The 72,089-nt window shown below is 43.5% G+C and overlaps 3 protein-coding genes across 3 annotated transcripts in view; all 3 read right to left on the bottom strand.

Annotated features, from left to right (window-relative positions):
• Positions 1–5,021: 5,021 nt before the first annotated feature.
• rffl (ring finger and FYVE-like domain containing E3 ubiquitin protein ligase) lies at positions 5,022–22,037 on the bottom strand. The gene is made up of 8 exons (XM_083636818.1): positions 21,909–22,037; positions 14,604–14,791; positions 13,256–13,453; positions 12,362–12,637; positions 8,958–9,165; positions 8,224–8,247; positions 5,723–5,908; positions 5,022–5,480 (listed from the first exon to the last, which is right to left on the bottom strand). The coding sequence occupies exons 2-7, from the start codon at positions 14,778–14,780 to the stop codon at positions 5,727–5,729; spliced, it is 1,065 nt and encodes a 354-aa protein (XP_083492944.1). The 5' UTR covers positions 14,781–14,791; positions 21,909–22,037; the 3' UTR covers positions 5,022–5,480; positions 5,723–5,726.
• A 6,601-nt stretch (positions 22,038–28,638) lies between these two features.
• Positions 28,639–54,073, bottom strand: LOC310777037 (eukaryotic translation initiation factor 4H-like). The gene is made up of 8 exons (XM_083637286.1): positions 53,952–54,073; positions 46,218–46,405; positions 41,483–41,547; positions 38,786–38,885; positions 36,532–36,630; positions 35,390–35,542; positions 31,310–31,530; positions 28,639–28,969 (listed from the first exon to the last, which is right to left on the bottom strand). The coding sequence occupies exons 1-7, from the start codon at positions 54,014–54,016 to the stop codon at positions 31,331–31,333; spliced, it is 870 nt and encodes a 289-aa protein (XP_083493412.1). The 5' UTR covers positions 54,017–54,073; the 3' UTR covers positions 28,639–28,969; positions 31,310–31,330.
• A 9,417-nt stretch (positions 54,074–63,490) lies between these two features.
• Positions 63,491–72,089, bottom strand: part of LOC310776931 (endothelin-converting enzyme 2-like) — a gene marked incomplete at its 3' end in the record, with an annotated part of 39,537 nt that continues 30,938 nt past the window's right edge. The window contains exons 14-19 of the mRNA XM_083637145.1: positions 71,239–71,342; positions 70,464–70,574; positions 67,731–67,798; positions 65,985–66,175; positions 64,839–64,934; positions 63,491–63,667 (exon numbers count right to left, since the gene is read on the bottom strand). Coding sequence (XP_083493271.1) covers positions 63,491–63,667; positions 64,839–64,934; positions 65,985–66,175; positions 67,731–67,798; positions 70,464–70,574; positions 71,239–71,342 — 747 coding nt within the window. The remainder of the gene's footprint in view (positions 63,668–64,838; positions 64,935–65,984; positions 66,176–67,730; positions 67,799–70,463; positions 70,575–71,238; positions 71,343–72,089) is intronic.

Below are 72,089 nucleotides of genomic sequence, written 5' to 3' on the forward strand. Positions count from 1 at the left end.
TTCTTGAGTCTTATAGCGGCGGTTGGCAAACAACGTTACATTACAGCCACCAACTGGAATATCGTGATTAATGTAACTTGCAAACTAGGAGCACCGATGATTCGCCAAACCTGCTTGCTTGCAGGCTACCCAATTTCTTCAGATTTTACTTTGTAACTAAGATGCTTGGGGGAAATGTAGTGGAGTAAAAGTATTGATTTTATTTGGGAAATGTAGTGGAGTAAAAGTGAAAGTTGATAGAAAGTAAAGTACAGATACTGCAAAACAATAGTACTGTACTTAAGTATTAATACTTTGTTATCGTTACATTACACCACTGAGCAATTGTGACGTCATCACGGATTACATTCTTCTTCTAATGGCTTTCCGGCAGACTGGATGCCTTGTACACAATTTCCAGACTCGGGGGTCCGCCCCCTCCTCAATGCTCCTCTCTCTCGCTGCTTCGCTCTCCTCTTCGACCACCATGTTCCCGCACCTCTCGGCCCTCGTGCCAGTGCGCTGGCCTCCCTCGCTGCTCGACAGCGGCCACTTTGAATCCTGGTCGACGGCGTTCCACTCTTTCCCCCGATTACACTGTTGTATGCATAAGTCATATATCAGTAAGTAATATACTCAGTAATGATGTCATCAGTGATGTCACTTGATTGTGACATCATCTGGGCCCTTCATATGGGATCGTGTTCACCGTGTATGGACAGAATATTCACCTTATGTAGAAGAGTCTGGCTTGAGAGACTAACAGGAAGTGTAAACACAATCGGAAGTTCTGATTCCGTTTACACTTCCTGTGACTCATAAACCTAGTCTGACTCATATGCGAGTCAAACTAGGTTTGACCAGGTGAGTCAGACTAGTTTGAGCAGGTAAAACAGCTTGTTTTGAACAGGAAGTCGTGACACAATGGGTCAAGTGGGCAGCGCTACGTAAGGCGAGTAGGGAAACAGTGGATGGATGAATCCAGGAGGCATTAATGCAACATAAAAGATACCAACTGCCATTAAACACCACAGAAGAAGTGTTTACGACATAAGTCCATATGAACGGCCCCCTCATGTGGTATTCACGACTTAAGTAGAATTTTTATGAAAGCTTGAGTTCACGACTTCTGACTTGTCTTGTGACGTTTTCAGAAAAAGGGCAGAGGCCATGGACCCAAAGTTAATATTGTAATTGTAGCTGTAGAGTTTTCGTCATTTTACGAAAACTAAGATATATCTTAATATCCAGGTTTTCTCAGCTCCTCTCATGTGTTTGACCCCGGCACAGAACACAAACGCTTTACAGAACCAACAATCATTTCACATTTATTGAGAAAAATCTAAAACAGCTCACAGAAAAGAAAAGAAAAATAAAGATCAAATATCAGAAGTCCAGCCCTCTGCTTCCCCTCGGCCCAAAACAACCAGCGGAAGCACAGTGTAAAAAAAAAAAAGCCTCATTACAGCAGAACAGGTTAACAGGTTAGTGCAATCAATGTATTGTTACAACAAGACAAATGATGGAGCTCAAACAGAAGAACAGATGTACGGCCGTGTCCATTTCCAGGCCAAGAGAGGCACGCGGTGCTTCTGTCATAAAGCTAAAGATACAGCAACAGATCGCTTCTGGTCTCCAAGCAAGGACCCCAAAAAAAGAAGGATGAGACATCACTCACACGTCACAGCGTTCACATTTTGAATTGGGGCCAGTTGAAGTGAATGGGGCAGGCAGGTTTAAGTCCCAATATAAACCATCATATCTATGTCTTTTCACCTTTAATTGGCTTCCGCCAGATTAAAGAAAATTATGCGATGTTGACTGTTTTTTTTAGCTATGTAAATGTGCACGTTAGTTTTCCTTATTATTGGTCTCCAAACAGATCATGGCTCTGTCCAGCAGCTCAAATCAAGCCCGTTTGGTCCAAAACTACATCATGATACACGACCGAATGGGGCATCAGTCAACAAACATCACACAATGTGTTTTCTTTAATTTGGTGGAAGTATTTTTCAATCAAAGGTGAAACGATTCACTTCAATAGAACTGGCCCCAATGCAAAATTCGAATGTGTGAAGAGAGTGATGCCCTATCCTTCTTTTTAGGGTCCTTGTCTCCAAGCTAAAGATACAGCAACAGATCACTTTTAGGACAGAGATACGTGCTTTTAACAGGCGTTTGCATGTGTATGCTGCATCCGTTTGGAGCGTTGGGTCGTAATTAACGCTACGCTACTCAAACGGACACAGGATACACGAGGCGGCCATCATGCTATGCTAACGTGTAATTAAAAGCAAGTTCATCTCCGCCCTACAGCAAAAACAAAATAATAAAAGTTAACGTGGGGAGAGGAAAGTCTGTTTTACAAGACACAAGAGGCACTTAAGAGCTGTCTCACGCCACGCCATAACCACCATGACGTATTAATGGAACTAGTGAGGTAATTAATTTAACTAATTAGAAAAATATTTCTGTCAACATTACCTTCACATGTCCTAAATGTCAGCCTGCTTTTATTCCTTTTGTGTATTTTGTGTGTTTAATGTGTGGCTAGGTTAGCAGTGCTCAGACAATCAGAGAGAGAGAGAGCCAGGCTAGGTTAGCACTGCTCAAACTAACAGAGAGCGAGCGAGAGCCAGGCTAGGTTAGCAGAGCTCAGACTAGCAGAGAGAGAGCGAGAGAGAGCGCCATGCTAGGTTAGCAGAGCTCAGACTAGCAGAGAGAGAGCGCCAGGCTAGGTTAGCAGAGCTCAGACTAGCAGAGAGAGAGAGCGCCAGGCTAGGTTAGCAGAGCTCAGACTAGCAGAGAGAGAGAGAGCACCAGGCTAGGTTAGCAGAGCTCAGACTAGCAGAGAGAGAGAGAGCGCCAGGCTAGGTTAGCAGAGCTCAGACTAGCAGAAAGAGAGCGAGAGAGAGCACCAGGCTAGGTTAGCAGAGCTCAGACTAGCAGAAAGAGAGCGAGAGAGCGCGCCAGGCTAGGTTAGCAGAGCTCAGACTAGCAGAGAGAGAGAGCCAGGCTAGGTTAGCAGAGCTCAGACTAGCAGAGAGAGTTTCTGCAAACCATGGATACGTTCAATCTCAACATTTGTGAACCAACATTACAACATTTCTAGATACTTGCAACGTTATAGCCTAGGCCTACAGTGGTTGTGTGAAATAACAACGGTCTGCTATTGAAATAGCACGGTGGCAAGTGATGGAGTTGCAGTCGGGGCGTAAGCCTTTGCCTCCGACACCAGAGAACACAGTTCAACCCCCAGCATTCCCAAAGTCTACATTTCAACCATCATTAAGTCACATTTAACATTTTTGTTATTTAACCCATTGATACCTGATGCAGCATTTGCGTGTATATCCCTCATTTGTGTGTGTTTCCCTTTAAGACCGCTACACACAAATGCTGCATCAGGTATCAATGGGTTAAGTCTAACCTAAAACATAACACTAACCGCAACCGTTTTTGTCTAACCATAACCCAAGCGGTTTTATTTGCGCAACGGTTCCAAATGAACGTTGAAAATGCATCAACGTTTTCAACTGAACGTTGGAAATGCTCCTGTGGCTGGAGGACTTATTAAATATATATCAATGTATCCGTGGTTTACAGGTATGTTGTTATGGCAACGGAGTTGAAATAAGCACAAACAGGCAAAAGAGAGGACATGACAGTCTGAGCTGTGGACATCATGGAAATGGAATGGAGATAAGTGGCGGTGACTATGGGTCCCCAGAACAGCCAAAGGTGGTGGTTGGTTATTGATGAGTTCCTATAAAGATGTTTGGATGTATTTATTGCTATGTTACATCTTATATTGGGAACTATTGCTGGTTTCCATGGCAGTGAACATATGACCATGTGGCTCAGGAGTATGTTCTTCTTCTGGTGGTTTTCGACCGCATGGTACCAGCTCGACTCCACTCCTTTTTTGGGTTTTCCACTGGGCAGGTTCCGAGCTGAGGCCAGACTTTGACTTTTTTTTTATAGCACCTCTGACGAGGTTCCGAGTGAGCTGAGGTGATGCCAAAAGGTGACATGAAAACACTGCAGACTGCTAATTGGTCATCGAGAATCGTCATCACATGTGCTAATGGTAGCTACCAGGTTAGCTTACCCTCTTGTGTGTACAACTTCCGCCAAAAAAAGTCCAGTCTTTTGTCTTTCTGCCTTCAGCCTCTTTGGAAATAAAACCGGTCTCCTTGCTTCACCTCAACAGGCACCCATTTTCAGTTGTTTTGTAGAGAAATGAAAGGCTCGGACACAACTAAAACCCCTCTGTACTGAAAACGACAGAATACTTCAGAAAACAGCGGACAACCACCATGGCTTTAAGGGAAGTAATGTTACTGTATGCATTTAACTGTTACATGTCTGGAGGAGTAGGGTTGCTATAAAGGGAGCTCCCAGTGGGTTTAGCCGCTGTGCGAGTGAGCCAGGAGCCTCTGAGGCTACATTAGCTCCTTGCTATGAGACCAGAGCCTCTGAGGCTACGTTAGCTCCTTGCTATGAGACCAGAGCCTCTGAGGCTACATTAGCTCCTTGCTATGAGACCAGACCCTCTGAGGCTACGTTAGCTCCTTGCTATGAGACCAGAGCCTCTGAGGCTACATTAGCTCCTTGCTATGAGACTAGAGCCTCTGAGGCTACGTTAGCTCCTTGCTATGAGACCAGAGCCTCTGAGGCTACATTAGCTCCTTGCTATGAGACCAGAGCCTCTGAGGCTACGTTAGCTCCTTGCTATGAGACCAGAGCCTCTGAGGCTACATTAGCTCCTTGCTATGAGACCAGGGCCTCTGAGGCTACGTTAGCTCCTTGCTATGAGACCAGGGCCTCTGAGGCTACGTTAGCTCCTTGCTATGAGACCAGAGCCTCTGAGGCTACATTAGCTCCTTGCTATGAGACCAGGGCCTCTGAGGCTACGTTAGCTCCTTGCTGTGACACAGCCAGTTTCACATCATGGAAGTTCAGTTGTGTGGGGTGAGTACATTGAGGGGATTCTATCTGCAGTGGAAAACCAACAGGTTCCAAAATACAGTAGAGGTCAGTCGAGTCGAGGTGGTACCATGCAGAGGAAATGCAGCATGTGACAGTGAGGAGCAAGGTAAGGCACAGAGTGAGTTCAAACCCAAGTTCAGGGGTTCAGGTCAACTGGCTGCTTAAGTGTAGTGTGGTTTTCCAGGCTCGGTACAAGCTAACAAGCAACACGCTAACAGCCTCTGCCTTCAGGATTTCAAACACAAACAATAAGGCCAGTTTCTTCTGTCTGAATGGAGGCGTACGAGATGTGAGGCTGAAGACCTGAGGGTAGAAGAGCACAGAGTAGTCCCATCATCAGCCAATAGAAAACCAGCTGTAAGGCCACTTTTTAAGGCAAACACATGAGTCCCTTCAACTTTTTACATTAGAAAAATAGAGTTAAAAAAAATAAAAGCCTTCTGTTGTTCTCCAGTGGTTCCCTTTTCCTTTTGGAGGACTTGTTCATTTTGCTTTGGAGATGGTCTGTCCTGTGGAGAGAGAAGAAGACACAGCCGGTCAGTACGGCATGTCCTTTTAACATTTATAGGGGGTGTCACGATTTCGATTCTAAAATCTAAAATCTAAATGTTCAATTTCGATCATTGAAATCACAAGCAGAATCGCAATTGTCCCAGTGTTTTTTCCTCTCTCTCCCCACCCCGCCTACTTTGTGTGTGTGTGTGTGTGTGCATGTGCTCATGCGTGGGTGTGTGTGTTACTTTGTGTGTACCTGTTCAGGAGCGGAACACGTGCACGGCTCGGACCACGTACTGCCTGCAGATGGGACACTCGCTCATCCTCTTGCCACACTTAGTGCAGGTGATCATGTGACCACACTCCAGCAGCACACAGTCGATGGGAGAGTCCATACAGATCTTACATAGATTATCCTCTGCGGCAGTGCTGCCTCCAGCCTCTAGAGGGAGACACACACACACATAGAGTAGAGTCCATACGGATCTTACATAGATTATCCTCTGCTGCAGTGCTGCCTCCAGCCTCTAGAGGGAGACACACACACACACACACACACACAGAGTCCATACGGATCTTACATAGATTATCCTCTGCTGCAGTGCTGCCTCCAGCCTCTAGAATAAGTTTAGCCTTATCCCTCACCTGTAAGTATATTAAAACATCGCACAAGGGTTAAACTAGCATTATAGGAATTAAAAGCTTGCATAGGCAGTCTCGAACCCTGAATGGAGCGCGCAACTCTCTTGTATTTCACGTCTTAGAAAAAAAATGAATCGGTTAACCGAAAACTGACATCCCTATCTGTGCTTAACAAAAAGTTTATCAAACTGAGACCTTCGTGTTCAGCAAGATAATCTTCACAAATGGGGACCACTTCGTGACTTCCAGACGGACAAGTGTGATGGAGAGGTTCTCCCCCCAAACCCCAAACCGGGCCGGAATTTCCACTCCATTCCTCGGCCTCGGACATTGTCATTTTTATTTACTAACTAGCAATGTGCCCGGGTTAAATAGTCACAAAGCAATGCAACTGCGCCTTTTGCTTGGCCGGAAATGATGGTGGTGTCCAGATGGTTTCCAGGAGTACACAACCTGCCTATGACCACCCCCGAATGCAAATGTTCAGCACAATCCGACCTGGGGTGTGGGCATAGGGTGTTTTCCATCTGTTTTCCAGGACTTTCCAGGTGGTCCCAGGAGTTGATGACGAGCCCATGACCATCGCCAGATCATAACCCCCCGCCTTGCAAAATTTCAGCCCAATCCGCTCTGAGGTGTGGGTGGGTGTGAGGTGTTTTCCAGGTCGTTTCCAGGATTTTCCAGGACTTTCCAGGTGGTTCCAGGACTTTGATGACGTGCCCATGACCTTCCCGAGATCTTTACCCCCACTATGCAAAATTTCAGCCCAGTCCGAACTGGGGTGTGGGCATGAGGTGTTTTCCAGGTCGTTTCCAGGACTTTCCAGGTGGTTTGAGGACTTTCCAACCTGCCCATAACCTTCCGTGGATTATAACCCACCTTCCATTCACATTTTCAGCCCAATCGGACCTGTGGTGTGGGCGTGCATAGAAGACAGACAGACAGACAGACAGACAGACAGACAGACACAGACACAGACACACACACACACACACACACACACACACCTTCAAACTTCATTATGTAGATTAATTAAAGTGCGCGCTAATATGAGAGAGCGCGGGAGGGAAAGAGACAGAGAAAGAGACACATACATAGCGTTGAGCTCCATTTGTCAGCAGTGGGAGAGAGAGTGAGGCAGTGGGAGAGAGAGTGAGGCAGGGCGCCGATAAGAAAACTACAGCTCGGGGGACATGACACATGACTAAACTACAAATGCAAGAAGCAGGTCAGCAGGAGCAGAAACAAGTATGTGACACCGTTGGGTCCTCGCATTTAAAATAACTGCCAAAGTCCGACTGAAACAACCACAAAGTAGCCTGGAGAAAAAATAAGTCCGTTTACAAGATGCTATGCGTCCTCTGATTTAAAATAACTGTGTCAAAGTCCGACTGAAGCTGGAGCAACTGAAGCGAAAGCAACACAAGCAGCCTGTAGATCCTGAAGATTCGGACACTTTTTGCGCCGTGAGCTCCACTCTATGTGCCTCTCTGTCTGTTTGTTTAAGGGGAGTATCGTATTGTAGGTGTAATGTTCCAGTAAAACCTGGTTTTCACATTAAAGACCACGGATGTCAAGAGGCGTCTGGCGAGTGGGGTATTCCCCGCGGCCCCGCCCCCTGCAGGTGTTGCACAGACACAGGACTTTACATTATATGCGCAAATATATCTATATCTATATATGTGTGTATATATGCACACACACACACACACACACACACACACACACACACACACACACACACACACACGTATATTTGGGTGTGATAAACAGAATGTTACATTGTAACCTTCAAACCTTATGTATTCATAAGCCTGAACAGACAACAGGAATATAGTTAGAAAATCGCGGGTTCAGGCCGGGCTCGGGCCCATAAATGCAGCCAATCGGATGGGCCGGGTTCACACAGAACGGGCTCGGGTCGGGTCAGGCTTGTTTCTTTTTGGGCCCGATCTAAGCTCTACCGAGCGTGATGCTAACTTCTGGGTAAGCCTACAAAAAGAATGTACGTCATCCCTGCGGTATTCCGTTAGCCCTATGCTGCAGCAGGACTCATGTGGGAAGTGAAGCGTGGGCCCTGTGCTTACAGGCGGAGACTAAAAGAAGACAACTCACCTGAACTGTCCACAGGGCTGGAGACTGAAAGAGAAAAACAAGTTATCATTATTAAAGTACCGTACCTGGAAACCAAATAAATGTGTGTTTTGAGTTTGTCACACCACAGAAAAATGTGTTCTTAATGTTGTAGATTGCTGTATGTTGGGGTTTCAGAGCTGGTTTGGTTATTAATATGACTATTAATAATAATTTGTGAATGAGTGAATATTCACAAGCTTATGAAATTAGTTCGAAAATATGGTAATCATCTAGAAATTGGGGGCACCGGCGTGGGATAAGGCCCACACACCTCACCTGTCTAATAGCCTTGTTATAGCTATAGACATGCAAACCGCTTTATTCAGTCTCATAAGTAATGTTGGGTTGATGGTTAGAGTTCATACACTGGCTTCTGCACAGATACTGTATAGATATATACATGAAGAATCACTAGAGGCTAGTAAATGCCTTTGTTAAAAGTTTATTTAGCTCCAACAATATCAATCAATTCAACTGATTTTGGGTTTCAAACAGTCTCCAAGACCAATGGGTGACATCACGCTAGGTATATCCATCTAATTGACTATGAATGGTGGTGACACAGATGATGTAACACTGTTTGGATCTCGCCTGCGATTCCCGTTCATCGCCATAGGTGTCAACCAATGAGAATTAAGCTTGAAATCTTTGACATTAGAACTTTAACTAACAAGCAAACTGCCATTGAAACCATGAGAGTGCTGTTAACTGACCCAGGTTGTTCTGCTGGTCGTGGTAGAGCCGCGTGACTCGCTCCATCAGCTCCCACTTCTCACAGCAGCCTTTGTAGTTGACAAAGTTCCTGGCGAGGATCTCCTTCAGCTGGCGCACGCTGAGCGCCTCGATGTCGTCCGGACACCTCAGGTCCGACAGGGAGGCACGGCGGCAGGACAGAGGCACCTCCTCCACCTCATCAGACGACTGCCAAGAGAGACACAACCAACTGAAACAACCAACCAAATCAATCAATCAACCAACCAACCAACCAACTCATTCGGTCCACATCGGGTGGAAACATCTCAACCCAAGACATCTAAATGCAAAGTATGAAGTCAAGTTTATTTGTATAGCCCTAATTCACAAGCATGTCTCAGAGGGCTTTACGCGGAGAATATGTCTAGCTAAGTCTAGTTAAGCAGAGTCAATAAGCAAATCAATCAACTAGAAATACCGCAACACGGTTGTATTCCGCCAGAGATGGGGACTTGGACTTGAGACTTGAGTGGCACTTAAGTCACACCAAGTGACTTGAGACTTGTCCTCAACGACTTGAGACTTGACTTGGACTTGAGATTTGGGACTCGTGAACAATCTTTATTTCTGTGTGTATTAACACATTCACTGCCAGTCGTTTTTTTTTTACTGTAGGTAGGTTCTGCCAGAGGTTTTTTTTGAGGATTCTGGCTCATCTTTCAAGACCCGAGGATTCTTTTCTGCTAAGATTTTGTGAACACACAATATCTCAAAAGAACTAATAGAATGTGTGCTTTCTCTGTCTAAAAGAGTTAGTTTGTAGAGTTAGTAGTTATGTAAGCATTAGCAGTTGAATGCAGCATGGTTTCAGCGTCTGAAAAATTATTTTGAGATAAACGGCTTTTTGTGAAATTCGATAGAACAGTCACTTTAACCATTCATTTTTGGCATCAGTAAGACGTCAGACATCTAAACAATAGTTTTGAACAGTAATTTCCTCCATAACAGCAGGAAACACCCCTTTCCTTCAAACTCCTCCCTCCGTGTGTGAACTTCTTGGCTGCAGCGAGCGTGTCTGTAACCTCGCGTCACCAGCTCACTGCTTTGCTGCTGCTGTGCCTGTCTGCCTGTCTGCCTGGCGGCCGCTGTGCAAGTCTGGATCGGCTCGCTCGTTTCTTGTGGTTTGTGTTGAGAGCTTTGATGAAGCTTTTGCGATTCTGGTCTTATTTATGCTGCGTGTTTCAAAGTGTGTTCCACCCGTAATCTATTATGCAAATTTGCGATCCCGCACCGCCAGCAATCAGCGCGAAAACGAAAGCGTTTTCCCCCATCCATTTTCATGAGAATGGCTTCCTCACACATGCTTTTTGCTTGCCTTCCTCTAGTCTGGGAGAGCACTGTCGCCACTTAGTGGGTCCGTGGAATGGGTTGTACACGTTCGCTGGCTTCAATATTTTTATAGGAGACGTGGGGAGCGTTGATCCACGTCACACCGTCAAAAAAAAAAAAAAAATTTTTTAAGCCGAGATAACTCGTCATTGGCAGTGAACCGTTGGATTCTGTAAGCCGAGATATCTCGTCAATGGCAGTGAACGTGTTAACATTAAGGAAAGGTCTACTAATAATAATGTCAACTAATCAATGCTGATGCTGTCTGCTAATAGATAAGGAGTGAGGAGAATACAGTACATGTTTTGAATTCCTTCGTTTTAGCTATGCAGTGTTCTAAGCAGACCAGATGGCAGCAGATGATAGAACGCTCCTCCATAAAAGACTTGAGACTTGACTTGTGCCCAAAGACTTGAGACTTGACTTGGACTAGCAACAAATTACTTGTGAGCATCTCTGGCCCTCCGCCAACAAGTGAGCAGTCTACATCCATGCATGTCCAGACTCATACAAGCACAAATACCTTGAAGCCCACAGCACAGTGGTGTGGCCATTCAGCCTTATGGCACTTTAGGCAATGTTTGGGAGTACCTCAACAACACGGCAAATCGTTTTCAACATGGAAAATAACCCCAACCCTCGAAGCCCGACTCTCTATGACCTGCCTATCCCTAGCTACGGCACCTTTCCCCTAGCCCAATTCCTCACCACGGTCCTTCACAAACCCAGAGCCCCCTATCCACTCCCTCTACCCAGCCCTCAAACCCCGACTCTCTACGGCCTAGTTCCTCATTGCGCGGCTCGCGAGACGCTGGCGGCTCTCAAAGCTTTAGTTGGTGGCTCTAAGAAATTGCAAAAAAAAAAAAAAAAAAAAAAATTGAATTATAAAAAATTATAAACCTTTATGGCATATTATTACAATACAACAATACTGGTGTTGACAGTAATAGAAGGTGCCAAATCATTCAAAACAATAAGCATTTTGTTTTTAGGAGTATTGTGCCAGCGTGCAGCGCTGTTCCAAAACGTGTCAACGTGTGTCGTTGCCTGGGAAACGCACATCCCATAATACAACATAATACAAAAGTGGCTCTCCTATTGACTTTGTCCTGCCAGTGCGGCTCTCATCGAAGAAATAGTGAGGATCACTGCTTCTACAGCCTTCCTATCCCTAGCCCCGCCCCTTACTGTCTTTACAACCGTGCAAGACCGACCAGACGAACGGCAGCATATTCCCTATGCTTCATCATTTCTTAATATTTCTCCTGTTTCACAGGTTAGTGGCATGTACAAACAAACGTACAGAAGGTATAAATAATGGTAAGCGAAGCATTACCTCTTTATGTTGTGTTTCATGATGCACTGTGTAACTTGCTATGGTTACTCCAGCTTCTCCATAGTGGGGAACGGCAACGCTAGGCTACTGTTGTTGTTAAGCTAGACTCCTGCTCCCTGACCAATGTAGATGTCCAGTTTACATGTTTGCAGCTCCCATGCACTTTACATACGTTTGTTTTTACACTTATACTGTTTGATGTTTATTTTTGTTCATAAAATGTGCCATGTTGTCTGAGGTCATTCACAAATCATCATCATCTGATTGAATCTTGAATCAAATGCTATTGTCAAAATGCTATGTTACCTTGTCTGAGAATATGCACAACAATGTGTAGAAAGTGAATACAGTTAAACTGTTAATACAGGATGTATATATGAAAGGTTTATATTCCTTAATGAGTCATCAGGAGGTGGCCATGGACCGTCCCCGGTGGAGGAAAGCCATAGCAAAGATTCAGTCCCACCCAGGAGCCTGGAAAGAGGACTCTAAACAGACGATGAGTACTAACCATGATCTCATTTCTTGTTTTTCTCTTCCTCATAAATCTCTGGAAATGTTTGCTTAGGCTTTGATGTCCATCATAAAAATGACAAGATCAACTCATTGACTGGAAGGTCGTGTACCAACTGATGCCATACTTCACCGTCACATCACTGCTTCTTATTCATAATGGTGAATGAGTGTGTGAGGTCTCACCTGCTCCTCCTCCTGAGCCTCTGGCCCGGCAGGGGGCTCTGCAGGCGGGGCTTCTGTGGGGGCGGCGGGGGGGGCGGCCTCTGTGGAGGCAGGGCCGGTCGTGGGAGGGGGGTCGGGGGTCAGCGTGGAGGGGTTAGGCGTCGGGACGGAGGGGTCGGGGGTCACTGTGGAGGGGTCGGGGGTCACTGTGGAGGGGTCGGGGGTGGGGCTCTCGGGGGTGGAGGCGTCACTGGGCGGAGGCGTCTGCTGACCGAGGACCAGCTCCACCAGCTCCTCCTGCACACATGGGACGAAGGACACTACTGGATTACGCTCACTCGGTTTACCGGCATTTATAGACCCGAGTTTTTCAAAGTGGGAGGCGGGCCTCCCCCATGGGTCTCCAAGCAGGTTCAGTTTGAAAACTGAAAATAAAGATTGTTTATGTTTATTTGATTTACATTGTAACAGCCAGCCGTTGACTAAATACAGACGTACTATTGGGCTAGTTCAATATATGGCACTGAATCATGAATGCAAGTTACTAGACGTTATAATGTTCTGGACCTTTGCTTGAGGAAGTTTTCTCTAACTGGACCTCTTTGAATTTGAATTGAGTACCCCTGCCGGGTACTTGAGCAGCTCGCAGGGGGATTACAATTTATTTCCAAAATGATAAAGAAAAATATCCCAAGTCATATCATAAGCCCATTGCGAAAATGGTACATGTGCGCCGCAACTAGTCTCCCTATGACCCTGGGTACATCACTATTTCATTTACGTTGCAATGTTGCACTCCAACTTTAAATAACAGAATCATGAATCGGTGTCACCGAGGTTTGAACACGCTGGTTTAAAGAGCGTTTCTGTTTTAGCTAGCCATTAGCCATTAGCTCCGTTTGTTCGCAGGCTTACCTTCTCCCGGCACAGGTGTGTGGAGACCTCATGCAGGTGCAGGTAGTCCCTCAGCTCCTTCACTTTCAGCTTCATAAGCTCCGCCCGCTCCAAAAGGTTGCCATAGAAACGCTGACAGGTGTGGCAGAGTCGGGGGCGGGGCTCTAGCTGGGCCGAGCAAAGACCGCAGTAATTCTTCTTACAGTCCACACACACATGCTGAGAGAAACAGAGAGCGAGACAGATACAGAGAGACACACACAGACACACACACACACACACACACACACACACGAAAGAGACCGAAAGAGAGAGTACATCAAATTTCAAATTATGGAATGGAACCTCTAACTAGACTTTATGCACTTCACTCCTGGCCTTATTGAACAGCTGGGCAGCACTAAAGGTAACCAAGAACTTTTGGATGCCTGGTATGATAAGCTGTGTGAATGGGGGGGGAACGGGCACTGCACTAGTAATAGAATAATTCTCAAATCCACTTGACATCAGAAAAATCACTCATGACATATACTAGCAACAAAAAGGGTTTGTTCTTAACGTTTAAACACTACTGCATAAACCAATGCTGTCTGTGGCATTATCTGGCATACGGCCCGGACGGACAATGTGTATTTGCAACTCCTGGTGGTTGAAAAGTGCACTTCCCAAGGTGAAAAAAACAAATCCACGACGCAGCGCTACCGCGCCATGCCCGCCTGACGCGCGTGGTGGACGGCCCAACGCTGGGTTTACTGCATCTGTATAACGGTGATATTGTACAAAATTGGACTGGAAAAAGAAACTAAATAAACTAAACAATAGCCAATGAGCTGCATTGGAGCGTTATCAGAGATGAATAGAATCTTATTGAATATGTGCTATATCGTTCTGTATCGAATTTTCATGGCGGCCCTAAACTTCTTTATGTGCTCCTAACTTTTTCAACGCAGGAGAGCACGTGCGCTCCTTGGGAAAATGGTTAAAGGAACACTCCGCCCATTTTCAACCAGCTTTGTATCATTAGAACATCAGTAGTTTATCAGAAAACTGTAAACTGTTTTGAAGTCTGTCATTTAATTTAACAGTTATTGAGTGTTAAAGTGTGGACCAGTGACATCACTGGTCAACACTAACTCAAATTAATAACTCATTAACTCAAATCAACTCTCAATAACTGTCAAACTAGATGAATGATGAATAGTTTGACAGTGATGTCACTGGTCCACACTTTAACACTCAATAACTGTCAAATGAAATGACAGACTTCAAAACCGTTTACAGTTTTCTGATACACTACTGATGTTCTAATGATACAAAGCTGGTTGAAAATGGACGGAGTGATCCTTTAAGCGTCGAGCCCCGTGTGTACCTTGCGTGCAGCGGTCTCAAAGCGCCCCCCGCAAGCCTTGCAGGTGTGTTCGGGGGGAGACGGGTGGCTATTGTAGGCGGAGTTGCTGTAGGCTTGGTGACGCCGGGCACTGTCGGACTCTTCCACCTCCACACTGGACGAGTCCATACACATCCAGTTACAACACGATGCCCACATGGTGCCTCGGCCTGGAACAACACAAAGACACATCCAGTGGTGTTGTCACAATACCAACGTTTTGACTTGGATACCGATACCAAGTTTTAGTATTACGATACTCGATACCGATACATGACTCGATACTGATTCAATACTTGATTACCTAATAGATCAGAAGCAGAAAAAAGAGGGGGGGGGGGAATTAAATATATTAAAAAATAAATAAAACAATTTGAAATCATCTTTCAAAAATATAAAACATTTTAAGAACAGAATACAACATATATTTTTTTTTTATAATCAAATTCTTTACAAATTATAAAGATGATAAAGACCCTAACCCTACTCTTCACAACATCCTGTGATATCAGTCTATGTTTGAGACAGGTCCTTTGCCTTATGTCTCAAACATAGCAAAAAGAAACACAACAGAAAGATAGAAACTGCAGCACTGTATTACAGCCATAGGCTGTGTAAGATGGATCAGACTGCAAAGTTAGTTATATATGTCTGTCCAGTAATACAATGAGTAGCACCCAGTTTATTTATTATATGTCTGTCCAGTAATACAATGAGTAATACACACACCCAGTTTATTTATTTTGTAGCGACAGAGTACAATGTCCTTAAACGCCACACTCACGTGACTCTTCTCTCTCTCTTTTCCTTTCTTTAAGAGAGAGCCTGGTGACGCGAGGTGACACTCACGTGCAGACTTTAATATCGAGGCACCCTGAAGGCGTCATCTGGTAGTAGTGGCTACAGGAGCCTGGAGGATATGGCTGCTGCAGCTGCGATAGTGTATTTTCTGCTCTTACAGCCCGGTTAATTTTAGTTTAATTCGTTAATTAAATTAATTCGTTAATTAGCCCGGTTAATTAGTTCTGCACAAGCATTCGCAGCTCTCCTTCTTTTACCGAGTTTCTCACTAATCCCGCGTGTATTTCAGGTTCTTATCAACATAGCTGACATGTGCACTGGGTACCAGACTACCGTAAATTCCAGACTATAAGCCGCACCGGTGTATAAGCCGCACCTGCAAAGTTGACTATTTTTTTCTTATATAAGCCGCACCGGACTATAAGCCGCGGGTGTTTTAATGGTATTTTTTTTTTTTTTTTTTTTTTGTGTTTTAACACATTGACTGCCAGCCGTTTTTTTTTGCTGTAGGTAGCTTCTGCCAAGCCGTTTTTTGAGGATTCTGGCTCATTTTACAAGAGCCGAGGATTCGTTTCAGCTTGGACTTTGTGAACATACAATATCTCAAAAGTACTAATAGAATGTGTACTTTCTCTGTCTAAAAGAGTTAGTTTGTAGAGTTAGTAGTTATGTAAGCATTAGCAGTTGAATACAGCATGGTTTTAGCGTCAGAAAAAATATTCAGAGATAAACGGCTTTTTGTGAAATTGGATAGAACAGTCACTTTAACCATTCATTTTTGGCTCTCTCTCTCTCTCTCTCCCTCCCCCTCTCGCTCTCTCTCTCTCTCTCCCTCCCTCTCGCTCTCCCTCCCTCTCTCTCTCTCTCTCTCTCTCTCTCTCTCCCTCCCTCTCGCTCTCCCTCCCTCTCTCCCTCCCTCCCTCTCGGGAGGGAGACGCACTAGGTTTAATCCTAGTGAGAGGGGGAGAGGGAGAGAGAGAGAGAGAGAGAGGGAGGGAGGGAGAGAGAGAGAGCGAGAGAGAGAGAGAGAGAGAGGGAGAGAGCGAGAGGGAGAGTTGCTTCAACTCCTCCCTCCGTGGGCGTTCTTCTTGGCTGCAGCGCCGTGTAACAAGCACTTTCCTACCTGTGCAAATTCACTTTCTCATACTCTCGACCTCTCAAATAAATTTCTGAATAGAAATTAAATTACTCTAAATTAGAGCGAAAAAGAAACAAAAAAGAATGGGTTGAAAATCCCCTCCGCCAATCCATTTTCATGAGAATGGAAATGGATCACACTGCTTTTTGCTTGCCTTCCTACTTCCTTGTCGCCACTTAGTGGGTCGGTGGAATGGGTTGTACACGTTGTACACGTCCAATACTTATATAAGATATGTAAAAGGGTTAGATGCACAACCCCCCGTTAAAAAAAAAAAATCGTTGCCAAGGACGTGTTTACACGTTGTTGGCAGTCAACAGCTGGATTCTGAAAACGTGTTTACACGTTGTTGGCAGTGAATGTGTTAATGTTTAATTACCATATGTAAGGGTTCATGCACAGAGGGGATTGTCGGGAAAGAGATGGCTGTTTGAGGAAGCTCCCATTTATTAACATTTCAACAAAACAACATAACACAACACCACCTGTGTTGTTTTTTACAGTGCACACAGTGTCATACAGTGTCATACAGTGTGGTGAAAAGAGGGCAAGAGAGGAAATTAAAACTTATTATAGTTATATAGGATTTATAGTTAGAAAGAGTGCTAAAAAAGAGAGATTTTTTTTTTTTTTTTGAAAAAATCCATAGATAAGCCGCACCGTTATATAAGCCGCAGGGGCCAAAAAAGGCCAAAAAACGGGAAAAAAGGTGCGGCTTATAGTCCGGAATTTACGGTACTCACATAGAAAATGTGAGCAGGATCAGAGCTTCTCTTGAAAAGCTAGACAGCGTTATGTATTGTAGCCCGTGTATCGTCCAGAAAAGATCTCTCTCTGCTCTTTCGGAGTTTATGGGGTGCATCATTTTTGATTGATTTCACCACTTTTGCCTTGAAATAAAGTTACCCAACAATCTATTTCATGAATGGGGGGAGGCCCTGAAGAGAAAATGAAAAGAAAAAAAAGTGTTTTTGTTTGAACTCGGGTAGGGGTACCTCAAAATCTGAGGGCCCCCTCCTGCTAGACTATTGTAACTTTATGTTTTAGAGGCTTGTAATTTTGGATAAGCTTGACTTAGTAGTAGGGATGGGCATCGAATTTCGAATTTTCGAATAATCGTTGTTATTATCAAGGTCGACTTTTATTATTGAAATTCGAAATTCGAAAAAAAAAAAAAAAAAATTTTTTTTTTTGAGTGAAATGTTGCATTGTCTCCCCTGATTCTAAGTATAGTCAAATCGCTTGGTTTGAGCAAGTAAAACAATTTTTATAAGCATTTTAAGCAAGGTTTATGGAAAAATTAATGGCAGATGAAATCCCATGAAGAGGGAGAGGGGGTGACTTTGGCACCCCTTTGGCACTCAGACCTGAGCCTACTAAATATTTAATGAACCACTCATGATTGTCAAAACTGTTTTTTATTTTCGAAAATGTCAATGTCATGTAACATGTTCTTTACTTCAGTGGTGCAATGCTTGTTTGAGCTAAAAATCCACAGCAGAAGCTTTTTATATTAATTAATAAAGCCGTAGACTTAGAATCAGGGGAGACAATGCAACATTTCACTCACAAAAAAAAAAAAAAAAAAAAAAAAAAAATTACATTTTTTTTTTTTTTTTCGAAATTCGAATTAAATTCGAATTTGGCCAGCGAATTTCGAATAGTGTTTTTGCTAGAAATGCCCATCCCTACTTAGTAGACCCACCTGGTCTTTCCCTCCCCAAATATGATGACATCAGAGTGAGCATTGTTAACCTTTAGGTAGGTATGGGGCCGGTCCGATCCAATATCGGTATCGGGTGCCGATATTGCCACTAATTCACGGATCGGATCGGAATCGGGATTTTTTTTCTTTTTTCTTTTTTTGCAATTCCAGCGGGCTGTAATTTGCCCATGTATAATAATATCCTTCTTTGCCTTGTATATTTTCTTAATTTTGTCTGTGTTTTGCAGGTATATTTAAAAAAAAATCTTTAATTGGCCAAATCTTTGCCTATACTGTATATTCAAGAAAAATATTGGTATCGGAATAATATCGGTATCGGCAGATATCCAAATTCAGGTATCGGATCGGAAGTTAAAAAAGTGGATCGGTGCATCCCTACCTTTAGGATACAGACCTCTTTCATGGTTGGAAACAGCAATTACTTATTTTGTGGGCGGAGCCAAACTGGTTGCAGAAAGTGACAGCTAAGCGGTTGTTCACTTCAGCCGTCATAGAAATATGGAAGTTTCCGGATGCCTTCTCAATCTCCACGTTTTAAAGCTGTGCCAGCGACGGGTTATCTTACACAAATAAGCCTAACTCTTTCATAGGGGTGAGGTTTCCTGACCCGTACTCGCTGTCAGGATGGATCTAGGATCCAACTACATCTTCAAAGTTGCAGAGCCGCACATCCTCATGTTCTTAGTGGGAAATTCCAGCGTCTATAAGACGCAAGACCTCTTTTTCCCGTATTCCGGGGATCTCTCTAGTTTTGTCTTCACTTGGTCTATTATGCCACCAGCCACCTATCCCCCATTCAGAATGACCTCAGTGTTTCCTCCAAGATCGTTTTTCAGCAGCGGTGGCAGGGGGCCGGGGTGCATAGTAGCAAGCCAGATAGGTAAAGTAGCCGGCTAAGGGATGTTTGCGGCGTTTGTTCCCCAATTAGTAAACAAACCTCAAATATGTATCCATGATTCTGATTCTGAATGTGACAATTGAAATCATACAAATAAACATTCTTATAAAAGGCCCAAATGCTCAATTTAATTATAAATAAAAAGAATATCAATATAGCAAAACAGAAAACATCGATTGATCGACATTGTTGTGGTTTTGTGAAGTAGCATGGAAGTGACGTAGCTAGTGCTTGTAAACATGCTGGCACGGCCCGGGGTAATGTTCGCTCTCCACAAAATGTTCTATCTTCTCCCGAAAACAGAATTTCAGACAAATTATGGCAAATTCGGCAGTATTCCACGTTTTACAGTCGATTACATTTTTATTGGTCAATTCCGCGATTGCGGAAATAATATGGCTCTAAAGTTCAGCCAAACTGAAGCTAATACAGTGTTTCTGTGTGTGTTGTGCTAATCATTAATTCAGAGCATTAACCACAGTGTCATCCTATCTGTCTGGCCTGGTGTGTTAAGCTGGGTCAGCTTGTTGTGGTGTGTGTGTGTGTGTGTGTGTGTGTGTGTGTGTGTGTGTGTGTGTGTGTGTTGTGGTTGTAGCAGGGGTTCCCAACCTTTTTTGGCTTGTGACCCAACTTTGACGTCACAAAAGCCTTCGGACCCCATCTTCTTTAGTTCAAATTGGCTGAGTGGGTGGCGGGGTGTCTCTGTGGTGGCGGTGTGGTTCAGTCACTATTGTGATTGTGTGATTATGTCATCAGTGATGATGCCATCAGTGATGTCACTTGAGCAAGTGGATGTCCAGTGATGTCATCAGTGATGTCACTCGAGCCACCAGATGGAGCTAGAGCAGGGGTTCCCAACCTTTTTTGGCTCGTGACCCTATTTTGACGTTGCAAAAATCTAGGGACCCGCAACATTCGAATTCCGGTACACCATCGATAATGTCATCAGTGACATCGTCGGTGATGTCACATAGTATGCTTCTTTTTCCCTGCAGAATTCCGACTTTAATCTCAAAACTGACTTTATTCTCAGAATCCTGATTTAAAGCTATAATCTCAAAGATTTTCATCTAAATAAAAATAAATAAATTAAGAGTCACTCACAATGTTGATTGAGGCTATGGTCCATTGATGGAAGCCTTTGCAGTATATAGTGACATTCGTAACGTCACATAATGCAACACTGTTTGGACGTCACCTGTAATTACCACTCATCGCCATAGGTGTCACCCAAAAGAACACAGCTGAAATCTTAGAGATTATAACTTTAAACTCAGAACTAAAAAACAAGTAAAAAAAAAAGAAAGAAAACGCAAGTGACCCTAATCATCTTTGGTAGTATTTATTTGGGTCTGGTGTATAAAAATGGTCTGTGCGCGAGCGGGGGTGGGGGTTATGTTTTAATATAATCAAACAAATTGCATGTCAATTTAAGTTTGTTCGAACTTTGTAAAAAGTGACAGCCCTAACGTCAGATCACCTTCTGTCCTTTTGTCTCGCCTCACAAAGTGTTCCAGGCAGTGCTTTTTCCATGCTAAAATACTAACGCTACACAGCAGATTACCCTGCTCTGTCATTGTCATAATGCAAAATTAACTGCTCAACATAGCCATCCGCTTGTGTTTCCACCATGGATGTATTAAAAGAACGGTTTTCACACGGACCCTCCCCCCCTTTCTTTTCTTTTCTTTAGTACCCGGTTACTTGTTCATAATAGGAGTACTTGAATATTTTAATTACTTAAAATGCCCATCCGTAGCTATTGCCTTATCATGACATTTTTCCTGAAATTTGTATTTGTCTTCCGGTGTAATTAGCTACTTATTACTGATTACTCCTTTAAAAAGATGACTTTACTTATCACTTGGTATCGGAAGTAATTTGTTACATTACTATATATTACTTTCGCTACCCATCATTTTTGCATAATAATAATAATAAGTAGTAGTAGTAGGCTAGTATGTTTTAGTTTTGGTCCAAGTGAAATGTGTGTGCTCTCTCCTGATTCTAAATATAGCTGAATCGCTTGGTTTGACCAAGTAAAACAATTTTCTATCCGCATTTGACTAAACGTCTATGGGAAAATAAATGTTGGATTTAATCCTTTGGTTCATAATGCTTAACCCGGAAGAGGGCGTGACTTTGGCACTCTAGCTTCCTTGGGTAACAGCAGGCATGTCATGTCTTTGTGACACTTTTAACGTGTCGTCGTTAACCGAACAATCAATCACAATGTGGCCAAATAAGTGTTTTGAGTTTATAGCGTAGCGTATTGATGATAGGCTATTGTTTTCCCATAAATATGTTTGGTAACTTATGTCTAGTGTTCTTGTTTGGGTCTAACGTTAGTTCTCGCTTACAAACTAGCATGTGAAGTAGTTAGTTGTTTGTGATGTTACACAGTTACAGTAAAGCCCACGTTTCGCCTCAGTAGTAGTCAGTGTCTGACTGGTAAACAGTCTAAAGTCGGCTTTTATATGAAGTGTGTTGAGCCTGGATCATCCTAATAAAGTGGACCGTACCGGGCCAGCTAGCAGGCTAACGGCTAGGCTAGCTAACGCTACTGAAGTTGATTAAGAGTTGGGCTAAACTTTAAACCGAACTGAACCGTGCTGTGTCCTCAGCCCGGCTGCTGTCAAAGCTGACCACAACCATTCTGTCAGCTGGAAAATTAACTAAACTAGCTAACTAACTAAACTCAAGCTAATGTAAAGCACATCTTACCTCAGGCTGACACACAGCTGCAGGCAGCTAGCAGTTAGCTCCAGCAGCTCGCTGGTAGTTGACAGAGTACGGTCAAAGAACGTAACCTACATTGATAAGAAGTGACACAAAAGAACACCTCTCCATTGCAACATCAGCGCGCAGCAGCAGAGCTATGCCTCCGCCATTTTGGCCCCTGAGGAGACTAGTTAAACCTGTCTGTCTTGTGGTAAAAATAGCATCCAGTAAACGTCCCGCATACAAAAGCACCTCTGCCAGTTGAACAATGAATAAATAATTCTAACTATTTACTTATTAAATCGATGAAAGAATCAAAGGAGAAACATGTAGGCTAATGCTAAAACATATCTATCTAGCTATATATAAAAGGGATTGTTTGTTTATTTGTTGTCCCACTACACACACACACACACACACACACGGAGGCATAGTGACATCACTGATGACGTGATAAAGTCCATCATCACTGATGATGTCATAAGATGCGAAGTTGTGACTTAATCAGTGATGTCATAAGAGCAGGTGAGCCGGGGGTACGGTGGTGCAGTGGTAAGTGCTGTCGCCTCACAGCTCGAAGGTCCTGGGTTTGATTCCCACCTGGGACGCTGTGAGCGCTGGAGGAATGCGTGCCCGTCCGCATGTCCTCGAGTGCCCACTGCCCAGGTGGGGTCGTCAAAAGGGCCTTTCTGTGCGGAGTTTGCATGTTCTCCCCGTGCCTCCCGGGGGTTTCCTTCATATAGGAACCCCCTTCACCAAAACATGCAATATCCTGGTTGCTAATGTGGTTCCTCCTCTGGTCGTTAAGGGCGCCTGTTCAGAGGGAGGGGAACTGGTTGGAATAGCGTGAACCTCCCACGTGACGTGCTATGTCCTACCGGTGAAGCTTCCTCTGTCAGGTGAAAAGAAGCGGCTGGCTAACTGCCCATGTCTCGGAGGAAGCATGGAGCCTGTTTCGGCTCTCCCCAGATCGGCAGAGGGTGGAGTAGCAACCAGGATAAATAAATTAAATTAGCACTAATGGGGGATAAAAATCGGGGGGGGGGGAAAGAGCAGGTGAGCCTGCACAGAGGCCGAGCTGCAGGGCGGGTGAGCCCGTGCAGCGGGCGAGCCTAGGAATCGAGCGCGCGTAATGCGCAAGATGCCTAGTGTCTGTAAACATTCATTCTTAATTTCATGTAGCCTATTAAATAACAAATAGGCTACAGCACTTTGAAATCAGGGGTTCAAATTTATAAATTCAATTGACTGATTTATTTAGTTATTTCTTAAAGAAAACTTGGGTCGGCTCCAATGGCCTTATAGCTGCATTACTGTACAGTTGCTGTAAGTATTGCGCTGATCCTCATCAAAGATCCATTGCTCAGATTCTGCACCCACCTGTAAAAGGCAGCTAGCAATAGCATGTATTTATTTGTCCATAAGTTAATTCAATCATTAATTTAACTTGTAGGCTACGAGATTATCAATATTAAAATGAACAAGAACTGCTGAGAGGAAGAAGAAAAAACTGGAGGGGATTCAGCTAACATCTAGTCTCGCTTGGAGGCTCGCCCCGACACATCTGGTACCTACGCTGGGCCTGTACGTACGCACACACACATACAGTATAGGATGAAGCAGGGTAGACATGTTGGTGTCACTGCAGCCAATAAGGAACAAGGTTTATTCTTCTCCTCGGGTTTCATTGGAACAAAACCTCAAACAAGGCCTCAACCCCTCCCCAATTTAAACACATTCTAATCATGTAAGATGATACATTTTTATTGCCATAAACAGTGTAGGAAAAAACCAACCAAAAATAAAATAAAAAAAACAGCTAATTTCTCTATAGTACAGTAAGAAAAAGGTTTCACGTTCAATCATTAATTTCATATCCAGTAAAACGTAAAATAAAAATGTTTTTATTTATATCTTATTTTTTTTGCAACACACAAAACTTGTGAGAAAGCAACCTAGACTTTTGTCTAATGGCAAGCGGACTACAGCACATCTCGGCCCGAGTCTCAAATGAGTCTCAGCCCGAGTCTCAAATGAGACTCAGCCCGAGTCTCAAATGAGACTCAGCCCGAGTCTCAAATGAGTCTCAGCCCGAGTCTCAAATGAGTCTCAGCCCGAGTCTCAAACGAGTCTCAGCACGAGTCTCAAATGAGTCTCAGCCCGAGTCTCAAACGAGTCTCAGCCCGAGTCTCAAATGAGACTCAGCCCGAGTCTCAAATGAGTCTCAGCACAAGTCTCAAATGAGTCTCAGCCCGAGTCTCAAATGAGTCTCAGCCCGAGTCTCAAATGAGACTCAGCCCGAGTCTCAAATGAGTCTCAGCCCGAGTCTCAAACGAGACTCAGCCCGAGTCTCAAAGGAGACTCAGCCCGAGTCACAAACGAGTCTCAGCCCGAGTCTCAAACGAGTCTCAGCCCGAGTCTCAAATGAGTCTCAGCCCGAGTCTCAAACGAGACTCAGGGTGTTTTCTCACTAGGAACAATTGCTTTCATTCCGTGCCTGAGTAGGATTGCCCCCCTCTCCCCCGCTGGTCAGCATTCACATTACGAAATGTCTTCCGTGCTCGGGAAACAGAACGGAACACTTGCGTCATTAACTACGCCTGGACTGTATCCTCTCTTCCGTGTGTTGTCTACGTGGTTCGGTACAGTTGCCGGCGTTCACATTCGCAAGTGTTCCGTCCCCAGGCACGCCAAAGCATTCCCCAGACCACTTCTTCAAGTGGACCCTGTCACGGTTTGCTGTTCTGCGCCCAGGCACGGAACGCAACGTTCACACTCATCAAAGAATCCGGATCTGGGGTCAATTTAGGGACAAGTGTGCGCAGAAACGGTGCCAGGTCCCTGGTGAGAAAGCACCCACAAACGAGTCTCGGCCCGAGTCTCAAATGAAAGGAGTCTCGGCCCGAGTCTCAAATGAGTCTGAGTCAAGCCGCCAGCCTGGTGGCGGCCTGGCTCAGAGTGCTAAAGATAGCGGTGATACAGTGGGTTCGTCTGAGGAGACTTTTGGTGAACGAGTAAATGTGGAGAAAACGTTTAGGAGTGGCTGAAATCCACCAAACACCCGGGTCCAAATCAGAGACGACAGTTTGGCTGTGAGCAGGGAACCTATAAAGAAGATCATTCACGTCACGGCGTTCAACTCTTTGCATTGGGGACAGATTTTGGGGCCAGTTCTATTGAAGTGAATAGGGCGGGCAGGGCCAGTCCCACTATAAACCATCATGTGTTGTTTCACCTCTAATTGAAAAATGCCTACCCAAGATTAAAGAAAACACATTATGTAATGTTGACTGATGTTTTTTTTTTATGTAAATGTGTGCGTTTGTTTTCCTTATTATTGGTTTATTCAAAGGAGAATTTCTGTATTTTTCAACTTGGACCCTATTTTAATTTTCTTTATGTATAACTAAGTAATGTGAACAGAAATCTTTGAAATTGGTGCAGTATTCACCAAGATTGCTTCAGTTGGCAGCTGCTTTTTTTTTAAAGGAGAGATATAATTTTCCTTCTGCTTGATCCAAGTCTCGCTTAAAGGAACACTCCGCCCATTTTCAACCAGCTTTGTATCATTAGAACTGCAGTAGTATATCAGAAAACTGTAAACGGTTTTGAAGTGTGTCGTTTAATTTGAGTTATTGAGTGTTGATTTGAGTTAATTAGTTATTAATTTGAGTTAGTGTGGACCAGTGATGTCACTGGTCCACACTAACTCAAATTAATAACTCATTAACTCAAATCAACTCTCAAACTGTAAACGGTTTTGAAGTCATTCATCTAGTTTGACAGTTTTTGGGAGTTGATTTGAGTTAATGAGTTATTAATTTGAGTTAGTGTGGACCACTGGTCCACACTTTAACACTCAATAACTGTCAAATTAAATGACAGACTTCAAAACTTCAACTACTGTATATCATGATACATGACCAAACAGGGCATCAGTCAAGATCACGGAATGTGTTTCCTTTAATTTGGTGGAAGTATTTTTCAATCAAAGGGGAAACAACACAGATGGTTTATAGTGGGACTTACCCTGCCTGCCCCATTCACTTCAATAGAACTGGCCCAATACCAAGTTTGAAGGCTGTGGCGTGGGTGACGTCGTATCCTTCTTTTTAGGGTCCTTGTCTGTAAGCAGGAAGAACTTCTCAACACAGACACAGACAGATAGAAAGACAGAGGTGGTTTGGTCAGTAGATAACGACAGACACAGGAGGGAAGCCTAAGCCCCGCCCCCGACGCATCTTATCGCTTTCCCCACCCAGTTCTGAATAAACCACGCCCACTTCCGTATGAGGAAAGCCTGGTAAAACATGGCTGCTCGTTTGGAAACTTTCTGATGGGAAAACAAGGTGAGAAATGAGCTGTGCATCAGTTAGTTTAAAACAGTGGTTCCGACTCAAACGTCACCTCAAGGACCCTAAACTGACATGACCCTAACCCCTTTGCTTATTACAGAAAGTGTATGAAACCCATGAGTCATACTGTATTCTGTCATTGTGTTACTTATGGATGGAATTATAAAATAAAAAATAGTAAATAAAAATAGTGTTCCCCTTTTTGCTGGGGACCCCCTGGAACCCCCTCAAGGAACCCTGGGGGTCCCTGGATCCTCTGGTGTAAAGGTTGTATCGCTCTCTCAGGTTGTGGTACCTGACAGCTACGTTTTCCATGCAGGAAACATTGTGAATGGACAATAAAGTGAATGATGACACACCTGTTGCTATGCCGATGTTTATTTGACGGGACGTACCGCCTCTGGAAACTCCCGAAACATTTGGTTGAACCATTTTCCTCATATGAGAGAAAGTTTCCAAACAAGCTGCCATCTTTTTCCACTTTGAAATGTGAGGCTGTCCTCGTATGTAAGTGGGCGTGGCTTCAGCTAAACGGGGTTGGGAAAACCAGAGTCATTGAGATAGTAAGAGTTGCGTCATCTCTGTCCACTCGAATGGATTTGATTTTGAACCTCGCAATAGTTCCAGGAAGTAACGTTCTCGATTACGCAGCGCTGTAGAGTGGCAGCAGAATGGACCGTTTGTGATGTACTTTGAAAGGGTAATACGTAGGCTTGGTGCCATCTATTTGTTCATACCCTCCTGACATTAGACCCCGGGAAATATGGTATAATTATGGATATGATGGTATTAGTTTCAGCAGGGTGTGTGTGTGTGTGTGGGGGGGGGGGGGGCACCCGCCCATCTCTGCCTGTGATTGGCTGACTGCACTCCGATTGTAGAATGTAGATCTTTATTTTCACTCTGCGTGCAGTAGAAACAGCGGTAGAGCTCTCACTGCTACTTCGCTTAGCGCTACAATGGCAGTCTATGGAACAGCTGCCGTCACCCAAAATATACATTCCCACAGCGCCAGAAACACTCACATGTACATGTGACTCGTGTACTCTCCACGTGATGAAATAATCCAAAGTTACGTGAAACGGTCATTTTCGTAGTAAATCCACACACCGAGATCTAACGAAGAGTAACCGAACTAATAACCAAAGTTACTTCCTTGTTTGCCATGAGGTGCATGCAGCATGCGCTGCATGTGAAAATGAAATGAAAATGACTACGAAAATGACCGTTTCATGTAACTTTGGATTATTATTTCATCACGTGGAGAGTACACAAATCACAAATAATAAAATATAATTAAACAGTTCCTATCCAAGCCAATGTGACGGTCATCTCCACTGACCAATAGATACCGTAACAGTACAGAACATCTACAGTGTAGCACAATGCCCTTCAGCCCAAAGCCCTTTTCGGACATGCAGTGAACTGCCGAACATGAGAATACTATGAATATCACGTGATTCCAGTGAAGCGTCAACCTGTGCAGTGCAAATCAATTTAAAATTAGTAATACAAAATACTTATTTCACCTAATGTAGGACATTTTGGGGTTTTCATAAACATTTTTAACAATAGCCAAAAACAGTGTAAATTCCAAAACCTTTCCAAAACAGTTAATTTCAAACCTTTTCCAGGCCTGAAAAAGTTTTTCAAATTCCATAACTTTTCTAATAATTTCATGACCGTGGGAACCTTGTAGAATGGATCGGACGGAGGGAGCTATCCCGCCTCTGACCCTAATCACAACCAATCATCACTCCTCATGTCTCCCTGGCCTATCCATTCTAGCATTGACCTGGGAGGTATCTGAAGCTACTTGAGTCACGTGATGATCAAGCATTTTGGACTTCTGTTGGCGCGGCCCTCTCTTCAATGACTCTGGGGATAACAATAGACGGGGGTCGGAAGCCTAAGATCTGCCCCCTCCAGGTAAACAGGAAGGAAGCCTGGGAAACAGAACAACTTTGAAGAAGTGGAGAAACGAGGTTTTCACCAACACAACCACACTGCCTTTAAAAGTGTATGTGTGTGTGTGTGGGGCAAGAGGAGGGGGGGGGGGGGGGGATTTGACAGCGATAACCAGAACGGCTGCTGGGTAGCCAATTGGAGGTTCCCAGTTGGCCTCCCCACTTGAACCATGCTGCATTCAGGTTATATGGGAAAACACTTTAGCGATCACACAAATCTGACAGACTCCATGTTTGTAGTTGTATGCAGACTTTGTTTTTTCTCCTGATCGGCTTCTTCTGTCTGAAATCATGTGACCTGTTGAGACACCTGACCACATGACCTGATCACATTACCCAACCAAAAACAAAGCAGGAAAGCCAGACAGAGTGAAGAGCTGTGATCACAAAAACAACCATGGTGAAACTTCTTCATGTCATTTTATTTTGAAATGAATCTAACAAGCCTACACTGGACTTCCTGTTGGCGGCATCATGATTTACAAAGTAGAAGGTATTGACAGCTGGGTGAACATTGTTACCGTCTGAAGGCCGAGTGGACAGTATTTTCTTGTAGGAGGCTGGAGTTTACTGTCTTTCCCACGTGACTTGAATGCAGCGTTAAACAGTTTTTAGGGATGCCAAATGGCTTGCGGTGGTTGGCTGAGCGGAGCGGAGTGTACCCGGAGCTCTGATGATGTTTGGTGAAGACAGCCAGCAGATCAGATCCGGATCCAGACTGGAGCGCCGTTTACTCTGCAGACTGAGAGAGGAGACAAAATGTTAGACAGAGCCCAGAGCCTGTCTATGGAGAACCCTCTCCCATCAGGGCCTGTCTCTGGAGACCCCTACCCCCTCAGGGCCTGTCTCTGGAGAACCCCCTCCCCTCCAGGCATGGCTCTGGAGACCCCTCCCCCCTCAGGGCCTGTCTCTGGAGAACCCTCTCCCCTCAGGGCCTGTCTCTGGAGACCCCTCCCACCTCAGGGCCTGTCTCTGGAGAACCCCCTCCCCTCCAGGCATGGCTCTGGAGACCCCTCCCCCCTCAGGGCCTGTCTCTGGAGAACCCTCTCCCCTCAGGGCCTGTCTCTGGAGACCCCTCCCACCTCAGGGCCTGTCTCTGGAGACCCCTCCCCCCTCAGGGCCTGTCTCTGGAGAACCCCCTCCCCTGGAGACCCCTCCCCCCTCAGGGCCTGTCTCTAGAGAACCCGTCAGGGTAGGGCTGGGTTATATGACCAAAATCTCATATGCCGATATATACGTCATTTCATATCCCGATAACGATATACATCACGATATAGCATATTTTCTGTAAATTCAATTTATAGTTTATATAAAATGACAACATGGCTATTTATTTACATAGCAGTTAAACCAGTTAAAATGTTGTCAAACCTCACAAAGGACACATGCATTCAGAATACAGATAAGCATGGCTATTCTTTACAACACAAATAATAATAATTAGTTGCAGGGCAGTAGAATGAAACACAAACTGAACCACACCACCAGCTCGATTTTCAAAGATTACATTAAAGCAAAACGGGTAGAATAAAAGTTATTTAGCCTATAGTTCAGTCCAGTTCTCTCAGTTCGTTTATAAAGGAACAAAAATGCTCCACTTCGGGATTTCCATGTTACCAGTTCAGTTCACTCAACAAAAGTACTCCACTCCGGGATTTCACGGTTATCCAACACAACTCTTAAACCCAGGGAAAAATATAAGCTAAAGTTAACGATAGACGTTTTGTTGTCGGCTCATCAAGGGATTTCCTTGGGCTGATGAGAGGATGGGAGGAGATGTTTTGCCAGGTTTAACATTAGGAGGACACACGCAAATATGGATCAAACGCAGACTTAACACAGCACAAATGCCTGGGTAGACTAGGCGGACGGAGTGGAGGTAACATCTCCCTGCTCTTTAGCCTACTCACCGGCTGATTTGTGCCACTTATAAAGGGACACAAGGGGCTTGTTGACACAGAGTCTGGTGCATGTGTCGGACGGGAGTAAAAAAGAAAACAGAATGAAGAAAGCACAGCGTCATCCAAATGACGGACAATATTGCCGTAAAGAGTGTGATTTGCAACACAACGATATAAACGATAGAGCATCATATGAGACGAAATACATTTTCTATCGTCCAGACGAAATATATCGTCATATCGCCCAGCCCTACCTCAGGGCATGTCTCTGGAGACCCCTCCCCCCTTAGGGCCCATCTCTGGAGACCCCTCCCCCCTCAGGGCGTGTCTCTGGAGACCCCTCTCCCATCAGGGCCTTACTCTGGAAAGCCATCCCACCTCAGGGCCTGTCTCTGGAAAGCCATCCCCTCTCAAGGCCTGTCTCTGGACCTCCCTCTACCCCCCTCAGGGCCCGTCTCTGGAGACCCCTCTCCCATCAGGGCCTTACTCTGGAAAGCCATCCCCTCTCAAAGCCTGTCTCTGGACCTCCCTCTACCCCCCTCAGGGCCCGTCTCTGGAGACCCCTCTCCCCTCTCAAGGCCTGTCTCTGGACCTCCCTCTATCCCACTCAGGGCCTGCCACCACGCGTTATTATGGAACGCACCGCAGATTTGGCCAGACTGCACCCTGCGCCCGCCTACGCAGCAGTCAAGCGCCAGAATTGGCCAGAAGCAAGCCTTTTCTTGCCTTTTGACAGCTCGAATCTCCCACACCACAAACACTATTATTTATTTTTTTAATTACGCTACCCAAATTGTACCCAGCAATCGGATTTGTGCAGTGATCCCCACAACCCTGTATTATGGACAAATGGAATTATTGTGTATATATATATATATACAGTATATATATATGGTGATAATTCCATTTGTCCATTATATATATATATACACAGATCCTTTCCAAAAAATTAGAATATCATGGAAATGTTAGTTTTTTCCCATAATTCCTTTCAAAAAGTGAAACTTTCATAGATTATAGAGTCATTACACACAAAGTCTAATATTTCTAGCCTTTGTTTCATTTTTCATAATTTTGGCCTACAGCTCCAGAAAACCCCCAAAACAGTATTTCAAGAAAGAAGTGTAAAGAGTGTGAAGAAAATGAGTGAGCAAAAAGTAGTTAAAATATTGTTAATTTACCGTTTTTCTTTTTCATTTAAACTAATGTTGGAAATCCGCGGTGGGTTCCATAATATTGCCGGCACCCCCCCCCTCCTCCTCCTCCTGGCCTCCCTCTGGGGTCACCTCCTCTCGTGGTTTGGCTCCTCCAAAGATGGCAGAGTTGGGGTTGGCGACCTGGTTGAGCGGTCCAGCCACCGTGCGCGGCTTCAACTGCAGGCGAGGCCTCTGTGCACGCTCCTCTGCATGCGCACACACACAAAGATTGAGTGTTAAACTGTTCTTATACGAGTTATAAGTTGTGCTTCAACAGTGTAACAAAATGATTCGTTGTATGGCCATTTTGTTTTGTACCGTGTTTCATCTGATATTGGCCAGGGCCTTTATATAGCTCCCCTGCAGAGGGTCCCAAGCCTTTATTGGCTTATATTAGAGACAGGCCTTTATTTCTAATTGCCTCTGTTTGAGAAATAGATTTGTTCATATTTTAGTACCAAGCCTCTTTGTGTTTTCCCCAGATAGAGCTGGTTAATGTGGTCTGGGAACGCCTTGGGATCCCCCAGTCAGAGCTGGTTAATGTGGACTGGGAAAGGGAAGTTTGGAGTAGTGTCAATTTTGTCGGCTATTTCTTTATTTAGTCTTAGTCCCGTGTTAAATGTCCTTGTTAGTCTTTGTCATATTTAGTTAACTTCATCCTGTTTTTATTTAGTCAAGTTTTAGTCGACTAAAAGTTTGAGCATTTTAGTCTCAGCTTAGTCAAATAAAACCACAAGTATTTTAGTCTAGTTTTAGTCAACGAAAATTGTTCACATTTTAGTCTAGTTTTAGTCAATGAAAACTGTTGAATCTGCTGATGCGCTTGCACTAGTAATGGTATTTCGAAGCAGTGTTGCAACTCTTTCCCAGGGAAAGTAGCTAATGCTGACTCTGCCCACCCGGGCCAGTGTCGGCGTACGGCGGTAGCAACGACAAGTGGACTGTATTTACAGTCCCTGCTCAGCCCGCAGCTGAGGGGAGAATGGAGGGAGGCTGGCTGTGCTGTGTGGAAAGCACTCAGACTTCTCTGGATATAACATAGACAAGCAAGTAGCTGTACATTTTGGGAACACAATGCCTCATACACATATAGATGAGACCCTTAGCTAAGACTGGGCGGGTTCTGTTCCAAATACTGCAAATGTTTTTAAGACAGCTAAATGTCAGCTAGATCTACAGTATGATGCTGCAGCACAGGAACCTGAACTGCTGCATTGAGGGGGGGGAAACAGTCTATAATTAGTGTTAATTTTGTCGTCTATTTTTAAATTTAGTCGTAGTCTTAAGGTCCTTACACATCGGGAGCGTTTCTTTCGTGCGATTAATTTGCACGTCAATAATATTTTCCGAACCTATGTCAGTCAATGCAACCGTGCATACCAACGGCGAAGTTTCGGCGAGCGTTATTGTGGTGTTTATTTTTCCGAACCACGGTCGATTTTTCAGAAGTTCGCTTCCGACGTGTACACATCTGTGGCTGTGATTGACAGGTGGGTCAAAACTCGCATCACAATTTCGTGCCGTATATTCGCATCGCTCTTGATGTGTAAGAACCTTCAGTCCTGTGTCAAATGTCCTTGTTAGTTTATATCATATTTAGTCAACCTCGTCTTTTTGTTTAGTCAAGTTTTAGTCGACTAAAAGTTTGAGTATTTTAGTCTCGTCTTAGTCTTGCGGAAAAAGGTACCGTAAATTCCGGACTATAAGCCGCGGCTTTTTTCCCGTTTTTTGGCCCCTGCGGCTTATATAACGGTGCGTCTTATCTATGGATTTTTTCAGAAAAAAAAAAAAAAAAAAAAAAAAATCTCTCTTTTTTAGCACTCTTTCTAACTATAAATCCACTTCTGTTTTAATTTCCTCTCTTGCCCTCTTTTCACCACACCGCGGACACTGTGTGCACTGTAAAAATAAACAACGGTGGTGTTGTGTTATGTTGTTTTGTTGAAATGTTGTAATACGGTAAATGGGAGCTTCCTCAAACAGCCATCTCTTCCCGACAATCCCCTCTGTGCGTGACCACTTACATATGGTAATTACGGTAAGCAAACGGCCACTCGGGCAACAACTCCCTCCCCCGACTACCAGGAGAAAATCACAAACTTCGGCGAATTCACACAAAGGAAGATCAAGGAATATTCACAACAAGACGAGCAGTAGAAGCAACACTCTCACTTACCATGGGGAAGGTACGCAGAAATTCACACGAGGCAGCTTTCAAGTTGAAAGCAGTCAATCTCGCATTAAAAGAGAGCAGCCGCCGATCAAACAGAGCAGCCGCGCGTAACCTGGGCAAAAGGGACTGTCCGTCCGGGGGAGAACTACTGAACAACTCCCTCCCGACTATCAGGAGAAAATCACAAACTTCGGCGAATTCACACAAAGGAAGATCACGGAATATTATAGGAGTGTGAAAACATCCACAATTACCAACGGGTTCCAAAACGCTGGACTGCTGCGGGATGAAGAGGATGACGCCACGGGGACTGCCCCCTAGTCCGATACCTCACGAGTCCGATACCTCACGAGTCCGACACCTCATGGTTTTGGGTTAGGGTCTGGGGGAGGTTAGGTTTAGGCGTGGGGGTGGGAGAGGTTAGGTTTTGGGTTAGGGTCTGGGGGATGTTAGGTTTAGGCGTGGGGGTGGGAGAGATTAGGTTTTGGGTTAGGGTCTGGGGGAAGTTAGCCTCTTTTTTCGGACTCGTGAGGTGTCGGACTCGTGAGGTATCGGACTCGTGCCATGGCACCTGAAGGAGAGAGGAGAGTGGTTGACGAAGCCACCCTGAACCTGTTCGTTTCCGACACTGAAGATGAGGACTTTGGTGGTTTCAGTACGCAGGAAGAAGAGGAAGACGAGGATTAGTGACTTGACTTCTCTGGTTACAGGTTTGCTGCACATATACGGTAGCCTATTGTTGTGTGATTTTGTCTGGGGATTAGTGACCTGACTTTTGTTTTGTTTTGTTGAAATGTTAATAAATGGGAGCTTCCCCAAACAGCGATCTCTTTCCCGACATTCCTCTCTGTGCACGAACCCTTTCATATGGTAATTAAACATCAAAACACCCGCGGCTTATAGTCCGGTGCGGCTTATAGAAGAAAAAAATAGTCAATTTTGGTCCCGCGGCTTATACACCGGTGCGTCTTATAGTCCGGAATTTACGGTAGTCGACTAACATTTTTCGTCATAGTTTTCGTCTACGAAATTAACACTAGTTTGGACGGAGTCCCCTGCTGGATCTGCTACCTGCATGACCCAACTCCAGATAAGTGGTTGAAGATGGATGGACGATTTTTTTGTTACTGCAAAGCAATCCTGACTTTACAACAGAAATAAACATGTTTACAGCCTGGCTTTGCCTCTATAGCTAATTTCACTTTTGTGGTGGCTACGTTCATATTTTTATTCACCTTATTCTTTGCCCACACATGGACGCTTCCGCATTACGTCATTTCGTAATAGTATTTCCGTTTTAGACTCGCCAAAAACCCCGCAGGCAAGATGGCCGCCCACACTCCCCTCCTAAACTGGCAGAATTACTCCCCCATAAACTAACATATCTTGGCCAATAAGTATGTAACATACAAAATAAAACAACCCGTAATATCTTAATTTTATGTAGAATGCAGAGGACATGTAACTGTTTAGTTAAACTTGCATTCCAGGAATATTGTGCTCTAAAGATGACGTTAGTGGAGTCGAGACTGTTTCGTCCTGAAACCCACATAGGTTGTGCGCCAGGCGTAACCTATGTGGGATTCGAAATAACCCATCCGAGATAGAAACGTTATAAATATAGCCACGTTATATAAACAACAAACTAACGCTGGTGATCCGTATGGAAACAGTGTTACTCGAAATGGTTAAAAGTTATATCAATTTGGTCATTCAGTTGCATTTTACTGCCATATAACATAACTAACTAGCGGCTAATATTAGCCACAGTAGGCAACTAGCGCTGAACCGGAAGAACAAATAAGTTTGCGTTGAACGCGGAAGAGAGAAAAAGTGGGCGTGGTGAATAAGGTGAATACAGTCTGTGAGTGAGTGTGTGTCTGTGGTCTCACCAGCAGAAGGTTCTCTGAAGTCCTCTGTCGCTCCTCCGCGTGGCGGCGGTGGCCCATCTCGAAAGCGACTCATCCCTCCTCCTGCTGCCCCCCTACTGTCACCCGGGCGACTGCCGCCTCGACCCCGCCCACCAAAGTTGTCATCTCTAAAGCCTACAGACAGGCAGACAGACAGGTGGAGAGAGAGACAGGCAGACAGGTGGAGAGAGAGAAACAGATGGACAGGTGGAGAGACAGACAGGTTAGAAAATGGCTGCCAGTCTGGTCCAGTTTTGGGAACCTGCAAGGTGATCAATGAGATGAGCTGTTGTGGTGAAAGGCATGATGGGAAAGCAGGAGGCGTGGTCCAGCCTGTCGGCCATGTTGCTCCGTGTCCAGACCCACACACACTGTGACTGTCGGCCATGTTGGCTCCATGTTCAGAGACACACTATGACTGTCGGCCATGTTGGCTCCATGTCCAGAGACACACACTGTGACTGTCGGCCATGTTGGCTCCCTGTCCAGAGACACACTGTGACTGTCGGCCACACACACACAAACAAACTAAATTGAAGCGGTCATGGCCGACCCCTCGCACCCATGTCACAAACTCTTTGAAGCTCTCCCCCTAGGCAGGCGACTGACATCTGGCAAAACCAGAACCTCTCGTCACAGGGACAGCTTCTTCCCAACTGCCATCAGCCTCTACAATGAGGCCCGATATACCCCATGAATAAGGACTCTGTCACCTCCCCCCCCCGTGCCTACCCTACTCCCCCCAATCATATGTCTCTTTAAAGGACTTTAAATTTTGTGATTGTTCTGTGATTGTTTTTTATATGGCGTTGTCTACTATTGATGTGATTGCAGCATACTTGCACTAAGACAAATTCCTTGTTTGTAATCTGATTACTTACTGTGGCTATTAAAGTGAATATTGAATCTCGAACTCACAAAAGGTTAGGTGACATTAACCTGCATGTAAAGCAGGACTTAACTTGTCATGTTTGGTTTAATACGGTCGAGGTTTAATTTTGTTGAATTCAGTTGAGTTTAATTTGGTTTAATTCAGTCAAGTTTAATTCTGGATGCTAGAACAGCAGCTACAGTGCGGTGTGCTCTGACTGGCTGGCTGTCCAGCCTGTACTCTCTGACCGCACCTCCTGCTGGCTGGTCGTAGTAGTCTCCGTCACCGCGGCCTCCTCTCGGTGCTCCTCCTCCTCCTCTCGGTGCTCCTCCTGCTCCTCCTCCTCCTCTGCCTAGAGGGGGCAAGAGAGGTTAACACTGAGAGCGAGAGAGAGGAGGGAGAGAGAGAGAGAGAGAGACCTACAAGGGACAGAGGAGTTGAACACAAAGAGGAGAGTTGAGGAGCAGAGAGGAGCGGAGAGGAGGGTGCAGCGCCTCCTGTCTGGAGGAGTCAGGAAGCACAGTTAGTTAGTTAGCGGACAGCTGCTGCGTTCACGTCCCGGAGGAAAGGCCAGTGTCTGACAGGAGCCTCGACTGGGAGCTCTGGGTTTGGTGAGACTGATTTTTCTGACTTCCTATATATTACATTTCTCATCGTTTTTTATGTAAAAAAAAAAAATAGAAGTGGGATTGTGGTGGAAGCTCACTGGTTCAAATCTCCCTCTTTACTATGGTGCCCTTCAGGAAAGCAGCTATCTCCTAACTGCTATAGTGAAGCTGTTAACATATTAATGTATTATGTTAGTCAAGGCAGTGCAGTTTGTCTCTGAGCTTTTTAGTATATTTTGTAAAACAATGGGAGTCTATGAGTTCAAACCTGCAGTAGAACAGTCAGTGGGAGCTTCTGACTGTGGAAACACATCAGAGGATTTAGACTTTTCATGGGAGATAATAGAGACATGAAAATATTTTTGTTATTATCCTTCCACTCCAATAAGAGCTGAGTCTACAGTAAGCCTGAATCCTGCAGGCCGAGTCTGAATCCTGCAGGTCGAGCAGACGGACAGAATCTCTGGGCTGGACCAGCTGGGGTAGGAGCTGAGGTGGAGGTGAGGATGAGGATGGAGCATGAAGGATGAAGAGTCCACCTCCTCCAAGTCAAGGTAGTACTCCCCAAAGGTACCGAGTTAGCATCAATTTGTCTTTTTAGCAGTGTTAATTTAGTCAACAAAAACTATGATTTTTTTTTTAATCGACAACCTATTTTCATAACAAAAACTAGACGTTTTGATAAAAACTATGAGGAAATCTATTGGCACTTTCGTCAATAAACAAAAACTAGACAAAAATGTTATGGAGGGATGGAGTGGGAATAGATCCAATCAGAAGAGAAGTAAACTGTTAAATCGGTGTCTGTATTGCACGTTGAAACCTTAAAGGAGAATTTCGGTTTTTTACACCACGGTCCTCATTTCCTCATTAGTTAGATATCGATTTCATGTTCTCATAATTACATTTACAACCATAATGAGCCGCGATGTGACAGAAAAAGTGACATTTACAGAGCGCAGGCACCTTGCCCCGTATGCTCTCGTTATAGCCTGTTTGAGGAGACTACTCGGAGCTCAAAATCTTCCGTGGGCATCCGAATGGAGCCAAACATATTTCGGTGAGTAGAGCATCATATTTTAAGCTGGAAATGAGGACCGTGGTGTAAAAAACCGAAATTCTCCTTTAATACCATTCCACAATAGATTAATAGATCTTTCCAATCAGTTTTGAAATTCTAGAGAAATGTTTAAATAATGCACTATACTTTAACTAAGCCCGTTAGATTTTAGTCGACTAAATCTACCGTAGATTTAGTCGACTAAAATCGTATATTTAGTCGACTAAACCTAGACTAAAACTAAAACATTTCAGATGACTTAAATATGACTAAAACAAAAAATTGAATTTTAGTCAAAAGACTATACTCAAACTAAATCAAAATTTTCTGTCGAAATTAACACTGCTTCTAAGTCACTTTGCTCTCCGCTGTAGATGTTATTTTACCCGGAAAATAATTATTTCCAAAAGGCTGGAACTGAATTATGTTTTATATAAATTGTCTTAAAAAACTTTTTTTCTCACTCAAAACTGACAGACTTGGAGGATGAAGGACAGAAAAGATGGATGCCAGAGATGAAGGTTTAGACAGCGTTAGTCAGCATTAGTCACAGCTACACAGGAGGCATTGCATCAGAGTAAGCTCAGAGGAAAGCAGCAATCTACAATAGATCACACCAGTAGACAGAACATGACAGGGTGCTGTAAAGTTAACGGCTCAATGTTTTAATCCTGCAGCATGGTGGTGAAGATAGTAATAAACTATATGTGAAAAAGACGGAACACTTCACTGTGTTAACTGAAATTAATTCGTTTTTTTGTGTAAGTTAACTAGCTAGTAACTGAGCGAACTAGCTTTTTAACTGAGTGAACTAGCTGTCAGTGTTTTTGTGTTTGTACCTCCTCCTCTGTCGTCTTTCCTGAAGCCGAAGCCGCCGCCTCCTCGCTCTTGTCTCCGCCCCTCTGCAATGTCCACCCTCAGTGACCTGTCGCCTAGCAACTGGAGGGGTCAGAGGTCAGGTTAGCAGTGAAGTAAAACAAGAAGACACAAAGCTCTGTCTGCAAACCACAGCAACCTCCTACCTATCTATACTGGCCTGGGGTCTCACCTATCAAACCTGGCATACGATTCCTACTAAAACCACGACTAACCTGTCCAGTGACTATCTACTCGATCCAATCCGTGTTTCACCACCCAGTATCGTCTCGCAAAGGTATCCCACACAGACGTAGTGATGTAAAAAAACAAATCGACAAACGGTTAAAAGTAAACAAGACAATTTACGCAAATAATCTACGCAAATCCTGACCCATCTTTAAATCCCCCAGTGGTTTAGTGGCGAAGATAAGTCACTGAGATGTGCACACATACACACCTTATCCCACACAAATTATATTCCAAAGCCAAAATGCCAGATCGCCGTCCAACTGAGGTGCGCGGTTTCCCTCTGTTGTGACAAGCGGAGATAATGGTTCTTTGCAGTGAATGCGTTTGGAAAAGATATGTATGTAGGCTTAACCTAAGGGCCTGTATTTCGTTGTAAAAAATATACGTTTTGAATGATGTCTTTTTGATTGATTTTATGTTCTTCTGTCCTCTGTATGATGAATTTAGACATGTGCTTTTCGAGAAAATGAGCTTGCTATATAATGATTTTTTTTATTTGGATGATTACAAAAAATTTGAATTATGTTTTAGAAAGGGAGCATTCCATGTAGCCAATTTCATTTCTAAAGCCTGGGAAAAGAGAAAAAATATGCTGTAAATTTGATTTGAGTTCTATAATGTGTACGTTTGTGTATATGTATCCAGTGTGTATATGTTTATATATGCATACACACTGTGTGTGTGTGTGTGTGTGTGTGTGTGTGTGTGTGTGTGTGTGTGTGTGTGTGTGTGTATGTATATACAGTATATGCATACATACTGTATGTTTGTGTTAAATTGTTTACACACCATGCAAGATTGTTGTCTTTAGTGTCTTATAAGCCCATGCGGGCTGGGCACCCTGTGTGCATGACACTTGAATAAAAATATCTATCTATCTATCTCTCCTGTGTCAATAAACTCGGTGTTTCCCCGTTCACACCTCCCCGCCTCAAGTCATTGGGAATGTTTAGAACGTTTACGGTATCTATTTATTTCCTGTCTATATGAAGAGTTCATTTACAAAAACAGATTTAAAGTCATTCTTAAAATTAGCCAAATAGACAACACATGCTGATACGCCATAGCCTATCAAAGTGAAAATGATTAGGTGAAAGTTGTAGGCCTAATTATGATCTACAATAAGAAGAAATATTAAAAGATAAAATGCTGATATGATATAAATACATAGGCCCAATAAGAGGTATAAGAGAAACAAACCGTTAATAGGCTATATTCCTTACATTGTTCTACCTTTCCTGTGTTCTCAGACTTGTAGGGATATGCTGCTTTATCCTAAAAACTGCATGATAATGATAATGTCAATCTAATAAAGAGAAGAAAGAAATCTACAATAGGCTATCAAATATATAATAATAAGTAATATATACATAATAAGTAAGGTAGCGCACAGAGCTAACAGCTAGCTAACGCCAGCTTTCTTCTTCTCTCGGTTTATAGGCGGGTCACTGACACCTTCAAGGTGCTTACCGCCACCTGCTGTACAAGTAGGTTAGTTGTACATGCAACGGACATACATCTATCCATTTTATAATTCTGACGGATAAGTGTGGCCACGGCCTTAATGACATAGTTGTTAGGCTGACTGCTTCAGCATTCATTAGTGTACGTACGCGGTGCAAATGAAGGGTGAGCTCACACCACCTTGTTGGGGTACCCCCGTACTACAGTGTTTTACCATGGAGAAAGAGCCATTGACCTTGACCTCTTGAGACTTTACACTAGAACCGCCAAGGAGTCATTTCTACCCCCCTGGCATTTTCAAATGCACGTCTTTGTGAAAATAAAAGCCCTCTATCTCTCAGTTCATGACTTTTGCTAAAATGGTTTTATTGGTCATATACTGAATTATGGGGTGTGTGGGATGAAAAGAAAAGAAAATATGATCATTTATACCTAGAACCGCCAAGGAGTCATTTTAGCCCCTCATATAAACAGGTGTTGTCTACTGTAAGTGTGCAGCTGTAGCCAATTCCCGCGCTCACATTTGCACCATGCAGGTGACATCATTTTGGCTTACAGTAAACTACAGTACTAGTCGCATACAGTAGGGTAGGCTAGCCATCTTGAAGAAAACAACAACAATAAGAAATGGACCGTCGCAGAGGAAATATGACTGTCCTAGAGGCCCTGAAAATGTATCAGGACATGAGTGAAGCTGAATCTGATGGGGGAGAAGAAAAATATGTAGCCTACTGAAGTAAACCAATTAATAAACCACAGCATTTTAAATACTGTAGTTATTTGATCAAGTCGTACTAATTATTTAAACTATAAATGAAAATGAACAACCAACTGCTTCAATAAATTACATCTTTGTGATTGCTAACACAGTTGCGGCAGGGGGGTAAAAATGACCCCTTGGCGGTTCTAGGGGGTACTGGAATGTTGGTGGTTCTAGTGTTAATAAAGTGCTGGTAAATACTCACTGCGCCGTCGTACGTCAAAGCTTCTTTTAGAGACTCCAACTCGTCAAACTCTACATAACAAAAACCTGAGAGACAAACCAACAGTCAGAGCTCTTTACATAACAGAAACCTGAGAGACAAACCAACAGTCAGAGCTCTTTACATAACAAAAACCTGAGAGACAAACCAACAGTCAGAGCTCTTTACATAACAAAAACCTGAGAGACAAACCAACAGTCAGAGCTCTTTATATAACAAAAACCTGAGAGACAAACCAACAGTCAGAGCTCTTTACATAACAACAACCTGAGAGACAAACTAACAGTCGGAGCTCTTTACATAACAAAAACCTGAGAGACAAACCAACAGTCAGAGCTCTTTACATAACAAAAACCTGAGAGACAAACCAACAGTCAGAGCTCATAACAAAAACCTGAGACAAACTAACAGTCAGAGCTCTTTACATAACAAAAACCTGAGAGACAAACTAACAGTCGGAGCTCTTTACATAACAAAAACCTGAGAGACAAACCAACAGTCAGAGCTCTTTACATAACAAAAACCTGAGAGACAAACCAACAGTCAGAGCTCTTTACATAACAAAAACCTGAGAGACAAACCAACAGTCAGAGCTCTTTACATAACAACCTGAGAGACAAACCAACAGTCAGAGCTCTTTACATAACAACAACCTGAGAGACAAACTAACAGTCAGAGCTCTTTACATAACAAAAACCTGAGAGACAAACCAACAGTCAGAGCTCTTTACATAACAAAAACCTGAGAGACAAACCAACAGTCAGAGCTCTTTACATAACAAAAACCTGAGAGACAAACCAACAGTCAGAGCTCTTTACATAACAAAAACCTGAGAGACAAACCAACAGTCAGAGCTCTTTACATAACAAAAACCTGAGAGACAAACCAACAGTCAGAGCTCTTTACATAACAAAAACCTGAGAGACAAACCAACAGTCAGAGCTCTTTACATAACAAAAACCTGAGAGACAAACCAACAGTCAGAGCTCATAACAAAAACCTGAGAGACAAACCAACAGTCAGAGCTCTTTACATAACAAAAACCTGAGAGACAAACTAACAGTCAGAGCTCATAACAAAAACCTGAGAGACAAACTAACAGTCAGAGCTCTTTACATAACAAAAACCTGAGAGACAAACTAACAGTCAGAGCTCTTTACATAACAAAAACCTGAGAGACAAACCAACAGTCAGAGCTCTTTACATAACAAAAACCTGAGAGACAAACTAACAGTCAGAGCTCTTTACATAACAAAAACCTGAGACAAACTAACAGTCAGAGCTCTTTACATAACAAAAACCTGAGAGACAAACCAACAGTCAGAGCTCTTTACATAACAAAAACCTGAGAGACAAACCAACAGTCAGAGCTCTTTACATAACAAAAACCTGAGAGACAAACTAACAGTCAGAGCTCTTTACATAACAAAAACCTGAGAGACAAACCAACAGTCAGAGCTCTTTACATAACAAAAACCTGAGAGACAAACTAACAGTCAGAGCTCTTTACATAACAAAAACCTGAGACAAACTAACAGTCAGAGCTCTTTACATAACAAAAACCTGAGAGACAAACCAACAGTCAGAGCTCTTTACATAACAAAAACCTGAGAGACAAACCAACAGTCAGAGCTCTTTACATAACAAAAACCTGAGAGACAAATCAACAGTCAGAGCTCTTTACATAACAAAAACCTGAGAGACAAACTAACAGTCAGAGCTCTTTACATAACAAAAACCCGAGAGACAAACTAACAGTCAGAGCTCATAACAAAAACCTGAGAGACAAACCAACAGTCAGAGCTCTTTACATAACAAAAACCTGAGAGACAAACTAACAGTCAGAGCTCATAACAAAAACCTGAGAGACAAACCAACAGTCAGAGCTCTTTACATAACAAAAACCTGAGAGACAAACCAACAGTCAGAGCTCTTTACATAACAAAAACCTGAGAGACAAACCAACAGTCAGAGCTCTTTACATAACAAAAACCTGAGAGACAAACCAACAGTCAGAGCTCATAACAAAAACCTGAGAGACAAACTAACAGTCAGAGCTCTTTAAATACAGACGGTGAACAGTCAGTACGTTTACATGCACAGTTAAGTCGAGCTATGGTTATACAGCTGTAGCTTGATTAGGCTATTTACTCAGACTACTGTCCTTGTCCCAGTCCCAGTAGGGCTGTGAATCTTCACTGGCCTCACGATTCGATTCGATTACGATTCAGAGGGCTACGATTCGATTCGAGTACGATTATCGATGCATCTCGATGCATCGCGATGCATCTTAAATCGATGCATCACTTTTTTCCGCAATACATGATTTATTTTTTCTCACTTTCTTTTTTCTCACTGTGTGGCTACTTTTAAAATAAAAGCGCATTTGGAATTGCATTGTATTATGATCCATAATTAAAATAAACTGCATGTACTTCCATTATATTTTATTTGATTATTAAATAATAATAATAATAATAATAATCGATTTTTGACATTTGTGAATCGATGCAGAATCGTGCACGTCCGCATCGCGATGCATCTTATAATCGATTATTTTTGACACCCCTATGTCCCAGTATACAAGGACGGGTGGGAAATCGATTTTCTGATGGAATCATGTTGCCTCCGGTGCGATAGGTGGCGATTAGGGATGTTCATCAATTATCGAAAATCGATAATTGATCGTTAAGGATTGGAATCGATCCTGTGGCATTTGGATCGATTTTTTAATTATAAAAAAAAAAAAAAAAAAAAAAAAAAAATGGACTAGGTTTGGGTGGAATTCGTTCCTCCTCGCCCCACTCCATTGCACAGCCGACTAACGTGAGGTGGAGCTTCATATAGTCTCTAGTTTTCTGGCTGGGCACGGGCCTTTGTGCCAACAAAACTGTTTTAAACATGGGAAATTCACACCGGCATGCGCCGGGGACAGCAGTGTTGGAGAGGAGACACATTGAAATAAAGAGTTAATTTAGGAGAACACGTTGTCTTTCGTATTTTCTGCCATAGGCATTCATTTTGTTAAAAAAATATATATATATTGAAAATTTTCTAAGTATTAATATGATCGATAATCGATAATTGATCGTTAATTTTCACCGATTATCGATTTTGGAAAATTTTCAAAATGAACATCCCTAGTGGCGATATGCACTCTTTCCCCGCAGGCTCCGCCAATTCAAAATGACTGGTAGCAGCAAGTCTCTTAATAATAAGGTATTTAATAAAAAAAAATATATATACGGTATATATATATATATATACACAAAAGTTTTTTTTTATGTTCTGTATTTTAGTGATAGTGATGTTTTGCTGTGTTCTGTGTTTATGTGGTCGAGCGAGGTTGTGTTTATGTGGAGAGAGAGAGCGCCGATAAACCGTTCAAACGCAGGGATGGTCACGTAACACAAAGCTGCCCCTTGTGAGCTCAATACAGTTGAAACTAAGATATTCCATGAAAATAAATATTTTTTCTAGACACAGATTTAGCTACTACATTAACGAACTTCACATTTAGCTTTAGCTAATCGCTCCCTGGCCGCTAACATAACAGTTTTACATGCTGTTCGACTTCCGGATCAAAGCCTGGCATGGGGACTTTAGCGCGTGCGCTGATCGCCTCGTCTAGTTCCAGTCCGACTGGCCTGTATACACGCAGGAGTAAATCGACTCCCAATCGCATTATCTGGGTGTGTTATACCGCATTCATGATAACTCGGCCCGCCGGAGGTTTCAACACGGAACCTCCGCCCTGGACAGATTTGCGTTCACGCTGCACCTCCCGCTCGGGGGTAAAGCCCAAACTGTTGCTATAGCAACCCGCGTTAGCATGGTAGCTACCTACTAGCGAACAATGCTAACCGAACATGCTGATTGCTGAATTTCACACAGAGCGAAACACAGATGATACAAACACATATGAAACGTTAACATTACATAATTAAGAACTCAACTTGTGTGTTAAAACGTCAACAAACGTCTTTATAATAATTCTGTGATTATCATTAACGATGCAAGTAGCCATTTTGATGTGGCTGTGACATCAACTCGGAGAAACCGGAGCTCTGGATGATACCCGAATTTCCGAGCTGTAATTCTGGCCTGGACGACCGTTCAATTCACTTTTTACAGGTCGGAACCCATTTTTTCCGGCGGTCCGAGTTGTCTTGAACGGGGTATTAGTCTGACTTTTATAACTTCGATTTCAGTCGAGCTAACATACATGCATTTCATAAGTCCGGTTTTAGGTAATTATTAATAACGCAATAATTCAATTTTTTTTAAGTGCATGTAAACGTACTGAGTGTTGTCTAATATTTATCAGGAATGTTTCCCCAATAGAGTGTCAAAGTCACGCCCACTTCCGGGTTAGGGATACAAACCATGGGCTTTCATCCGCCATTTTATTTTCCATAGACGTTTCGTAAAATGCATAATAAAAATAGTTTTACTTGGTAAAACCAAGCGATTCAGCTGTAGATCAGGAGAGACCACAGAACATTTAACTCAAACAGGGGGGAGAAAAAAACATTTTGTTTTGGTCAGAGTGAAATGTTCTATGGTCTCCTGATTCTAAATATAGATGAATAGCTTGGTTTGACCAAGTAAAACGATTTTTATATGCATTTTACCAAATGTCCATGGAAGCTCAATGGCGAATGAAATCCCTTGGCTCTCTATTTATCAGAAATGTTTGATGGCCCCACCCCCTGACCTTTGAACTTGTCAGTCTCCTTGTCTCTGACGAGGCGCACGCTGCGCACGTTGAGGTCTTTAAAGATGGCGTCTATGTCCCCCTGCACGGTGTTGAAGGGCAGGTTCCCCACGTAGGCCGTGTAGGGTGGTTCCTCAGGAAGATCCTTCTGCTTCCTGGGTCCCCCGGAGCTGCCGCCGCCACGGGGCCTGCAGGGAGCACAAAGCATCATGAGATATGTATGCACAACGCATCATGGGAAATGCACTAGGGTTACAGCTAGGGATGCACGGTGATATTGGCACACCATTGCTATCAGCCGATAAAGGCTTTAAAGTCAAGCTGAAATGAAAAATGACTTTTTAACTATTTTAGATCACATCCCTGGTCATTAACATTTAACAGTGTGCAAAAAAAATCACAAAAATCAAATTTATTTGGTTTTTCCACATCAAAAGTCAACCATGCTGTCTTCATTCATAACCAGGGCTCGACGTTAACTTTTAAAAGTGGTTGCCGGAGTGGCAACCTGGCAAGAGCTTTTGGTTGCCCGAATAAAAATATGGTTGCCATTTTTAGTCGCCTTGTATTTTGAGTAATTAAGATACTATGCAGTCATAAGCCGCCTTAATAATGACGATGTGATCATGTGACAGAAAAGTAAGTATAATTGTCTATAGTATATACTATAATAGGCCAGCGACCCATGCAGCCAGACTTCATCTGCTTTTGACATCTTCATGGTGCGTCCTGCAGCCGCTGTGATTGTGTGCGAGCAGCCACCTGTCCGAGTCAGTACTCGTTAAACACACCGCACGTGCAGCATGCATCACGTAGGTTCCGACTGGTAATTAATAACATTGTTCCGATTGTAACAGCAATAAAATGTCACATATATGTCACTCACAGGTATTAAAACATATTTATTTGGTGTATATTTTGCTGTTTGCTGCTGTACATATTTTTTTGCATGTTAAAACGTGGTTGCCACTGTGGCAACCAAAGGCCTTTTTTTTTGGTTGCCCGGGGCAACCGGGCATCGGTTAATGTCGAGCCCTGATAACGAAATCTACAGTGTGCAGAGGTAAGCAAGTACGATCAAATTTCAACCAAATTTGATGTGATATGAGCTGTCAATCAATCTTCGTGGCTAGGACAAAATTCCGAGCAGGAAACATGGCTGCCTCGATACACGTTTCTTGCCGCAGTACATCACCGACAAAGTTGTGAAACTCTATGATCCCTCTAAAGGCTGAAACATACTTCTGCGTCCGCCCTGCGTCAAACCCAAGTTTGGCTATGGTAAGCAGTTAATTTCGAATATCTATGACTATGGTAATGACAGTGCAGGGGTAATCTGCTGTGTATGGGGCTGTTCACACATGACGTTTGTATTTTTGCATGGAAAAAGCACTACTTGTAGCACTTTTTGTGAGGAGAGGGACGTTATCTGCAGCTGTTAGCCTACCTCAGATCTGGTTGGATGGCATTGGTTAGCGCTTCGTTCGAGCAGACTTGTGAAACAAGCGAAGGCTCATTTCCAATAGGCCTACATCATGTGCGGTATAATCCATTCTGCTTTATGATCACTGTTACAGTAACGTAAATCCACGGATTACAAGGTCCGGTGTTCTGCCAAGAAGTGAAAACTGACCAGTGACCATAATGATATAGCTGCAGCTAAATAGTGATCGCCATGAAGCAATAAAGTGATTCGTTCTCCACATTTCTTGTGGCTAACGTTATGGGACAACGACAGTGTAGTCAGTAAACTAGTGCCACGTTTTCAATGAGTTTTATCGGGCGTGCGTTATGGAGAAGCGTGCGCACCTCCACCAGTCAATTTTTGTGATGAGCTGGGAAACTTCCGGTTAAAACTTTCAAAAATAATATTACTTAAACAAAAGTAAATAGTTATTGATGCACGTTGGATGAGAAAAAGGTATTTCAACGAACAAAGCAGCAAACCTTGTATCAAAATACTTGTGATGTTAAGATTACAAGTGAAACTGTGGCTGTACAGCATTACTCAAAATTAATATGAATGTTACAATAAGGGTTTTATTTTGAAAGCCCTAAAGCAGATGACATACTTTTACATTCTGGCTGACTTGACGCCCGTGCAGTTATGCCTGTCTGAAACACAGCTATGCTGCCTGTATAGCCAGATCCACATGACAAAAGCGTGCGTACCATTTTTAAAGGGGTGGGGCGAGTAGTACCCGAACAGCGGAAACATTACTCGAGTACTGACGTTATGAACGAGTACTTGAGTACTCCCGCCCATCCCTAGTGGCTAACCGGAGCTAACATAAAATTGCAGGGTAAGCCCCTCTATAAACCATAATATGTGTCCTTTCACCTTTGATTGAAAAATGCTTCCACCTGATTAAAGAACATGTAATAGTTTATGTAATACCTGAAAACATCAGTCAACATCACATGTCTTTTCTTTAATCAGGTGGATTGAAAGTGGAAACGTTCCACTTTCAATAAAGTGGAAAGACACACATAATGCTTTATAGTGGGACAGACTTCCCATGCCTGCCCATTCACTTCAATAGAACTCTCCTCAATGCAAAATTCGAACAGCTTTGCCAGTAACATGACAGTAAGAAAGGCAGATGTAACCAAATCTAACTGACATCACTATTGTGAAGTGTGAACACAAAACAAAGAACACTTCTGATATAATATGATATATGAGTGTTTTAGTAGTGTATTACTCAATACAAAAAATTAAGGCTTTGAACCGAAAGCTTATGACTGCTTAGTCTGCAGATAAAACACAATGACAAAAGCCAGTCATTTAGACTCAGGTGTTCATAAACTACAGGTTAAGAACTTCCTTTTTTAAATACAAAAATTTGAAATTATTATCACGTATTGGCCAGGAGAAGAAGATATTTGTCGGTTATAGAAGTATCGGCTGAAAAAATCCCCCCCAAAGTCTATAAATCCCCCAAAAAGCTATAAACCCCCCCTATCTGAAGAACAGAAGGGGGGAATCCCCCCACCCAGTTTGCAAAGTGAATTTTAAGCCCTGCTTGACCACAGACGGATGGACATCACTAGCCGCAGAGGCCTATGTGACAGTCATCGCACATTTCATAAACAGGTTTAATAGTAAAAGTGTAATATCATCTTCTCATGTAATATCCCATTCAATGCATTGTTACAACAGAGACATTTGAGTGGTTGGACTGCCCTCTAGTGGACAGAACGGTACATAACAACATGCTTGCATGCAAAAGCCTATCCACCTTATTTTTGAATGCCCCACTGTAAAAAATAATCGCGGGTACAAGGTCCGGTTTAATGTAACTCATTGTTGCAGCTTGCCATTTCCTTTGTTATACTCTGGCTGCAGACCCGAATTATAAACCGGAAGCTGGAGTCCGTTATAAAAGTTATAAATATAGTCACGTTATGAACAACTAACCAACGCTGGAGGTCCGTATGGAAACTCGAAATGTGTGTTACTCGAAATGATTAAAAGTTAAATCAATTTGGTGGCGTTTTACTGCCATGTAACATAGCTAGCTAGCCGCTAACATTAGCCACAGTTAGTAGCCGACTACCCACAATGCATTACGTTATCCCAGCACCCGAACGACACGGCTGTAGAGCAGAATGGCTCTGCTGTAAAAGGGTAAAATCCTCATAGACGTTTTTTTTGTCGGGGGCTGGGGGGTTATCTAAATTGGTTACACCGGAAATAGAACCCATAGTTAACGTAAGGCAAAATGGCCACCAAAAATAAGGTGGATAGGTCCAGAGAAAAAGCCTAAATTTGAGCATTACAAATTCATAAGAAATCGAATAAAAAATCGAATATTAAAATAATAAAGCACTGACAATCAAAATCGATTATAGAGGAAGATTGACAGCCCTAATATATAGTATAGTGTTATTGGTGTAAAAATACAGTGATTTTTGGCCAAGATATAAGAACAAAGCAGTCATCAATTGAGATTCAGAACACAGATGCTGCAGGCTGTATCTGAACTGCTGCCAGCTGACTGCATCTGACTGAGCAATAATCAATCACACAACATGATAGTACAGTATGTTACACACAGTCAGCTAGACCCAACACACACCAACAGCCTACTACACACCAACAACACCACACTCTACACACCAACAACACACTCTTCACACCAACAACAACACACTCTACACTAGCCTCAACGCGAGACTCAGCCTTCATTCTTCAGACTGAGTCTCGCCGTAGCAGGTCCTCAATCAACTGAACTTATCGTTTGGAATGGTCTCTAGTGACATACACGTTATCAATCACAATAAAAATGTACCTTACTGACGCACAATGTTGTTCTCCTTTGATAGGGACCAAGAGCATCCAAAAATAGCACATAGTTTTACAATACCGAGCCCTTATTCACATGCCAGAGCCGGTTTAAGCTAAACAAGGCTAGATCGGAACCTATGGCCAGCGCGATAAAGCGTTGATGAGCCTGTTGTCAGCCAAAGTGGCTGGCCGATTTGAAATTGTACCAGCCACATGGACAAGTTCAGGCCAGGGTTGACTTGGTATGAGTGTGGTTCTGGAAAACCAAGGGAAAGTAGCTGTTACAATCTGCATATACTTAGGTTGTTACAGGAAATGCCTTACATGTATACAGTACACCAAAATATACATTTCTCGAACATGAATCTGCAAATAAAAAAACATCAATGTATAAATAATTAAATAAACAATAAGGCATCATGCCATCAGCTGAGCATATTCTCCAGCACATAGAAATGATATAATCCCTCTCCCCAACAAAGCCAAGCACCCAGCAGACAGCAGACACTGCACTGCACACATTCACACTCACAGTCAATGCAACACAGCCCAAACAATTGGCACCCACATAGTATGAAGAAAACACCAATAAATGGCAAATGAAGGCACTATCAATAAATGGCAAATGAAGGCACTATCAATAAATGTCAAATGGGCACTGTAATTTAGCATTGAGGAGGAGCCACATGGCGGACGAGTCCACCGCATGGCAGAACACAATCCTAACGTCACTCCGAGGCAAACAACAACAAATATTAAACAACTTACTGGTTGCTTGGACGCACACAGCTCTGAAAAACCAAAACCCCAGCAACTGGCTTAACAAATACTACTCGAATTACACTCTGTAAACATTAAAGTCGAGCTGAACCCAAAAATGACTTTTCTTTTCTTTTAGTTCAAATACCTGGGTAGTAGGGGTGTCACAATATATCGTCCCACGAAATTTCGCGATAGTAAAACGTCACGATATGTATCGTTGAGATGAAATCTCATATCGTGAATTTTTTTTTTTTTTTTTTTTTTTTTTCAAAAATAGACAAAGAAACGTCTTTGTTTGTTGAAGTTCAATGTGTGGAAAGTAGTTCAGTTGAACAAGTCTCTGAAGAGACACATGAGAAGTTATACAGGAGAGAAACCATTCAATTGAGTTTCTGGCAAAACTGTTTACTTGACAGGAAAAACTGAAGATGCATAAAAAATAGACTAAGAAAAGTGTTGTTGTTTGAGTTTGAAGAAAAACTGAAGATGCATAATGAGAATTTATACTGCTGAGAAACCTTTTAGTTCAAAGTAAATCTAAGTGACGGTGTAACTCATTCTATTTCAAGATAAGCCTTATCTCCAATCTCATGTTTTTTCTAGTTGTTATTGTAATAACAATTTCCCACAACAGCATGTTTTGTATTTGTGCATTTCAAATAAAATACTACTTTTCCAGTCATATATTGTCATTATTCAAGTTTAAAAAAATATTGTTAAAATCGTATCGTATCGTATCGTTATCGTGAACCCAGTATCGTGATACGTATCGTATCGTGAACTGAGTGTATCGTGACACCCCTACTGGGTAGTGCACCTATTTAATAATGTATGCAAAACAAATCACAAAAATCAAATTTCTTTAGTTTTTCACACTTTTTCACATCAAAAGTTCATTTTTCAAGATTTCATTGATAACAGTAATTTACAGTTTGCTGACGTCACTTAGTACTATCAAAATTATACCCCATTTCAACCAATCATTTCACAACATGCAGCTGTCAATCAAATCTTCATTTCAAGATCATTTTCTCTTCCAAATGAAGGGGGAAATGGTGCCTTGTGCCTGTCATCTGGCAGAGTTTCTAGCCCATAAACTAACTACTAACTTGAGCAATTATGCAAACTAAATCAAACGGTAATTTGTAAGAATGCAAATAAATGTAACTGGCTCGTTAAAACACGCATTCCAGGAATATTATTTACATTTATAGCGATAATGGCGCGCGCCTCCGAGCCTGACAGCCTCCCTGGCTGTCAAGGGTCGTCTCTCGGAGATTCCAGGCGGGCAGGGAGCACCCATGCATCGGATTGTCCGCTCCTTCCGCACGAAGCCGGTGGCTGCCTGGTACTCTGATCCCACTCGCGTAGCACGACAACACGCTGAATCTTACCCGGATTTGGGGGTGGAACACGACAGGATTGGCCAATGCCAAAGCCAGTCCTCAGAATTGTCAAATCAAATCATCGACAGGTATATGGTCCGCCTCTCAATTTGTTTTCAGTCTGAAACGGACTCAGATGCACGTGACGAACGGGTTCACCTCGACTTTAAGCATCATCTCTGGGCAGCAGCACACCTCCTGTTTTCACTGTCACTGCTCTGCTACCTGGTGGTCTCCTGCACCAGCAAGGGGGGGGCGTGTCCTAGTAAATTGGTAAATTGGCTCTTAAATCCATGACAGGATCAGCATGACAAAGCCAGATATAGGGCCTGCTTGCGCTGGCCAAAAATTGTAAACCTTGCAGTACAATCTCCCAGCCACTGAGCTCGCAACTGATACATCCGGAGCTGTGGAGCAGTTGAAACCAGAAATGACACAGCCGAAGACTGTTTTTTAGATTTGGCTTTGGCTCTAGCATGTGAATAAGGGCTTGGTATTGTAAAACTACTTAATATTTTTGGATGCTCTTGGTCCCTATCAAAGGAGAACAACATTGTGCGTCAGTAAGGTACATTTTTATTGTGATTGATAACGTGTATGTCACTAAAGACCATTCCAAACGAGAAGTTCAGTTGATTGAGAACAGAGGACCTGCTACGGCGAGACTCAGTCTGAAGAATGAAGGCTGAGTCTCGCGTTGAGGCTAACTCTACACACCAACAACACACAATACTCTCTACACACCAACAACACTCTACACACAAACAACCAACAACAACACACACTACAGCAAGCTGGAACACAACAGCCTGTCTGTCTGTCTGTCTGTATGCTCTGAGCAGGACAGGCCGGTTAGGCCAGTAGCAGCTAGCACCCGGCTCTCAGCCCGCCCCACATGCGGCGGGCTGCACCATGCGGGGAGGGCTGCTCTGCAGCTAGCCTGAGCTCTGACAGGCCTGTGAGGGGACTAGCTAGTACTACTAGCTGCCTGACACCAGCCTCCCACAGGCCCGTCACTCCTCGGGCTAACAGTCACATTAGTTTAATAAACTAACGTTAGCTAGCTGCAGATGGATCTGTGATTGGCACATCTGCAACGTTATAACACCGCCCGAGCTGCGGCTAGCCTTATATCAGCATCATTAGCATTACGCTACGTTAGCGCACACAGCCAACAGACCGGTAGCTGCTGCTTTAGCTTTAGCTCCTCCACGGAAGAGAGCGCGGGGTTTCAGCGCCGTGCTGTGTGCCTCGGGTTGGCTCAGCCCGGCCCGGCATGGCTCGGCCTGGTCTTACCCTCTGCCGCCGCCGAAGCTGCCATAGGCCCGGTCCCGCTCGTCGTAGTTGTCGTAGTCCGCCATGGCTGACTGTTGTGAGCCTGTGAGGAGGTCCTTCACATCAGACAGACAGGCTGAAGCTGCCTGCACAGCGCCTGACCAAAACACGCACACACACGCACGCACACATACTCACGCGCACGCACGCACACACACACACACACACACACACACACACACACACGCACACACACACGCACACGCACGCACGCACACACACGCCAGAGAGGTCTCACTCACAACTCTTTGGTCACGAGTCTAGCTCATCAGCTGGATGCCATCTGGACTGCTTACAACACCTATACAGTGTTATACAGACTTATATTTGTTTAATGCATAAACTAAATCCCACTCATGTAGGCTATAGCTAACTCAGTAAATCATGTTAAAATAAATAATAATACTGTTAAAATGTGCTAAATATGTACTTGGTGGGGACAAGGGCAAAAGAAGTAGCAGCTTGTGAGTGACTAGTTGTATTTTTTCTAAGTAGCTCTCACGCTAAAAAAAAAAAGTGTTGGCACCTCCGCTGTAGGAGTTAACTACCTCCAGAAGGTGTCAGTAATGCAACTCCAAGGATGCAAGCTGCAGTTAAACCCCAAAGAAGAAAAAGAAGAAGAAAAACTCCCTCTCTCCAGCCAGACCACGCCCTAGATATATATATAGATATATAGATAGATAGATAGATAGATAGATAGATAGATAGATAGATAGATAGATAGATAGATAGATAGATAGATATATACACATTATATTATATTATATTATACAGTAGGCATATATATATATATATATGCCTACTGAAATCAAGACAAAAAAACCTGTAAATAAGCCAAAAAAAATGCTAGAGCGTTGATAGCTGCTGAATAAACTTAGTCCTGAACTGCTGAGTGGGCTGTCTCAAGCCAGCAGTATCAGTCTAAACTTAGACTTGAATTAGTAGTAGGCTATAGGACGAATCAGCGTGACGTCACTTACCACCCAGAAATGCGGAACCCCGCGGCAGTTAATAGTATGAGTTGTGCCAAACAAACGTTAATATCTCAAAAACTATAGCCTATATCACATCGCTTATATTTTGACATTCTGAGTGAGAGCAGAATTAGCTCAAGAGTTTGATGTATAATATATGCATGTCGTGTTAAAGTTGTGTGAACTGTCACAGTTTTTAAAATGTAAACAGAGTTAGCCGGCTAGAGTCAGACACACATGCCTCGCGCCACTTGGGCTACATAGGGTTCCATTGCCGTTGCCACCCAGTGACGCGGTTTGTTTACCAAAATGCTGCTCGGTTGATCCCTCATATTGTATTAGTTGTCCCCAGTAGCATAGGCAGGAAAACTATTAGTTGCCAAACCTAGTTCCACCCCAGTGTCTGCGCCGATTCCTCCATACTGACCCTCATCTTCTCTCTCTCCTCCTCAGGTGTCTTTCGTTGGCCTGAGTCTCGTCAGCTGATGGCCCTGCTTGTCCGACGATCCTTATTGGTTGTTGGTCCTGCTGGCCACCATCATTGTCTTGTATCTCTCTGCTGCTGCTGGCCTTGCTCATCCAGTCGTTCGTCATCGCCCCAGCCATTCATCGCCACCCAACAGGCCACTCATCGTCACCCTGGGCCAATACCCGTTACTTTGGTAGTGGGTGCACTCCATCATTGGTTGAGGGATGCTAGCAGGTCAGTTTAGTTTAGGTTAAGATATATATTAGCTACAGCCTAACTGTAGGCTGCGGATTGGCTAGACCAGAGGGTTCCAAAGTCTGAGACTATGGGCCTCCTCTCAGATAAAGCATGGAAAACCTCCATGAAAAAAAAGCTGCCTTCACTCTTATTCAAATGACTAAAATAACTCAAATAAATCACCCCCACTCACTGAGCCTCCCCTGAAACTGTTTTCAACCCCCTGGGGAGGCCCACCTCCCACTTTGGAAACCTCTGAGCTGGACCTTTTGATCGGTATAGTGTTCAGGCTAAGATTAGATTAGATTAGGTCAGGACAGGGCAGACTAGGCTGTAGATTAGTTAGATTCCTTGTGTGCTAGTTAGTTCCGGTTAATGGCTAGAGTAGTCAGATTGTCTGAGCTGTTGCTGGTTTGGCCTGGCGGCTCCGCTGCCAGTTCTAGTGTGCCACTGCTACCTCGCCCTCAGCCGCTGCAGCGGGATAGCTAGGCGGATTGAGTAGCTGCTGTAGGCCCCAGGGCTGGGCCATGTCAGACTAATCGTTTAGGCCTACATGATAACTTGATTGCTAAATTTGACTTTGCTTATCCACCTTATTTCTAGCTGCCATGATGCCTGATGGGTGCTTCTTCCGCAATAGACTGTTCTACAGTCTATTCAGTCTATTGTTTTACAGTCTACAAAACAGTTTACTGTTTTACAGTCTATGGTTTTAACTTGACAAAAAAAACATCTATGAGGATTTTACAGCAGAGCCATTCTGCTCTACAGCCGTGTCGTTCGGGTGCTGGGATAACGTAATGCATTGTGGGTAGTCGGCTACTGTGGCTAATGCTAGCGGCTAGCGTAATAGTTACTTTACATGGCAGTAAAACGCCACTGAATGACCAAATTGATCTTTTAACCATTTCGAGTAACACTGTTTCCATACTGACCCCCAGCGTTGGTTAGTTGTTTATAACGTGACTATATTTATAACGTTACGTTTATAACGTACTCCAGTTTCCGGTTTATAATTTGGGTCTGCAGCCGAGTATAACAAAGGAAATGGCAAGCTGCAACAATAAGTCACGTTAAACCGGACCTTGTACCCACAATTCTTTTTTTACAGTGAGGCATTCAAAAATAAGGTGGATACGAACAATACTGTGATATACATTAGTATGTTTCTAAACTGACCGCTGTGACTATCACTATTCGTGATACAAATAAACTTGATTTGACTTGACTTAAGACAATTCAGCCTATGCAAGATCGTTTCTACTCAATGTGAGACTTAATGTACTGAATACAATATATTTTCACTTGCTAAGATTTCAGCTTTTGCAGAAGCTTTGGCAGCCAGAGAGCAAAGCTCTGAAAGGCCCAACGCCATCTGCAAAACATTGAGGTCATAGCGAGCAAAAGTCTGGGTTAGGCATATGAACCAATAGGGATTTTATCAGCCATTTTATTTTTTTTTATTTTTTTTTATATTTTTTCCCTGTTTTTTTATTCAATTTTTATTCCCCATTAGTGCTAATTTTAATTTATTTCTCCTGGTTGCTGCTCCACCCTCTGCCGATCTGGGGAGAGCCGAAACTGGCTCCATGCTTCCTCTGAGACATGGGCAGTAGCCAGCCGCTTCTTTTCACCTGACAGGGGAAGCTTCACTGGTAGGACATAGCACGTGGGAGGATCACGCTATTCCAACAAGTTCCCCTCCCTCCGAACAGGCGCCCCTAACGACCAGAACTTTTCTTTTCTTTTAAGTTTTTGGTCCAAGTGAAATGTTCTGTGGTCTCTTCTGATTCTAAAGATAGCTGAATCCCTTGGTTTGACCAAGTAAAACAATGTTTATAAGCTTAAAAAATATTTATTCTTAAATGTTTATGTTTATAAGCATGTTTATGTTTATAAGCATTTTATAAAATATCTATGGAAAATAGAAGAGAAAATAGAAGAGGGCATCACTTTGGCTCTCTATTGCAATGTTAGTCCACAGCGGAAACATTGTAGTTTTACAATAATGCCTCTGAAATTGTAGAATCTCAACGCAGATTTTAAAACAAATCAGTTAATTTGAAACGCCATGCAAATAAAGTGTCGGTTATGTTTAGGCAACTAAAACGACTTGGTTAAGGTTAGGGTTATGGTTTGGGTTAGGGGCAATCTGGGAATCCATCGGTTAAAAATAAATACATTTATATAAATTAAAATAAATTCTTTGAACCTCTGGGAGCAAGTTCGTTTCAATACCTGAATAACCGGAACTCAATTTCCCTGGCCGCGCCCCTTTATACTAATTTTACCGACCTCTTGCACCTTATTGGGACTGCTATTATCCGGATTTTCTTCGACCATGCTAACAGATTTTTATGCAAATTGACAATCTGTCAGATTAGGTTAGGGTTCAAAACAGAACATGCAAATTAACTCTCGCTTGAACCCTTACTTGTCAGCAAGCTATTTCAATATCAGTCGTTACGGTAAATGGCTGCTAGAGGTCACCGTGGCCAAACAAACTTTCTAACAATGTAAATGCCATTTTTGTGAAACTAAACTACAAGGTCTTTGGGCTGTGGGCCAAAGGTCACCGTTGTTTAGATGCTGGGCTGGACTGCCAGACTTGCGTTTGGTTTGTCTGATCAGGCACTTAAAGAGCCGTGAAGGGCAACACATCGCTTACTAGATAAGATAAAACCAACCGCTCCTCATGTTTCCCCTCAAATATTGAAACCTTTATTTTATGAAATCACACCACATACACAGAACGCATACACAATTATAAGAGAACTGTTGAATTAAATAAGGCAGAGATTACACAGGTCCACACAGACAGTGGTCTCATATACAGTGGGTACAGCCTGCAGAGTGCTGGTGCTGGGATGGGCCTGGCTAAAGTCTGGAATCACATGTGTTTTGGTGGGACGGATGCCATTTTGTTTGGACTTGGTGACTGATTCCAAGAGGCCTTTATTGTGAAAATCCAAGACCAATTGTATCCGCAGTAAAAGATTACCGACACCGGTGACTCTTGCACGGCGCCCAGTATCAGTCCCTCCAGGATTGCGTGTGTGTGATTGTTGCGATCAAAACTGACTGATTTTGTAGCAGCTTTTCTCAAGAATTGCAAAATAATTTGGAAAGTCTTTTGTGATTTTTGATTTTCTTCTTCTAACTACTACCTAATGGCAACTTTTCCCCAAAACTGTAATGCAATTTGCATATTTCTTTGTATTAAATTGTTTGCGGTAAAATTATAATGCAATCGTAAATTGGAATGCAATTTGCAAAATTTTATGTATTTATTTTTTGTGGTAAAATTGTGGGGACTGGCAAAAATTGCAAGTTGAGGAACCTGTTCTACCCTTTTTGCTGAGAAATCATGTGAATTTTGAAAAATTGCAAGCTCCTACACATTTTGCGGAAATTGGATAAATTGGCATTAATTGTTGCGACGGATGGAAAGACCGCATTGCGGTAGGCTACTTCCAATGTAGCTACTGTCGACTTGTGGCACTTGTATGTTACTACAAACTACAGTTACATTATATAACAGGCACCAGGAGTTTACCGGTATTGTCTTTTCCTCTGTTTGCCCCACCCCCTGACCTTTATTTGTTCATGTCGACCACGCCCCCGGCCATTATGGGAGACCCGACTTTACTAGCGGCAACTATTAGAGAAAATACAGTAAATGTCAAGTAATCATTAACAGACTAATTAATACTTTCCAGTAGCACAGTTCTGTAGGCTAGCTCTAGTTTTTTTAAGCTGTAATTGAAAACGTTACTGAAGCCAATCCAGCAGGTCCGTGATTGGCTGGACTGGGACCGCCTACTTCCTGGTTCAGTGGCTCCCCCTGCAGGACAGCAGCATGGGGTCCTCATTCAGCACAAGTTTTATTAGGCCCGTATTAGGCATGATGGTTAGAAAAGTTGTCTGACTTGCTCCGCCTGCGTGAGCCACGGGCCTCTCATGAGAGCGAGGCGGGCGCAGATTTGGAGCGAGGCGCCGCACTTGCTCCCCACCAACTGCGCCCGACTGTGCAGGTCAGAGGATGACGAGAAATGCATCGATCTGTGCACCCATTGGTTCAACACAGGTGCATCACAAACCCACAGTAAAGTGTAGAAACTTAAATTTCATATCTATTCCTGTTACTCCATATTTTACATCTCGTCTGCTTTCTAGGCGAGGCAGCAGTCAACTCATACGAGCCTATTGTGGTGTAGTGACAGAGTGATGACATCATGGCACTCTACTGTGGTGTCTACTGACAGAATGATGATGACATCATTACGTTCTACTGGGGTGTCTACTGACCCCAGGCCTCCCATCCCATCACCACGACATGTTGGACTGACCCAGACACTGGCTCCTGATTGGTTGGACGGCTGACTGACAGAAAGAGCAGTTTTAGTGCCATATCGCTGCCATGCAGCGCCACGGCACTAGAGTGAGAGATCTCGTTCTCACTCGTAAAACCTGGGTTGTAGCACATCCCTAACGTTTGATCACTAATGGTAAGAGGGAGGGAGGCTACGCACACACAGCCACACGTACACACACATGCATGCACGCGTGTGCGCGCACACACACACACACACACACACACACACAACTGTATTAACTTGGTAGACAGTTCATTAAGCAGCAAACATGTTAATATCCCACAGACTAAGAAGTAAATATAAGTTAAAATTCATCATTTCTAACAAGAACAAAATTATCTTTGGCAAAAAGCAGCTTCCGCAGAATCTCTCTTCCATTTAGACACAACGACAGCACGATGGAGAGTTTACTGTGGGCTGAGCGGGAGTGGACAGCGATGTCATCAGCAGTGGTCACTCAGTGATGTCATCAGCAGTGGACAGTGATGTCACTGAAGGCCGTAGCAGGACAGGCCGATCCAAATCCAATCCAAACGTCTGGACTGCAAACTCATCTATGTGAGGTCACAGGGCTCAGGGGGGTGGGGCTATTGGGTCCTTCAAGTGAGCTTGTGTTTACCGTGAATACGACATAAGCTCATTTGAACGCCCCCCTCATGTGCTATTCACAACATGTTGTTAAGTGGACATTTCCGAGCGCTTGGAGTTCACAACTTGTGACGTGTCTTACGACGTTTTCACAAAATGGCAGATGCCATGGATGGTGGATGGAAACTACAGTAAATATATTGTCATTTTATAATATGTCTGAGGAACATGTTGATATTCTCAACAGTCCAATGGAACTGGCAGCACTCACAGGTCAAGTTTCAAAAAGGATTTGAATCTGCACAGCAGCAGTACAACCAACAGACGAGTTTCAGCCTGTGGCTTTCCTCACTGTTAAAACACTTTAACATTGAGGAATTAATGAGACTGACTGCCCGGCTAGTTGATTGACTGACTGCTTTACTTGGTGACTGACAGACTGGTCCACTAACTGACGGACCAGTTTTCCGCCTGCTTCACTGCCTGACAAAATGTGACTTCCAATATGGCCATCTCCCTACTGACTTCCAATATGGCCACCATGCTGTAAGCAGTCTGCAGACAGTACACCGTCACTCGCCGCCTCTCTTCCATCAGATAGTGTTTCCGTTGTCGTGTCGACCACACCAAACTGTGGAGGAGCTAATTTGGCTAGAGATGCACCAATCCGCCCCCCCCCCCCCCCACACACACACAGTTCCAATCCAATTCCAATACCTGAAATTGGATATCTGACAATACCAATACTGATTCCGATCCACCATTACATAGTAGCTGGCTCGTACTGTGACATCATTACTATTTGGTTTGGTAATCAATTATCTCATAGAATTAGTTACCTGGTTCATAATATTCCACAATAATAAATTCAACAATGAATAAAGGTCATTAGATATTTCCAAAACAATTCATCCAATCAAAAATGATTAGAATAACATTTCAACAAAGTGACAATTAAACACCCCTGTGGTGAAGAAGTGGTGAACCCCCACAAATATTTATAAGATTAAAATATCTAGAAAACTGAGGGCATGTTGTTGGGTTAGGCCAGGGTGTATTCACACCTGTCTCGTTTGGAGCAGTTGTTCCGAAACAGGGAGGGTTTTCCCCCTTGGTGCCGTTTTTATTTGGGCACGTGTGAACACGCGCAATCGCGCTCGGATGCGGGAAAAAACAAGCGGGCCGAGAGATCACCAAGAAAGGGTGGTCTCTCTCGGTCCGCTTCCAAATGAACTCCGGAGCAGTTCGTGACTCCGCTGCACCCCGAACGCGTCTCTTTACAGCCAGGCAGGCTGAGATACCGCTCAATGTTTCCCCGAAGTCGAATGTGTTTCACCGGGGGAACCGGTTGCCTGCCTGGTCGTCAGGGGGCGGCGGAGGAGAGCGATATCATCTAACTGCAGAGCTGGAAAGCCCAGCACCTCGAGGGCAGCGCAGCGTATGACGGTGGGTGCGTGGTTTCATCCGAAACTGGGTTACACGCATCCCACGAGGCTATTACCGGTTTGCCAATCCTATTTGGACCGTTTGATTTGTGGCTGTGTGAACACAAACGAACCAAGGCACAAATGCAACAATTGTATCAATTAAGCCCCTGAATCGGAAAACAAAGCAAACGAGCTACAGGTGTGAATACATCCTTAGCTACCTGCTAACGTAAGCTACAAACGGAATCTGGATCGGAACGTGGAACGGCGACGTCAGTCCGATATCCGATATGTGAATTACATCAGTATAGGCACCCGATACTGATATCCCGATACCAATACCCCATCTCTAAATTGGACTAGTTTCAGAATATTCTGAACTGTATGGTGCCTAGTCTACCACTGCACAAATATACATTCAGAAACTGGACGGTATGTGGGACCACGCAGGTGTGTCTGCAAGAACCTGCGTGATGATGATGCTAAGCTAACCTCTCCTTTCTATGAGCTCACAGAGAGAACCCAGCACTTCCTGTGATGTCATCGCCGTGGTATCAGAAAGAGAATGAGAGAGAGAGAGAGACAGAGAGAGGGAGGGAGAGAAAGAGAGATAGACAGAGTCAGACAGAGAGAGAGAGACTTTCACCAGGTTTAGATTTAGAGCATTCTATACTCAAGTCCTGAACACACACACACACACACACACACACACACACACACACACACACACACACACACACACACACACACACACACACACACACACACACACACACACACACACACACACACACACACACACACACACACACACACACACCACTAGTAATAAACAATAAGTCATAATAATTAACCACAAGACAGAAACAACAACAGTTCCGGCATCAAAATATTCTCCTCTTCCTCTGGTCCTTCATGTGTCCGTTAACGAGCCGTCAGTCCACTTCCTCGTTAGGTCCATCTAGTTTCCCTGGCAACTGACAGGAAGTGAGGCTAACCGCTGCGCCAGGTCGGCCCGTCGTCATATAATAACATAATATTAGCTGTATGGAAATTAAATATTACACCCCCACCTGCTCATTAACAGAGTGATCTACTAATTCGCTGATTGATCTGTTAAAGTTACAATCTCGAAGATTTCCGTTTCTGTCCTCTTTGGCGACACCTATGGCGATGAGCAGTAATTGCAGGTGAGATCCAAAACGGTGCCTGTGTCACCACAGACACCCAGTTCATAAATGCTGCAATACTGAAAATGCAAAAGGCTTCCATCAATGGGGCCATAGGCTCAATCGCCACTGCGTTAACTCAGTTGGTGATAGTGACTTAACAGACATTTATTTACATGAGAATCTTTGAGAGGATCACTTGAATCACCAGACTGACTTGCTAATGAACAGAGTGCCCTGTAGGGTGCCTGTGTGGGTCTCTACCACACCTCACAGCGCGTCCCGCTGTTCATGGGCGAGCCTGCGGGGCAGCTGAAGTGACGGCTGAAGTCGGGGGAGTTGGCAAGCGTGCCGATGACGCGGTAACGAGGCGGGCTGTGGGGGTCGGTCACCAGGCCCTCGTGAGCGCTCTCTGGTGTCCGCACTGAGCACCACACCTACACACGCACGCACGCACGCACGCACGCACACACACACACGTGCACACACACACACACACACACACACACACACACACACACACACACACACACACACAGAGGTGGCACAGGACAAGTATATGTCAGTGTCTACAGTGTCCGTATCTATACTGTCTATACCAGCTGATTCTCAACATTGATCATAAAGGACCCTAATCGAGTCCACATTAGAGCCACAGACCCCCGGGGACACGATGGGATTTTGTGTCCAAATCCAAATCTGATCATATTTTTATTGTCAGATTTGATTTAGTTCAGAATTCGGTGACTGTCTATATTGTAGAGATATTTATTTACCTTTATTTATACTCGGAAAACCTATTGAGGACGAATCCTCATTTACAATGGTGCCGAGAGTAAAAGCAACAGATAAAATACGTGCAAAAAAACAAACAATCAAACAAGAAAACAAGAAAACAAGATTACAAAAGTGAAGTAAATATAAAATGATGTACAAAAAATAAAAATACAAAGGCAGGTAAGTAAAAGATAACACATACATTTAGGGTTGGCACCCATCCCTTAAAATACGGAATCGTCCCATATCTGACAGTTAGATCATGCGTCCCATTTTGTCCTGGTTTGTTCCATATTTTCATCCCACCCGCATTGCGTGATGAAAACCCACCCTACTCTGCATCCCACCCTACTCTGCATCCCACCCTACTCTGCAACCCACCCTACTCTGCAACCCACCCTACTCTGCATCCCACCCTACTCTGCAACCCACCCTACTCTGCATCTGGCTACTGCTGCCAGATTGGTTAGTTTGAGGGCATCAATCAGGGTCAGGCTGACCCTCTGCTCTCTGATTGGCTCTGATCTGGTGTGAGCCAATCAGAGTGCAGAGATGGGGCAGGTCTTTGCAGAATGCAAATTGAAAACTCTCTCCAAGTTGCAGAAATACAGACCCCACATTGAGAGCCACTGGTCTATACTGTGCGTAGTGTCATTGGTGTGTATACTGTGTATAGTGTCAGTGGTGTGTATACTGTGTGTAGTGTGTGTCATGTCACTGTCCTCCCACCTTTGTGTGTGTGTGTGTGTGTGTGTGTGTGTGTGTGTGTGTGTGTGTGTGTGTGTGTGTGTGTGTGTGTGTGTGTGTGTGTGTGTGAGAGTGTCCTCCCACCTGGGCGAATCCCACAAAGAAGAGCTGGTCATTGGTCAGGTTGACGGCAGGAAGTCTCTTCTCCTCTCCGTTCTTCTGAACCCACGACCTGTAGGCCTGCAAGCAACACAGAGCTTTGTGTTGGTTTAGGATTCTTCATTCAGAGTGTTTCTTTAGTAACCTTGTGAGGCAGCTGGATTCACGTGAGATCATGAGATCATGAGATCACGACCACACGACACATTCATCTTTCCATGCTCCAATCTCTTCGTTTGAATCTGAACTACCAGTGTTTCGCATCGATCGGTGTCCTGCGAGGCAGCTATGATCGGGGTTTGTTGTGACGCCAGCGAGAGCAAGCCTGTGATAGACGTGGTTTTACATCTGGCTCTCACGTGATTTTATGTATGGTTGTTACGTGGTTTTAAACAAGTTTACCAAACACAAAGTTGCTCCAAACGTTGCTCTTAATTCATTTCATAATGTATCCAAACAAAATCCAAACCAATGTGGTACAAAGTGCTGAAATAAAATAGTGGTCGAAAGACCAACGCGGGTTCAGCAGGTGGGGCGGGCCCTCACCTGCTCCTAGGTTTCCAGAATAAAATGCATACAACCCAGAGCTAGGCTATAAGAAACAAATTCATACTTAATGCAAAATTCATATGATTTGAATATCAAAAACATAGCATTACCATAAAATACATATATATATATTTTTTAAACTCTTCCTTCTTTATTTTTATAACGGCTGCGACACCATTTTGAATGTGGGACTCTCAACAAAGTTGCCTGCATCTTCGTGAAAGGCGTGGGGGCTAAATTTGTTTATTAAACTTCATAGATACACTGAGAAATTAACCTTTGCTCTCCACGATCACAGAATTGTCACGGATGACAAACCGACAGAGCGATAGAGCATAGTATTATTATTATTATTATTATATTATTATTATTATAGTATTGTGTTATTTTGTGTGGCAATATATCATCGTATCACAGGAATGCAAAATATCACAATACTTTATCACATAAATTGTGTAATGCAACATTTATGAGAGTGATGGCCGTCTGTGTGACAATCCCATTTTCAGATACGGTAGTTCAGTGGGAGGGTACAGTTTTTACAGTTTTTACAGTTCAGTTTGGTACAGATCGGGTACTAACATGATAGGCGGCCTTCAGGCCTCCATTGTCGGCGATGTTTTCTCCCAGCGTCTGCTTGCCGTTGACGTGTTCTCCGTTCACGGTGTACTTGCTGTACTGCTCCGTCATGCACTCTGTCCTCTGCCCAAACGCCTCCACCGAAGAGTTCTGCCACCAGGGCCTCAGGTTGCCGTCCTTATCATACTCCCGCCCTGACAGACAGACACACAGACAGGCAGGCAGACAAACAGACAGACAGGCAGGCAGACAGGCAGGCAGGCAGACAGACAGGCAGGCAGACAGACAGACAGACAGACAGAAAGACAGACAGACAGACAGACAGGCAGACACACAGACAGGCAGACAGACAGACAGACAGACAGACAGGCAGACACACAGACAGGCAGACAGACAGACAGACAGACAGGCAGGCAGACAGACACACACACAGACAGGCAGACAGACAGACAGGCAGGCAGGCAGACAGACAGGCAGGCAGACAGACAGGCAGGCAGGCAGACAGACACACAGACAGACAGACAGACAGACAGGCAGGCAGGCAGGCAGACAGACAGACACACAGACAGACAGACAGGCAGGCAGACAGGCAGGCAGGCAGGCAGGCAGACAGACAGCCAGCCAGACAGGCAGACAGACAGGCAGACAGACAGGCAGGCAGGCAGGCAGACAGACAGACAGGCAGGCAGGCAGGCAGGCAGACAGGCAGGCAGACAGGCAGACAGACAGGCAGGCAGACAGGCAGGCAGACAGACAGACAGGCAGGCAGACAGACACACAGACAGGCAGGCAGGCAGACAGACAGGCAGACAGACAGACAGACACACAGACAGGCAGACAGACAGGCAGGCAGACAGGCAGACAGACACACACACAGGCAGACAGACAGGCAGGCAGACAGACAGGCAGACAGACAGACAGGCAGACAGACAGACAGGCAGACAGGCAGGCAGACAGGCAGACAGACAGACAGACAGGCAGACAGACACACAGACAGGCAGACAGACAGGCAGACAGGCAGGCAGACAGACAGACAGGCAGACAGACAGACAGACAGACAGACAGGCAGACAGACAGACAGGCAGACAGACAGGCAGACAGGCAGGCAGACAGACAGACAGAGAGACAGGCAGACAGACAGACAGACAGACAGACAGACAGACAGACAGACAGACAGACAGACAGACAGACAGACAGAAATGATATGAATATCTCTCCCAACACTGTTTGTCATAGAGTTTCTCACAGAGTCTCATAGTTTCCTAGTGTTCATCATGTTTTGTAGGTTTTCCTCCAGTGTCTCCTGTTGTTTTGTCTCCTTCAGTCTCTGGTTTCGCTCAGATTGTACAGCTAATTGTATTTGCATGTTTCCTTCTGGTGATACAATCCTTGACCTGCTTGGTGATGCATGGCTTGCTATTTGGGAACGTCTTTTCGGGGATCACAGTGTTGATGCAGAATAGGGTTAGTCTGTAGTAACCTCTGTAGCGTAATCTAGACTTTCTTCCCCAGAAAAAATGTCCCAATGTCCTCAAAAAATAGGAACTACGAGAGATGGTACTTTTTTTTAAATCCTGTTTGAATTGTGCCATGAGGTCCACATGTAAATGTCGTCCATTTAAAAGATAACTATGCATATCAAGAAAGTCACAGTTTGTCGTGAACTTAACGTAACGTCACAATTTGTCGTGGACGTAACGTAACGTAACGTTTTGTATGAAACCTCTCAATCAACTGATGTAAACTCACCCTGGTCGTCAAAGGCGTGCGTGAGTTCATGACCCATCACCACCCCGATCCCTCCGAAGTTCAACGCCCTGCACACACACACACACACACACACACACACACACACACACACACACACACACACACACACACACACGTACGTTGTAGAAATGCTCCAAAGACCATAGGCATTTAGAACCAAAACCCATAGAAACAGCCTCTCCCGGGCATCCAGGTAGTGTAGCGGTAGTGTTCTGAAGATTCCCTTTAGTTTTTCCACTTCCTCTCCTCACCTAGTTCACTTCCTCATATAGGTGCGCTCCCACACTTCTCCAGATAGCACTCCACCTCTGCATACACTTCTATTACCTTCAGATAAAGGTTGTAAGCTCACCTGTAACTATCGGTGACATTCCTGATACCATCCACTTCCATGATCTTTAGACATATGTTGTAAACACATCCCAGTGTATCGGCGACATTTGGGAACCCTCAGTATTGTGCTAACGCTAACCTTCACAATAGACCCTTTTCACGGGGGCCATTTTGTGTCGAAAAGGCAGGGTAAACACAGGTGCAAGCAAAACACTAATGAGGGTTTCAAACTTCCATGATTGGAATTTGGAAACCCTCATTAGTGTTTTGCTTGCACCTGTGCTTACCCTGCCTTTTCGACACAAAATGGCCCCCGTGAAAAGGGTCTATAGCGAACAAGCCCCCCACTTGGCTCATTCAGGGCAGGCTTAGTTTTATAACTTTTACCTGCCGTTCCCGCACATCACAGCACAGGCTAAATGATGCGACACAAATATACATTATGTAAAGTCATGGCATAAATGTGTTTTTATTGAAAAAGTGGGCGTCAAGTAAGCTAAAGTCTCGTTGGAGTGGACATCACAATGCAACCGTGTTCCGGTCGTCAAACTTCCCAATCATGGCTATAACACGTTGTATTTGCGAGGGATATACTGTATATACCCCCATCGCAGTATGTTATACTCAGGGTTTACATTTCATTTTATTTAATTTTCTTTTGTCCAATATTCAAATATTCCAGAATTGCATGTTGTGTTAAAAATAAATATTATTTCTATCCAACACTTTTTAGCCTGATTTGGTTGTTTTCTTGTAAACAGTTATGCCGCCGCTAAGCTTTCTGGGAAATATCCAAACACTGCTGGTAGGAGAAGGGAGGGGAGGGGTGGATGGGAAGAAGGCTGTGAATGAAGTCACACATGCGCGAGCAGGAAATGCACAGAGGTCTGCCATTGGCTCTGAAATTTGCCCGCCCCACAAAAGTTCATCCTATCCAAATGTGGAGCGGGTGGATTTGAAAGCCTGAAAACGGCACGCCCTTTTTTTGAAAAACTGACTTGACCCACAGCTGAGTGATAGCTCTTGTTGTTGGTGTTGAATATCACTTTCATTATCGGTAGTGCATTGTAGTAACACAACTAGCGGGTAGTTAGGATGTTGCAAGTTAGGTGCCTTTTTGTGATTGGCCACACCCACTGCTATGCCCCCTTTTGGCCAGTGGGCGTGCAAAGTGAATCAGTTCTAAGTTTGGCCCATGACCAACCTTTCTGCCAAGTTTGGTGCAAATCTGTTGATAACTTTTTGAGATATGCTGCAGACAGACAGACAAGCAGGGGCGAAAACATACAGTAACCTCCCAGCCAAGTCTGTTGGTGGAGATAAAAATGGCTACCTAATAGGGGTGTCACAATATATCGTCCCACGAAATTTCGCGATAGTAAAACGTCACGATATGTATCGTTGAGATGAAATCTCATATCGCAAAAAAAAAAAAAAAAAAAAAAAAATTTTTTTTTTCCAAAAAATAGACTAAGGAACGTCTTTGTTTGTTGAAGTTCAATGTGTGGAAAGTAGTTCAGTTGAACAAGTCTCTGAAGAGACACATGAGAAGTTATACAGGAGAGAAACCATTCAATTGAGTTTCTGGCAAAACTGTTTACTTGAAAGGAAAAACTGAAGATGCATAAAAAATAGATTAAGAAAAGTCTTGTTGTTTGAGTTTGAAGAAAAACTGAAGATGCATAATGAGAATTTATACTGCTGAGAAACCTTTTAGTTCAAAGTAAATCTAAGTGACAGTGTAACTCATTCTATTTCAAGATAAGCCTTATCTCCAATCTCATGTTTTTTCTAGTTGTTATTGTAATAACAATTTCCCACAACAGCATGTTTTGTATTTGTGCATTTCAAATAAAATACTACTTTTCCAGTCATATATTGTCATTATTCAAGTTTAAAAAAATATTGTTAAAATCGTATCGTATCGTATCGTTATCGTGAACCCAGTATCGTGATACGTATCGTATCGTGAACTAAGTGTATCGTGACACCCCTACTACCTAATGAACCCCAACAGAAGCAGATCTGAAAAAAGGAGGCTTCAGGTCAATATTAGAGGAAATACGGGAGTCAACTTCCTCTTACACTGAGAGAAACTGTTTAGTCTGTTTAATCTGCTGATGGTTCACAGCAGAGGAGACAGACACACACACAGACAGACAGGCAGGCAGACAGACACACACAGACAGACAGGCAGACAGACACACACACACAGACAGGCAGACAGACAGACACACACAGAGACAGGCAGACAGACACACACACAGACAGGCAGACAGACAGACACACAGACACACACAAACACAGACAGGCAGACAGACACACACACAGACAGGCAGACAGACAGACACACACACACACACAGACAGGCAGACATACTTTGGGTGGTCGTGGGCGTAGAAAGGCGCCTGCAGGATCCCAGCTGGGAAGACGATGCCGTTCTTAGTGGGCATGTAGTAAGCATTCACCGTAGGAGGAGTCATACTCCACCTAGAGGAGAGGGGAGGAGAGAGGAGTAGAGGAAAGGAGAGGATGAGAGGAGTAGAGGACAGTTATTTTTAAAAACTGCGACAGTTCACACAACTTTAACACGAGATAGGCTACATTATACATCAGACTCTTGAGCTACTTCTGCTCTCATTCAGAATGTCAAAATACAAGCGATGTGATGTATAGTTTTTGAGATATTAAAGTTTGTTTGGCACAACTCATACTAGTTAACTGCTGCGGGGTTCCGCATTTCTGGGTGGTTGTGATGTCACGCTGATTCGTCCGATAATAATAATAATAATAATAATAATAATAATAATAATAATAATAATAATAATAATAATAACAATAATAATAATAATGATAATAATAATAATAATAATAATAATAATAATAATAATAATAATAATAACAATAATAATAATGATAATAATAATAATAATAATAATAATAATAATAATAATAATAATAATAATAACAATAATAATAATGATAATAATAATAATAATAATAATAATAATAATAATAATAACAATAATAATAATGATAATAATAATAATAATAATAATAATAATAATAATAATAACAATAATAATAATAAATAATCTATGTTGTGAATAAACTCTTTATCAAACAACAGGACGGTGTTGTGCGGTTGTCTCACTGGTCTTTGTTGGGAGTTTTCCTCAGCTGGTCGGCCATCACTCTGGCTGAGAAGTTGTAGAAGTTCAACATGTTCTGGAAGAAGCTCTCGTCTGACACTTCATACTGGAACAGAACAGAACAGAACAGAACAGAACAGAACAGAACAGAACAGAACAGAACAGAACAGAACAGAACAGACTGTCATTATTCAGATGTCATGGCAGATAGATGCCTGCAGACAGACAGGCATGGGGCAGCAGAGATTAAGACATTCTGCTGACAGACAGCAGAGGATGCTTGTTCTCATTGTTTCTTCTTTCCAGAGGTGGAAAGAGCACTGATCCTAATCCTAATCAAGAACAACTATTGTTACTTTAGCCAAAATTAACTCTCAAGTACAAGTACAATTAATAGTCCGGGAAATTACTCAAGTAAGAGTACAAAAGTAGCCTGTTTAAAAGTACAAGTAAAAGTACAATTGCATTACTTTAAAATTCAAGTTTTATTTACATCCCCATTAGCTACAGCAATGCTGCAGCTATTCCTCCTGGGGTCCCCAAAACAGACTTCACATAGTGACAGTGCAAACACACAAAGTTACATCATAACACACAACATACACATAACACACCTACAAAAACAGACCAAAACAAATTACGTACAACAAGACAAACTCCTGATCGGTTAATAATACAATATAGTATAATTAGCATTTTTCATTCATTGTCTAAGTTTATTTCCTATTTATGGAGCACACCTGGTTAAAAAAGAAAGAAAGAAAAGAAAGTCAGTGTTCTTTAAGATAAGTATGTGGTCCTGGTATCTGTCGCCTTTTTCCACTATCCATGACTTTATGCAACCGTTTGTTCT

Source organism: Poromitra crassiceps (genome assembly GCF_964638095.1).
Source record: "Poromitra crassiceps genome assembly, chromosome: 5".
NCBI classification, from domain to species: domain Eukaryota; kingdom Metazoa; phylum Chordata; class Actinopteri; order Beryciformes; family Melamphaidae; genus Poromitra; species Poromitra crassiceps.

Coding starts and splice junctions, on each gene's coding strand:
- rffl (XM_083636818.1), bottom strand. CDS start 14,780: ATGTGGGCATCGTGTTGTAACTGGATGTGTATGGACTCGTCCAGTGTG. Junction 12,638..13,255: donor CACACCTGTGCCGGGAGAAG/GTAAGCCTGCGA, acceptor CCATGTGTGCAG/GAGGAGCTGGTGGAGCTGGT. Junction 9,166..12,361: donor AGGCTCAGGAGGAGGAGCAG/GTGAGACCTCAC, acceptor CTCTCTTGGCAG/TCGTCTGATGAGGTGGAGGA.
- LOC310777037 (XM_083637286.1), bottom strand. CDS start 54,016: ATGGCGGACTACGACAACTACGACGAGCGGGACCGGGCCTATGGCAGC. Junction 46,406..53,951: donor AGCTTCGGCGGCGGCAGAGG/GTAAGACCAGGC, acceptor TGCTCCCTGCAG/GCCCCGTGGCGGCGGCAGCT. Junction 31,531..35,389: donor CTTCAGAGAACCTTCTGCTG/GTGAGACCACAG, acceptor GTGCGCATGCAG/AGGAGCGTGCACAGAGGCCT.